Source organism: Jatropha curcas, chromosome 3, assembly GCF_041381405.1.
Source record: "Jatropha curcas cultivar XTBG-Jc1 chromosome 3, XTBG_Jcur_1.0, whole genome shotgun sequence".
NCBI classification, from domain to species: domain Eukaryota; kingdom Viridiplantae; phylum Streptophyta; class Magnoliopsida; order Malpighiales; family Euphorbiaceae; genus Jatropha; species Jatropha curcas.
This window is the reverse complement of record NC_143153.1, coordinates 16,031,876-16,103,964: the sequence shown is the minus strand read 5'-3', so window position 1 is coordinate 16,103,964 and position 72,089 is coordinate 16,031,876.

Sequence of the window (72,089 nt, the reverse complement as noted above, 5' to 3'; positions counted from 1 at the left end):
ACTTTATCTTTCAGCTCAGCAAGTTGCTTGATTAGATCATTCTCAACTGGGACAGCATTACCAGCAGAGGCCTAATTATCTGAAGTGGGCTTTGGGATTTCCCTTTCCTCAACCACAAGCTGGTTGCTTGATGCAGGAGGAGTCTGATTTTGTGCCCTCTCTTGGGCGAAGGCAGCAGCTATTATCTCGGTGATGGTCCTTATCTGGGCTGGAGAGAATCCGGTCTCATTCACAATGTCGTCAGCCATTTCTACCAAACCTGAATCAGAAGCTGAGTCCGACAAACTTGAACAATTCACAGGACTGACTGGAGTAGGCTCGGGGATTGGGGACACTCTGACCAAACGTTGACCAGGGCGTCGGTGCCAAACTCTTGAAGCGATTTCCCGGGAAGGATCAATTCTGACTGATAGATAGAAATACCTGAGTTAAGGTAGGTCCTGCATGTATGCATGAGAAATAACAGCACATAGAATGAGAAATGCAGTTCTACTGTGCTAATGACCGGTATGGAAATAAGATCTCGATTTCAACGACTGGACCCAAAATTCGGTGTGAATAATATGACGATAACTTATTTTGTATTCAAACATTTCTAGCATTATTTGTCGTCGACCGTCCCTTTTGGAATTTATGGTCGACTATTTTCTCTTAAGTCCCTAACTTTTGCCTTGGAGTGAAAGAATTTCCAAGTGGGATATGTCTTATTTATCTTTTTTCTTTCTTTTTTTTTTTTTTGTATCCTTACTTTTTGCCTTGGAACATATGGTCCCAAGCAGGATCTCATTTTGTTTTGTTACATATTCTATAATCTCTCACTTACTTTCAGATAATGCGAGAAATGTAAAAATACAAAGGAATCGCAACCCCCTTATATCTCCCTTTTCTTTTGGGTATAAATTCGCTATAAGTGATTGCATTATATTATTCAAAACGAATTTGAGGTCCAGTCTCAAGACCAAGGTCAAATGTCCATACCGACAATTAGCTCTTAAATGCATGGCTGAAAAGAAAAATATTACGTGATGCATGAATGCACAACATATGTACAGTTTATAACATACAGGGGAATGGGAGTTGGGAAATGCATGCCTTCCAACCTTATTTCTCCCACACACGGATTCTGTTGGTATAAATTCCGACATCTGTTTCCTAGGAATTGGTCTAATCTCGACAACCAACAGGGGGTTTTGAGATTGACGATATCAACTCTCGGAAATGAATGCGGCATAATAACAGCAAACAGAATCAGGTGTTCCTTAGGGGAAGTAACTAAGGTTTTTGACTACATGCATGGGCTTTAGTCTATTAGGCTTACAAAGTCTGGGTTCCGCAAACAGGATTCGGGCTTTTTATGGGCCTACTCCTTTTGACGCACCTTTAAGGTACTAGGCTTGCGGTTGGTAGTTTTGCTAATTCTCGGATGGATGTGCCTAAAACGCGAGGTTTAGGCTGGATCCACCGTCAAAGTTAACAAAAGTACCGAAGGGTAATATGGGTAGAAAGTGATGAGAAGAGAGAAATGCGGTATGAATGCAAGATCCTAGAAAGATAAAGGAAAGCAAATAAGCACATACAGACGATTAAAAAATTTTCCAACGGCTTTCTAATCAATTTTATTAGAAAAATGTAGGCTTTAGAGTCAATTCCTAATTGCAACCACTTAGTTATTAAAAATAACTGGGGATTAGTGGATGCAGATCCCCAGTGAAGTCGCCAATCTGTTTTCGTCGACCGCCCCCAAACGATCCGAAAAACCGCTTGATTTTTTTTTTAATCGAAAAGGTGATCTTTATTAAATGGTGACAAATCCTTCTAGGAATACGATGCCGATAAATCGGTCTTATAAAACACTTTGAGTCACCACCCATTTTTTCGGCAATGGGACCGTTTCCAATTAAAAAGTGGCTTCATTTTAAACCCAAATTTATTTAAGGCCAATTATTTTAAAAGACTGGTCAGGTGCACCAAGTGCGATTCTGGATAAGGAAATTGGGTACGTCGGCCCGTTGGAAGCCGACGCCTGGAAAACCGGCTTCTTTTAACCTACAATTTCTAATTTATTTTAATTTAGAAAAGCCAATTTATTTATACAAACCCAACCCGAGTAAATCGAACTGAGTTCCTATGTGGAAAATTATTTAATCGTCCCAAATAAATTCATTCATTCCATTCCTAATCATTCAAACCACATCAATCATTCAATCCATAGCAATTAAGTTAAAATAATTAAAAGACCCACTCTTGCCTTATGGTTAAAGGCGGGCCACAAACCGAACCTAAAATACATTCTACCCAATTTAAATTCAATAAACACTAATAACCCGAAATCATACGTAATAAAATATTAACCTATTTGATTTGATTAAACCATAATCTGCCCATTATTAAATGTTTCTTAAATTATAAAAAGAAATTGAACATTTATTTAATTACACGAAATTATTATTATTATTTTTAAAAAAGAACAAAAATCATTTCTGGAACCCTAGCACAGTCGCGTCACGCAGTTGTTCTATAGAAGAACAGTTGCGTGACGGATCTCCTAGTTGCGTGACGCAGCTGTTCATGACTTTGGCAAAACTTTCAAATTCATCAATCGTTTATTTAAATCATAATATTAAATAAGAAAATAAAAACGAGATAAAAATTATGACACGAACAGTTCCGTCACGCAACTAGTCAAGGTAATGTCAACCTCTTTTGGACATGAACAGTTTCGTCACGCAGCTTGTAGCTGCGTGACGCAACTGCTCTGGTCCGTAACTACCTTTCAAACTACCCTTTTTTACATTTTCTTTTTATCAAAACTTGCTTTAATATACCTCAAAAACACTCAATAATAGGCAGAATGTTATTTAATCAATATCAAACTATCCAAATATCAACAAAATAAATATTTAACAAATTAATGACTAAGAAAATATCAAGTAGAGTTTAGATGATTACCTAACCCTCAGATTTGAGGATTGCACACGACTTGAACGTCTTGGGAAGAAAGTTTCAAGATCCCAGAAGTCCTTTTCACCAGGTTTTAACAAAAAAATCTCTTTTTCTTTTCTTTTCTCTCTTTTTCTCTATTTTATGTAATTTTTTGTTTTTCAATCTATTTAATCTCTAAGGCCGTTTTTCTTTAAGATAACTCAATGGAGTTCTTGTAGAAAACCTAGCCGCAGTTGTTTGCTATGCTCTCTCAAGAATTCTTTCAAGTTTTCTCCAAAAAGTCCTCTTTTAAGAGATAAAAATACAGTATTTATATGGGTAGGGCAACAGAACATAGCTGCGTCACGCAAATAACAGTTACGTGACGGATCCGAGAGCTGCGTGACGCAGCTCACTTTTTTGGACCGTTGCCACGTATCCAAACAAAAAGCAAAACCGTTATGTGGGCTTTTCAAGGTGACGTCATCCTGGTTAGAGTTGCGTGACGCAACTATTAGTGCCGTCACGCACCTTATAGCTACGTGACGCAACCCTAGTGCAGATCAAACTTCCTTGAATTGGTTTAAATCGATTCTTGGTTTAAAGACTTCCGATTAACCATGATTCTTTATTCCGCGTCCTCGTATCCTCATCGGATTAGGTGGGGGCATAAAAACACGCGTCAACACATGGAAATTTTCCATAACCATAAATCACAAATCCATTTCCTTTTTTCTTGAAGATTAAAGCTAAATGAAACAAACAAAATGTAAGAAACAACTAGCCTCAAATCTTTGGCCTTGAATATTCTCAAATCCCTCAAATTCTTAGATTAAATCTGAGTTTTCTTCCTCTCTTCACCACCTTCTAAGCTTTAGCCATAGAGAGAAAGAAAGAAGAGAATTGTGATCACAAATAAGCCATCTGTTGGAACTAATGGATAGAGATACGTATGCCCATGACTAGTCTTTTAACCTGGGTCCATTAATAATAATTAATGTGTCTAATTATTATTAGTATTTAAATAAATGTAAATATGACTCTGGTTAGTTACAATTAGAGAGTTTGAATTTTAGTAGGATTACTCCAACTTGTGATAATCCAACTAAAATAGAAGAGAAGGAGAACACGTTCTCCACTATTGCAATCACAAAAGAGAAATAAAAAACTCTCTCGTAATTTGACTGTTCTCTCATTCACATCGCGAAGACAAAAGGAGCTTTTAGATTGTAGATAACATGAGCAGTTCGTTAGATCGTGATTACTTCTACGTTCAGCAAATCGATAATGTAAGGTTAGAGGTTATTCGTCCCCTGCACTATAAGAGGTAGGTAGTCAATCCACCCACTTTTACATATAATATATGGGTATATGATTATATGAATCTTACATTGGTATTGGAGCCTTAACACCTTTGTATTCTAATTTGTGTATTAATTGAATGAGTTAATTGATGTCAACAATATTTAGGTGTAAGTATGTTTATCTTTATTATTGAGTTAGTTATTAAATTAATTTTTTATTGCTGTAAATTTGATGATGTTGAAAAATTTAATTCGTATGCTGTCACAAAATATTTTAGATTTGTTCTAAAATTCTTTTTGAAATTTTCTAGTTAAATATTATTTTTTTAATTGATTTAAATCGGTTTAAATTAATTTATTATTAAAATTAAAATATTTTTTTGGGTTACTGTGTGCAAACCAACAAAGTGTCTGAGATACTGCTTTTTTGTTATTCATTCCGTAATGCTTTGGTTGTTTCTTTTAATTTGATTTTACATTACTCACTACAAAAAAAAAAATGCGATTTTGTGACCGAAGCACATCAGTCGCAATATTGCGATGATATTGTGACCAATTGCAATGATTGGGAGGTTGAATATCCATCGATGCATTTGCGACCAAATAGCGACACATTTTGCGACAGATTCGCGATCAACATAATATTCGTCACTAATTCTAGCGCTAATAATTCTCGCCAGTTTGATTTTCATTTTACGACCCTTTTGCAACTAATTTGCGACCGATTTGCGATCGTTAAAAGTCTATCGTAAAATGGCGCGATGCAATTTAGCTTTCGTTCTATGACCTATTGGAGACCAATTTGCGACCGACACTTTTGCGACCGATTACATTTGTCGCAAGTCGGTCGCAATTGTTCTGACCAGAAAATGACATCACATGATTAAAAATCGCGACCAATTTTTTAATGACGTCGATTGCAAAAAATAGGGCTTTATTAGCCCTTGGTCGCCTTGCGCGAGCGCAACTCTCTTCCTTCCTTCCCCTTCTCTTCTCTATCGCGTCGCAGCCGTTCCCAGCCCAGCCGCCTCCTCCTCCACTCTCTTACAACGCCGGTCGCCGGAGATTCTTGTAGAAGCTTCGTTCGCGTTCGCCTAGTCAGGTACGCCTCTTGCTGTCTTTTTTTTTTTTTTGGTTTTTTTTTTTTTGTGGATTGATTTCGTTTTTTATGTGAATGCATTTTGTTTTTTTAGTTATTATTGTTTTTTTTTAGTCATTTATTTATATTAGTTCTATATTTTTAATCTACCCATAAAGTTAACTTTCAGTCTAAATAAAAAATCAAAAAAATTCAAGAATTAATTTCATATGCTTTGCTTGATTTTTTTTTTTTTTTATTAAGAAACTAAGAAAAAGAAGACAAGAATAAATAGAGCAATTTTTTTTTCTCTTTATCTACACTAGTGAAGAGCCGTTTTGATAATTATTTAGTGGCTGATGCACTTTCTAAATAGAATGTATGTATAATCAATCAATAATGTAAGGATGTTTTAATATATCTTTCAAATTTTAGGAAAGAAATTATAAAATGGACCAAATTTGAGGGATGAATTAATAATTCCTTTAACAAAAAAAAAAAAAAAAAAGATTCTAATTTAGAGACAACAAAACATTGGGCACTCAACTCCAAGTTTCCTTGTTGGAATATCTTTTATTGGTGGATTGGCAATTTGACAAACTGCAAAAAAAAAAAAAAAAAAAAAAAAAAAAAAAAAAAAAAAAAGAAAATCCAAATACAAGACCCCCAACCCATAAGATCATAATCCAATTCACGATTCTATAGAGACAATGTAAGACTTACCATATTATATGCAACAATATCTGAAACGGAATCTAATAGTTGCATCCAAAATTGGGCAATAAGAGATGAACATGCTCTACTAATTGCCATATTAGAATTGTCATTACATGTTATTTTGAAAGGTTGTTCTTTCCTTACCCAAAAATATCAAAGTTACAAAATTTAATTCGATGTAATTAATTATGCAGAACTGTTTTTATTCTTACTTAGCACCATGATTATTGTAGGTGGTTATAGTACATGGATTTTATTTTATTTTTAATAATAATAATTTCTACTTAATAATAGATTTAAAAATTATTATTTTATTTTTTTGTTAAAATATGGAAGCTAGAGAGATAATTTATAAAAAAGAAGATTTTTTTGATAAATTATATATTGCACTAAAATCTAGTAGCAAATTAAGTGTTATTTCTGCCCTTTTACATTGAAGATTGAAGTCCATTTTATTATTATTTCATATAATAATTATTTAAAAAACCAACTTTTATATTATGTATTGAAATTATTTTTTTTTTTTAAATTAGTTTATGTTGATTTGTGTTTTCATTTGATTGGAAATCACATGAATGATGCGTTTGAGTTGGAGGCCTAATAGTGGCCATTTTGACTTTGGTGGATGTTGGGATGATATAGAAATGTTTATATTAGTGTTTTCTGACTTGAGAATCGATTATGTTATGCTGAATTGAGGCCGAGATTTTTTTAAAAACTGAATATGAGGAATCGTACAACTACTGATATTACAGTAAGTATATATATATATATATATATATATATATATATATATATATATATATATATATATATATAACCTTAGTGAGTTTACATATATATAGTTACCCTTATTATAGAAATAACCTTAGTAAGTTAGAAATGTAAATGGAACATTACTTTTGGCATGTTTTAAGGATGACTTAGGACTAATGCAATTATATATAATTTGCCCTTTATAAACAGAGTTTTAATTAAGTAAAAAAATGCGGACTAATCGAGATTGGATATACTAGAGGTATGAGGTCAATGGGATATTGAGACAAGAATTCTTGCAAGGATTGGAATCGTTTATACAGTTTGTAGTTGGTAATCCCAGTTGTATGGATGGTCATAAATTGAGATGTCCATGTAATCACAAGAAGTGTCAAAATAGAGCCTTCTTAGATATCGATACAATTAAACTTCATTTATGCAAAAATGGGTTCATGGAAAATTATTACAAATGGATACATCATGATGAACCTCGAGTTTCCAGTGGGTCAGGCCACTGTATTCCTATACATCATGGAGGCAAACAATGTTGGTTTGATTGTCATCGCAAATTCTTAGTAGAATCTCACCCTTGGAGGAGAAATCGATAATGCTTTAGAAAGAATACGACTATTGCTGATCCCCCTTTGCCTATGAAGTCTGAAGCTGAAATATTACAAGAAATTGAAGATCTTGGGCCTATGAAAGTTATAAAGTTAGGTGCATAGGAGGTAAATGGTAGAATTGGCAGGAATAGCGAATGGCAAAAGTGAAGCATCTTCTGGGATTTGCCATACTAGAGTTTAATTCTTATCCGTCATAATCTTGATGTGATGCACATAGAAAAAAATGTGTTTCAAAATCTATTCAACATTGTCATACATTAAGGGAAAATCCAAGGATAATGCAAAAGCGAGAGCAGACAAGAAGGAAATTTATCATCAACCAGAACTCGAGCAATCTGTACCTACTGGTAAGTTTCCAAAGGCATGTTATTCTTTAGATAAACCCCAAAGGGAATTATTATGCGAATGGGTTTGATCATTAAGGTTTCCAAATGGATACTGTTCAAATATGAGTAGATGTGTCGACATGAGGAAATACAAATTGTTTGGCATGAAAAGCCATGACTGTCATGTTTTCATGCAAAGATTGATTCTTGTGGCATTCCAGGAATTATTGCCAGGGAAAATTTAGGAAGCAATGATAGAATTGAGTCTCTTTCTCAGGAAATTGATGATGACTGTTATCTGATGCGATGATATGAACCAATTAGTGCGAGGAATCCCAGTAGTGATATGCGAATTGGAGAGAATTTTTCCACCCGGCGTCTTTGATTCTATGGAGTATCTACCGGTTCATTTGCCCTATGAATGTCGTATAATAGGACCGGTAGAATATAGATGGATGTATCCATTTAAGAGGTGAATCACTAACATCCCATTCTAATCATTACATATTTTATTTCAACACATAGTTACATATTGGCTTTGTACAGTTACAGAAACCTACAGAAAATTAAAAAGAATGTGCGCAATAAGGCAAAGGTCGAGGGATCAATTTGCAATGCATATTTGGTGGAAGAAGCTTCCACCTTCTGTTCACACTACTTCTAACCACATGTTTACACCAAGCATCGGAGAGTGCCACGCAATGATGACGGAGGAGATCGAATAGAATCTGAGTTAGAAGGAAATCTACCAATTTTCACCTATCCTAGGCGTACGATTGGTAAATAAAAAAAAAAAGATGATTGACTGATGTAGAGATATGAGCTGCTCATACTTATATTTTGTTGAATTGCGAAGAGATTAGACCATTTGTAAAGTAAGTATAAATCTTGTAGAGAGTGTAAACCTGATCTGGGGCTTAGTTAAATAATATTTATGATAATTTTGTTCGTTCATAAATAGGAAATATATCAAGCTTTTACGGTTTCAAAATCCTAATTTGACTGATACTGCAGTTGATACAAAACTGGACTCTGAATTTGCAAAATGGTTCAAATGCTATGTAAGTAACTTTCTAGTTACATAACATATATCTGTACATTCTTAGATTTCACTCGTGTCATTACTATTTCCCATAGGTTCGGAGCTTAAGAAGCGATATTGATAACAGATTCACTACTAATCTAGCAAGGGGACCTCTATCGGTTGCTATTGCCTATTCTGGCTACTTTGTAAATGATTATAAGTTTCACACTAAGGGTTATGGGACAAGCAGAAAGACAATGAACATTGGAGTTTGCATAAAGGGATCAAACTACAGTGACGTGTCAAATGATTTTTATGGCAAATTGTTTGAGGTTTTGGAGTTAGAATATCCATCCCTGCCAATCAAGTGCACAATCTTATTCAAATGTGAATGGTTTGATCCTACGCCAAACTTGGCAAGAAGGTTCATCCTAAGTATAATCTTGTGGATATTAATCAAAGAAGAAGATATACGAAGTACGAACCTTGTGTGTTGGTGATGCAAGCTGCACAAGTGTACTATGTCCCATATCTATCATTGAAACGAGATCGTTGCGATTGGATGGCAATATATAAAATCAAGCCTGGATCAGTTGTTCATGTAGTTGAAACCACTCGCAGCATTTGAGCCATTTCAAGAAGTTGCGGTTGATATGCAACCGATGCAAGTTGTTGAAGATTTAACGGATAGAATGGATGATGAAAGCGAAACTTATGTTGAAATAGGAGCATCGGATGATGAAGAGGAAGAAGATCAAATCATCATGGGTACCTCAGAAGACGAATATCAAGAAGAGGAAGCAGATGATGATGAAGACAGTTAATACTTCGAACTACATGTATTATGGATAATAAATTAATAGATGTATATATAATATTATTAATGAAGAATTTTAATGTTATTCCCTTTCTTTATACATATTTACCACATGTTCTACAATTCATATAATTGTATACATACATATGTAGGTTCTGTTATCTGTAGTACAGATGGCTAGAGGCAGGGTGTTTGATTCAGACGCGTCTAGTAATGGTCTGTGTGGAGGTCGTGCCCGAGGACGTAGTACATGAGGACGAGGAGGGACTATCCCTCCTCCTTCTTCAGGTACGTTCGGGGCTTCATCCTCTACTCAGCCTCCCATGCCGCCATCACTTTCTTCTGTTCCTTCCTCTTCTACCCCACTTCCTAGACCAGTAGAGTCTTCACCAGCTTCACAGTCACCTACTGCACCAGGTAATCATAAATGTTATTTACTGTCATTTCAGTTATATATTAATTATTTATCTGTATTGATAGCATTTGTTACTTTTTTTGCAGCTTCAACAGAGCCATGTGATAAGCTCAGTTTAGTAGCAAGACAGTAAGTACTTATTTACTTTTTCCTTTGTACTTGGTTTTGTTCAGATTTTGATGATTTCGTCTACTTATATTTCACTTATGTTTTTTTCCTCAGCATATATCCATCCTCTTGAGTATCAAGGCAAATTGTGAGGATAATCAAGTTACATCTCGATAAAGATGGATACACATAGGATGTCGTACCACAAGAGGCAAGAGACTTTTATTAGCAAGAGTTTCAGGTACGATTTGGTTTAATTTATATCTTGATTCAATGTTTAATCAAGCTACCTCTCTTTATTGAAATTTTATTTTTCATTTTTGCAGAAGCATTTTGTATGGGAAGAGGCTATTACGACTATGCTAAAAGTGGCATGGGAGAAATTGTATGCTCTACGATATGCTGACTTTACCTCTAGGATGCGAAAAAGCGGTAAGAAGCAGCAGTGCATGTCTCAAGAGATATGGGACAGCTGGCAGAAGGCTTGGGAGGATCCTGCATTCAAGAGAAAGCGTGAGATATTTGCACAAAACAGGCGGATCAATATCTGCTATAAAGACATCTCGATTATTAGTGAGTCAATTAGTCACAGTTACAAAACTGGTGTTTAATGAAATGACACCATATTAATATATCATGCATAAAAATACATTACATGTTGAAAAATATGGTTGGAGCCCACACCGATGGAGGCGTTTACTTACACGTACACAAAGGCCCACGATGGAAATACGTTTGTCGATAGACGTGCAATGGGCGTCAATGTAAGTAACAATGAAGAATATTTACATTTACCTTCTAGTCGTCTCTTATGTGTACAAGTTCAATATAATAAAGCTTGCAACTGCATTGATTAATTAATTTACTGTTTTCAGGAGCACTACAGTACAGCTCGCGAGCGTGCTGTTTCTTCTCAGGCTGAATCTAAAGCTGAGTCAAGAATTGATGAGTTAGCACTTTATCTGAAGGCTGTAGGGTGCGAAAAAAGAGGAAAGTATATGGCATCGGGTCTCAGGCATCACAGTTTTACTGCAGCTCAACATTGTACGCTTCTACAGCCGGCTCAGGACCACAGCCCGACCACAGCGCCGAGGAGATTACTGCATTACGGGCTCGTGTTGATGAGCAGGAGAGACAACTTGCAGAGCTTAGAGCACATGTCATGCGGATGTCCGGTCAGCATGATGCTGGTACTTCTTGCTCTGATCCTCCGCCTGCTACAGATCGAGATGTTTATACAGCTCTGCATCAGCCACTACCATCTCCTCTTGATCCCGATATTGCAAACTATACCTTGGTCACTCCTGTCGACACTGCGACACATCCAACAGATACTCCTCCCGGCACTACGACACAGGATCGTGCAGACGACCAACCTCGTAGATTTGATTTTGGACCTTTTTAGCTATTTCTGATTTTTTCATATTTTCTATAGTACATTACATTAACAATTCAATTTTTATATTAATGTTATTGTGTTGTGATCTTGATGATTATCCTTCTGATTGTGATATAAATATATATATATATATATATATATATATATATATATATATATATGTCGATTTTTACAGGTGTAAAAAATTATGGTTTTTAATATTATTAAAATTTTTTTCTGTAATTATATTTTACGGCAGATTTGCGATCGAACTGCAACCAAAATTGCAACAGTTACATTTAAAATTGCGACCGACCACCGACTAATCATTTTCAACATTTGCGATCGACGTTCCTAATTGCAACCGACACAATCTGCGACCAATTTGCGACAGACTTTTAGAAACAAGACACGACGAAAATTAGTGACCAATATTTATAATTTTGTGATAAATTTTTCGGTCGCACATGAGCGACCGCCTAGTAGATCGGTCGCCAAAAATTTTGCGACAAGCACTTTTGCGACCGACAAATCAGTCGCTAATATGATTTAGCGACCGATTTTAATTATTTTGCGATTGATTTGTCAGTTGCAAATTGCCGAATTTTCGTAGTGAGTTGTATAAAAATGTAAAGACAAGTGTTGATCATTTTGGGACTGTGACTAGAGGCAACACCGGCACCTACATAACCTAGTTACTTATCGGTAACTGTGGTAGCAGATGTGTTTTTTTTAATTAATTAATGATATGATATTTATTAAAAAATGATTTTGGTGTTTGTTTAGCGAGGCAAGAGAGTTTTTGTCGCCAGAAACGGCTAGGCAAGGCCATGAGTTGTTCGTACAACTCTGGTCGACCCTTTACCGACTAACAATGAGCTAGATCGGTGGTGGTGATAAAGGTGGCGACTGTAATCCAGTCAAGAAGAGAGCTGTTTAGGGGTTTTTTTTTTTGCTTTTTTTAGTCATTTATGAATCCGCCATTGAGGTAGATTCTCTATTTACTTACGGATATGCCATAATGATGATTCTCTATTTATTTTTAATTCTGCCATTTGGCAGAGTTCTGGATGATTACGAAAATGCCATTAAACACCTTAAATTAAATAATTTGTTTATTTAAGCTGTTAAAATTAATTTTAATGGAAGAATTTAATTAAAATTTTTTAAATTAAATATGTGAGGCCATTAAACTGCATGACAATGTTTTTATTAATTTTAAAATTTATTTCTAATATGTTTAGAAAGTGAATTAAATTTGTTTAATTGAAACCTTAATCCTAACCTTTTAGACATATTAGGGACCTCTAAAATTCAGCTAAAAAAGTCTGGTTATCGGAATCAGACTCTGAGGTAGTTTACTTTTTAACGACGAGAGTGGTTTTTTTTTTATCTGGGCTTGACCGAACCACTAAGGTTCTGCCACAAGGCTGGAACTGCTACATGGCAGCTCCTGATTGGCTGTGGCTAATAAATCATATAATTTTTTTTTTGAATTTTTTATTCAAATTTTTTTGAAGGTGTAGAAAATATTTTTCTTAATTTAAAACCATTTTTATAGTTTTTTGGAAAAAATTCAAAATTTTAAACCAATTAAAAAATTCACCATATCATAGAAAACAAGTTTTTAAACTTACTAATAATTTTCTATAATTTTCCAAAAGAAATTGAGAAAAATATTTTAGACAACATAAAAAAAATTTTTTAAGAAAATTATGAAATGATTTTTAAGTACATCTATTGCTTATATTGGGAGTATTATATATTGTAAACCAATAATTATACATGTGTATATAATATATGCGTTATAAAAAATTATGGTGAGAATCTATAAGACCCCTAAAGGTCGCAAAGACTCAGGAACATAAAAGACAACTACACGAAATGAAAAGGGAAGCATATAGAATTCAATTAAGCTCGGAATCTAATCCTCATAACCTGCAGATTTTGATACCCCATATGGTATAGGTCCATGAACCCTGTCAAGAAATTATTAAAGAAAGAAAAAAGTCTTTATTTAATGATGTTAAGTTCCATGTATGATTATCGTATTTTAGCTAATGAGTTATCGTATTTATGGTGGCGGAAGTGACAAATTTTAATACTCTGCATTTATCCGATATTTCATGAATAGAATCTGCAGGATTAGGGTTATAAGAATGACTAACTCTCCTGGTGTGGGGCTTTCTTGCAAGGCTGCTACAAGATTGAGGCCGTGGGCCTAACCACTAAAGAAATTACCAAGTGACCTTTCTAAGATTTTAGAGGAGTCTACTTGTGTTAGGAGAAAATTTCTAAAATAATTTTTTTTGAAAAAATTTTTATTAGTTCTTTTGGAGGAAATCTTGATATGTCAAGATTGGTTAGTTAGTGGTGTTTTATGATTGATCCTTTGTGAATGACTTTATTAAATTTCTTTGGAAATATGAAATTGGAATTATTCTATCTATAGTTTGAAATGGAACTTGGTTAGGATAAATGTTATTTATTTGTTTATTCATTATTTTTTGCTAATTGTTTGCAATACTGATATTATCTCATGTTATATATTGATGGTGATTGGAAATGTAGTGACTTTTTGACTTTAAGTATGATGTGAGTTATTATTAGTATGTGCAATTAGGTGCGAAAATAATACTTAATCATGTATGTATGTCTATTAATAAGAGCGTGTAAATATTATATATATATATATATATATATATATATATATATATATATATATATATATATATATATATATATGTAAAGGTCTAAGCGAGAGGGGACTGGTTACCCGCACCTCAGGATCGTGACAACTTGCGGTACCACTTAATTCTGTTTTACGGGCTGAATCGATTTGTGCCTCACGACACGCCCAACCTACCCCATTGAAGGGCTGACGTGCAAAACTAAGTGGCGTCCCATTTAGGGCCCTTGGCCATAGAGCCGCATTCGTCGAATAGGGTAACCTGGGGGTAAGAGCCTCTGCTTCGTCACAAGGTCACAAAGTGAGAGCCCCCCATGGAACGGACCCAATTTTTGTCCTCAGAATTAAGTCAGAGTGTGGAGGGAGAAGAGAATTAAGCCTTTAACAGGGCTGTAAAAGTAGCAATTTATATTAACTAAAATAAATAATTGAAATAGCAAAATAGTATTACAATATTTAAATACAAAAATTAAACTTTAAATGATAAACTTAAATTAGTTTTAACTTACAAGAATTTTAAGACTTTCAACACTTGAATCCTTTACAATCGAACTGGGAAAGGAGGGAGATAGTTTAGGGAGAGAATTACTATGCCTATACTGGAGTATATGCTGTATTATGAGTTTACAATCGATGCCTTCACAAGGGGAAAAGGCTCCCTTAAATAAAAATTGTAGAATCTTTACTATTTACTTTTACTGTTGGTGAACAGTAGTTTCTGTCGAAGAATCTCTACTGTTTGCTTTTACTGTTGGTGAACAGTAGTTTCTGTCGGAGAATCTCTACTGTTTGCTTTTACTGTTGGTGAACAGTAGTTTCTGTCGGAGAATCTCTACTGTTTGCTTTTACTGTGCCAAGTTGACCTTTACTGCTGGCGAGTGGACCTTTACTGTTGCTGAGTTGATTTTGGCTGTGCCGAGCTGTCTTTTACTTTTGCTAAATTGGCTTTTTACTAAAAACTTGTGTGCCGCTTTGATTGGGTATTTTACAAAGAGTGAAGGAATAAGGTTCCTTCTGCCTGTTTACAATGATTCAGAATAAGATGAGGACGATGATGTGTCCTTCTTTTTCTTTTTTAACTTTTCTTTTCTTTTTATTTTTTCTTTTTGTTTTAACTTCTTTTTTCTTTCTTTTTCTTTTTTACCTGCTTTACTTTGGATTTTTATGATATCGTTGTCATCACTTTCGTCACTAGATGAACTAGATGATGAGGATGATGGTAAAACGATTTTACCCCTGCCTTTATGGTGTGTAGTGTTTGAAGATTTACTGGAGGATGCACTTTGGGCTTTACTGGTGGATGGTTTTATGGGCTGATTTGAACTGGTTGAGAGTTGTTCAGACATCTCTTGACAGATCAATCTATATTCTTCTGCTGTTTTGGCTGCAGCTAACCGGGCCTGACATTGGGCTTTTTGGATACCAAACTGGGGGTTATCCTGAATAGCTAATGTATGGGCATAGGTTAAAGCTGGTTTAGATGGGCTGGATAATTTATTGCGGATCCATTGACTAATTTTATGTTCAGTGGTGGAATTCTTGAATGATCCCCACCATTTTATTTTATGTCTTTTTATTATCATGGGAATTTGACTGCCTGGAACATACTGATAATCAAAATACCATTGATAGACCCATGGAGTAAAGAAGGTCATACAATAATACATCAAAGAAGGAATATGAACTTCTTCAGGTTTAGGTTTGTAATGGGTTTTAAAGAACTGGTACAAATAATGGATATCATGAGGAATGATTTCCTCGGATATTCCTTTAAATTGCCACCATCGTTTAAACCAATTTGGGATTTTTAAATCAGTGCGTATATTTTGATCAAAATATATTAACCATGAATGAGTAGTGGTGGGATTTTGAAGACAAAATATCATATCCCACGCTCTTTTATAATCAAAATAATTATAACTCATATTATATTTATGTAATCCTTTAAATTTTACTGGTGTTACTAAAGAAGATACGGGCCAATCCTTAGGATGGATGACGCGTTTTATTTTTATAGAAGAATAAGAAATTATTCCATTTTTATCAAAAGTATGTTTGATGTTTACTGATTCAGTATCTAATAATATATTATTATAATAGGCCTGAGGTTTTGACAAATCTGTTGGCATAAAAAACCAATTCTCAGGATAATAATTTTTTATAATTTGCCAAGGATTAGTATGATTATAACCATCCTCGACTTCGATTTCAAAATCAAATAAATTTTTATCAAACCATTTATGGATATTACCAGTAGATTTATATTGGATTTTTGGCAAATCCACAGCCATCAACGGATTTGATAACTCTTTACTGTCTACCGTTTGAGACAGAGTAGCCGTATCATGAGCGGATACGATCGCTTTAGATTTAGAAGACATACCTGGGTCCTCTGTGGAAGAGGATGCCATTCCCTGCAGTGCTTTAATTACTTCAGGAGATTGAGAAAGTTCCTCAATCCATTTTTTAAGGTCTTTAGGAGCGGTGGTTTTAGTGTTTAAGGTTTTACTAAGATCTTCAGAGTGCTCAGAAAGAGCTTTAGTTGGGGAGCTGGAATCCTGTTTAATTTCTTTCCCTTTATCCTTCTTTCTTCCCATTGTTCTGTAAGAATTCTCTAGTTAGAAAGTCTGGAATATTATTATCATTACCTTTAATATATTCTATGTCAAATTCAAAAATACTTAAAAGCGCTTGCCATCGAGCAAAAATTTGTTTAGAGGCAAGGTTTTGGACATCTTTCTGCAAAACTTCTTTTGCAGATTTACAATCAATACGAAGTAAAAATTTTTGATTTAAAAGATCAGATTGAAATTTATTTATACAAATAACAATACTTAAAATTTCTTTTTTAATGGTAGAATAATTTAATTGAGTTGAAGTCCAATGACCTGAAGTATATTGGATTATTCTTTCTTTACTATTAATTTTTTGTTTTAAAATGCCGCCATAACCAATATTAGAAGCATCAGTTTCAACAATTTTAAAAGCATTAGGATCAGGAATATATAAGTAAGGGATTTCTTTTACTAATGATTTTATCTTTTTTACTAGTTGAGTATGCTGAGTTGTCCAAGGACCAGCATTTTTACAAAGTCTATTATGTAAAGGTTTTATCATGCAATTTAAATTTGGATAAAAATCAATTACATAATTTAAACAACCAAGAAAACGTTGTAATTGGGGTTTATTAGAAATTTCATCAGGAAATTTTTCACCAAAAACAAGTGCTCTTTCTATAGGTTGAATCTTACCTTGTTCTATATGATGTCCTAAAAATCTTATTTTAGTTTTAAACAAATCCATTTTAGCTTTACTTAATGCTAAACCATTTTTCTCGATGATCATACAAAATGTTTTTAAATGTTTAAAATGATCTTCTAGAGTTGTACTAAATATAAGCACATCATCAATATAAACAATACAAAATTTATAACATGGGTTAAAAATATCATTCATGATCCTCTGAAATTCAGAAGGAGCATTTTTTAATCCAAAAGGCATTACATTCCATTCGTATTGACCAAATGGAACGGTAAATGCTGTTTTATATCTGTCGTTAGGGTCAATTTGAATCTGCCAATAGCCAGATTTCATATCAAATTTACTAAAAATATTTGCATTATAGAGTTGCTTTAATAGATCTTTTTTATTTGGAATAGGGTATCTAATCCATTTTAAAGCTGTATTTAATGGTTTATAATTTATTACTAATCTGGGAGCACCTCGTTCTATTTCAGCGTTTTTATTCACATAAAAAGCTGCACAAGACCATGGACTTCGAGATTTAGAAATTAATTTTTTATTAAGTAAATCTTGAATTTCATTTTTACAATGGTTAATCAATTCAGGACTCATCTGAATTGGTCTAGCTTTAGTTTTAATGGTTTTTTCATCAAAATCTTTTTCATATGGTAAGTCCACTATGTGTTGTTTACGATTCCAAAAAGCATTTGGATGGTCAGCACATAATTTGTTTTCCATAAAATTTTTTAGAGTTGAGATTTTATTTTGGATATCATCAGAATTTAATTGGTTTTTAATTCTATTTAAACATGCATTATTTTGCAAATCTTTTAAGTTTTCTTCTTTAGATTTGATTAAAGAATTTATTTCTAACATTTTAATAGAATGAGCTTTTAGTAAATTTAATTGTTTCTTTTTAGGTTTTTCCGTAAATTCCAATTGAGCTTTGCAATTTTTTATTTTAAATTTAATACAATCCTCTTTAACTGAATATGGTGTGATGAGATTTATAAATGGAGTGCCTAATATTACCATATAATTTATCTGGGGTGAAAGTAAAAATACTGTGTGTATTTCTAAGGCTTGATCTATGATTATTGCATCTGTTTTTCCTATAATTTCAAGTTTAGATTTGTTGGCTGTACTTAATTTTTCACTAGTTTTTAACCAATATCTTTTAGGAACTAGATCAGATTTTATACAGTTTAAATCTGCACCTGTGTCAAAGAGTGCAATTGCATCTATCACAAAATCATTTATTTGAATGTTTATTTTTACTAAATATTTTCGTGAAGTAATTTCTTGTAATAAATTGAGAAAATTACAATCTACATCTTCATCTAATTCATTTATTTTTAAATTATTATCTGGTTCATCTTCTTCTGAGGAAGAACTAGAAATAAGTTGGGATTCTAGTTTTTTTATTTTTTTAGAGTTTTGTTGAAGTTGGGTTTTTAATTCTTTTACTTCATTTTTTAGCATCTTAATTTCTTTATATAATTCTTTAGTAGATTCATCCGCATCGACCTTTTTAGGTTTATTTTTATTTAATATGGTAGTTAAATCATAAGTATTAGACTGAATTTTAGGAGTAATATTTTTTATGTCATCTTCGTCTTCAAAACTTTTTATGAGTTTCTTAAGAAGTTTAGCTCTAGTTTCTTGATCTTCAATTCCATTAACTACTGTTAATAAATTACTTTGATCTTTAGATAACATATTTAAAGAAAATTTTGATGAACTGGAAGAACTTGTAGTAGTTCCTAATTCATCAATTTGATTTTCACTTTCATTAGTCTCAGATTCCGAAGAATCCGAATCAATATATAATTCATAAATTTTATTTAAAACATTATCTTCCAAATTTAATTCATGTAATCTTTTATTAAATTTACAAAATTTAGATGTATGTCCTTTTTTACCACAATTGTAACAAGTCAAATTTTTATAAGAATTTTTAGTTGTAGATTTAGAAGGTTGTTTACTTTTGTTTTTATAAGAAGGTCTTGTTCTCTTTTTACTATAAAATTTATCTTGACTAGGTGTAGACCTATATTGTTTTTTAAAGTATTTGTTTCTATAATATTTTTTAGGTTTAGTTATTTTAGAACATTGACCATCACATCGTTGGTTCGCTGTGAGACTGTAATCAAATTGCTTACAAAATGATCCTAATTCTCGTTTAGTTTTTTGCATTTCATATTTTAATCTTTTTTGAAGTTTTAAGTCCTGACAAATTTGTAAACCTTCCTTTTGAATTATACTAATTAACTGTCCATATGTTAATTTATTATAAGGAATAGGTTGTCCAAATTGTTGTTTAATATTGTTTCTAACTTTTTCTCCTAAAAAATAAGGTAATCCAGCTAAAAACTTTTCTTTCCAAAAGCTTTGATTAGAGTCTTCCCTTAACATTAATCGAGTGAGAAAAGTTGTTTTATAAGTTTGAAAATCACCTAAATTTCTACATTTAAGATTACTTAATAATTCTGCATTTTTATCTTTTATGTGAGACGGATCACCAATAAAATGTAATGAGATAGTGAGAATTAAAGATGACACAGCATCCTGAATTACTTCACCATTTTCATCAAATATAGGGTTTTCGTCCTCATCCACTTTTATTGAATTTAAGATTTCTTCATGTTGTTGGTCAGTAAGGTGGTAATCCCACCAACCTTTAAGTTGTCCAGTAAATCCCGCAATGAGGATTTCTGCTATAGCTTTATCAGAAATAGTTGACTGGGTTTTATAAGCATTTGCAGCCATTGTCATTTGTTGCAAAATACTTAATATATTATATTCACTTAGACTATCTATGTTCCATTCATAGATTGTGGAAGCATTATATTTAAATTGAGATATAGTGTTAGGTTTATCAATTATACCTAGGTCTGGTGCCCTACTCACTATTTCTCTATGATGATTTATAGGATTTAATTCAAATTGCTTAATATCTTCTGAGTCAGGTTCACTAACATCAGAGTTGGTGTTTTCTTCTATTATATTTATATTTCTTGATGCTGATGATGGAGTAGTATCCTGGGCTACATGTTGGGTAGTCGCAGATCGAACTTGAATTTTACTTAATTGATCTTTTAATTGATTTACAAATTCTTTTTTACTTGATTGGGAAATTTGAAAAGGTTTAAACATATGAGATTGTACTTTTTCTTTACCTTTTACCGTTTCATTCACAATTGGATTATTTTCCAATAAGTTTTCAATTCTTTTTAATTGTGTATTTAAACAAATTAAACTTGCATTACTAAAATTATTTTGTTCGATTATTTTTTTATTTACATCATTATCTTGAGCAGTTTTGTATGGGGCACAAGTAATTTCATTATCATGATGTTTTAATTTACTAATTGTTTTAGGTGGAAAATCACTCTTTATTGTTTGATCATTTACTACAAATTCTGGTCTCTTATCTCTAATAGTTATTGGGTTTAGACTTTTTTCAAATTTATTTTCTTTAATTAAGTTATACCAATCAAAGAATTTAATTTCAGTTTGGTTATTTAATTTATATTCTAAATATTCAGATTTTAATTCTTCAAAAGTATATGATTTTAATATCTTTTTCATTTTTAATAAATTTTTTGTTTTAGATATTTCTTTTATTAAATTCGTTTCAATATTTTCTTTACTAAGAACATTTAATTCTCTGTCTATTGCACTAACATTTTCAGTTATAGCTGAAGCTGTGGGTGATTCTGGAGATGAATTTACCAAATTAGATTGTTGATTAACATAGTTATCTACAGGATTATAAACAGTCTGTGGTATAGAAGAACTATAATCAACTCCTTTCATTTTATTTAAATTAGGTATATCTGAAGTAGAATACCTAGGTTTTACTAAAGTCTGAATAATTGGTTTAGGTTCAGATTCTTTATATTTTGCATAAATAACAGAAGGTATAGAAGGACTAGGTTTATCATTTTCATCTGTAGTTACAGAGGAAGATGACGCTGTAAACCTCATACTATGACTTCTGTTAAATTTTAATGTAACCTTACCATCTTCAAACTGTTCAATTTTTTGTAAATTGACATTTGGTTTAATTGGTTCTAATATAGGAGGAGGTACAACCCCTTCCAAAATCCATTCATCGGGAAGTGTGATGTCTTTCCATTGAATGGTTTTAGGTATTACAGTGTTTGTTTTAGTTAAATCTGTTTGAAGAAAACGTGTTTCGCCAATTTTAGGTTGTAACTTATATTTAGTTCCAAAAGCTGAGTTCATTGCTTTATAATGAATTTTATAAATCAAAGCTATAGGAATTGATCCTTGCTTCATCTTATAATTATGGGTTTTAATTTCTAAAACTATACTTTCTAAAATATTTAAATCATTTAATGAGACAGTCATATCCGGATAGACCTCAAAAGAGATCGGTCCTTCACTTAAGCTAGTCTCAACTGATCCTAATAAAGAATCTTGAAAATTTAAAAATCTAGCATCTCTTATCACAGCAAGAATACTAGTATTTAATCCTTCTCTAGTTAAAGGTTTTATTCCAACTTGAATTAATCCTATATGAATATATTTATATTTTTTACTTTTATGATGTTGCAAAGTTTTAGAAGACAAAAGAGTTATATGTTCAAAAGGTTTACTTAATTGGAAATTTCTTTCTTCTGTTTTAATTACATAATCTGTTTTAAATAAATTAAATTTAGAAATTTTATAAATTTGTTCTTTATCAACTTTAGGAATTTCCCATTCATCAATAGCTTTACTAAAATCCTGTAAAATTAATTCATTTCTATTTATTACCCTTTTAATTTCGGAGTTATCTGAGTCTTCAGATATATTACTACTAGCCGATCTACATAATAAAGGATCCATTTTATTAGATAACATAGATTTTAATGACAGTGGTTCTGTTATGATATCTCAAGAACTCGGCCAGGTTATACCCTTCAACTGCCCTACCAATCGGGACTTACACACGGGTTCAAAAAGAGGCCACTTACTGTATCTGATATCTCAGTTGAACCATATCAAGACAACCTATGATATATTATAAATTGGAGTCTTTATATGTATACCAACGAGCAGATCTAAATCCTTAGGCTCTGATACCAACAAAAGAGAAAAGGACCGTTTAATTACAGAAAATTCAGATATTAAGTTGATTTTAATATTTATAAATTAATAAACATATCATACATATTAAAACCTATATAAGCATGAACTAAACAACGATCATTATCAATATACATGTTAATCAAAATATCATTAATATATATGTCAAATAATATACTATTATCAATAGGATTTATAATCATATAAATCATTGGTACGTAGCGTTGTAGCACAAGGTTTCCCTTATTTATCAAGTGCAATGATAAACACCAGGAGGTTATGTGTTTCCAGCTGATATACCAAAGATTTTTAATTTTAATAGTATTTATTTATAAGCATACAAGAATGATATTTCTGATGTGGAAGATCACACTAAGGTGCAACCACAGAGCATACTTATATACAACATACAAATCACAGATAAATTTAATATTTATCAATTAACTCAACCAATTTTAATTGATTTTATTTTAATTAAGGTTTAGGGCTCCTGCAACCTTAGCCTGGGTTCCCCAGAACTAAGTCAGAGTGTGGAGGGAGAAGAGAATTAAGCCTTTAACAGGGCTGTAAAAGTAGCAATTTATATTGACTAAAATAAATAATTGAAATAGCAAAATAGTATTACAATATTTAAATACAAAAATTAAACTTTAAATGATAAACTTAAATTAGTTTTAACTTACAAGAATTTTAAGACTTTCAACACTTGAATCCTTTACAATCAAACTGGGAAAGGAGGGAGATAGTTTAGGGAGAGAATTACTATGCCTATACTGGAGTATATGCTGTATTATGAGTTTACAATCGATGCCTTCACAAGGGGAAAAGGCTCCCTTAAATAAAAATTGTAGAATCTTTACTATTTACTTTTACTGTTGGTGAACAGTCGTTTCTGTCGAAGAATCTCTACTGTTTGCTTTTACTGTTGGTGAACAGTAGTTTCTGTCGGAGAATCTCTACTGTTTGCTTTTACTGTTGGTGAACAGTAGTTTCTGTCGGAGAATCTCTACTGTTTGCTTTTACTGTGCCAAGTTGACCTTTACTGCTGGCGAGTGGACCTTTACTGTTGCTGAGTTGATTTTGGCTGTGCCGAGCTGTCTTTTACTTTTGCTAAATTGGCTTTTTACTAAAAACTTGTGTGCCGCTTTGATTGGGTATTTTACAAAGAGTGAAGGAATAAGGTTCCTTCTGCCTGTTTACAATGATTCAGAATAAGATGAGGACGATGATGTGTCCTTCTTTTTCTTTTTTAACTTTTCTTTTCTTTTTATTTTTTCTTTTTGTTTTAACTTCTTTTTTCTTTCTTTTTCTTTTTTACCTGCTTTACTTTGGATTTTTATGATATCGCTGTCATCACTTTCGTCACTAGATGAACTAGATGATGAGGATGATGGTAAAACGATTTTACCCTTGCCTTTATGGTGTGTAGTGTTTGAAGATTTACTGGAGGATGCACTTTGGGCTTTACTGGTGGATGGTTTTATGGGCTGATTTGAACTGGTTGAGAGTTGTTCAGACATCTCTTGACAGATCAATCTATATTCTTCTGCTGTTTTGGCTGCAGCTAACCGGGCCTGACATTGGGCTTTTTGGATACCAAACTGGGGGTTATCCTGAATAGCTAATGTATGGGCATAGGTTAAAGCTGGTTTAGATGGGCTGGATAATTTATTGCGGATCCATTGACTAATTTTATGTTCAGTGGTGGAATTCTTGAATGATCCCCACCATTTTATTTTATGTCTTTTTATTATCATGGGAATTTGGCTGCCTGGAACATACTGATAATCAAAATACCATTGATAGACCCATGGAGTAAAGAAGGTCATACAATAATACATCAAAGAAGGAATATGAACTTCTTCAGGTTTAGGTTTATAATGGGTTTTAAAGAACTGGTACAAATAATGGATATCATGAGGAATGATTTCCTCGGATATTCCTTTAAATTGCCACCATCGTTTAAACCAATTTGGGATTTTTAAATCAGTGCGTATATTTTGATCAAAATATATTAACCATGAATGAGTAGTGGTGGGATTTTGAAGACAAAATATCGTATCCCACGCTTTTTTATAATCAAAATAATTATAACTCATATTATATTTATGTAATCCTTTAAATTTTACTGGTGTTACTAAAGAAGATACGGGCCAATCCTTAGGATGGATGACGCGTTTTATTTTTATAGAAGAATAAGAAATTATTCCATTTTTATCAAAAGTATGTTTGATGTTTACTGATTCAGTATCTAATAATATATTATTATAATAGGCCTGAGGTTTTGACAAATCTGTTGGCATAAAAAACCAATTCTCAGGATAATAATTTTTTATAATTTGCCAAGGATTAGTATGATTATAACCATCCTCGACTTCGATTTCAAAATCAAATAAATTTTTATCAAACCATTTATGGATATTACCAGTAGATTTATATTGGATTTTTGGCAAATCCACAGCCATCAACGGATTTGATAACTCTTTACTGTCTACCGTTTGAGACAGAGTAGCCGTATCATGAGCGGATACGATCGCTTTAGATTTAGAAGACATACCTGGGTCCTCTGTGGAAGAGGATGCCATTCCCTGCAGTGCTTTAATTACTTCAGGAGATTGAGAAAGTTCCTCAATCCATTTTTTAAGGTCTTTAGGAGCGGTGGTTTTAGTGTTTAAGGTTTTACTAAGATCTTCAGAGTGCTCAGAAAGAGCTTTAGTTGGGGAGCTGGAATCCTGTTTAATTTCTTTCCCTTTATCCTTCTTTCTTCCCATTGTTCTGTAAGAATTCTCTAGTTAGAAAGTCTGGAATATTATTATCATTACCTTTAATATATTCTATGTCAAATTCAAAAATACTTAAAAGCGCTTGCCATCGAGCAAAAATTTGTTTAGAGGCAAGGTTTTGGACATCTTTCTGCAAAACTTCTTTTGCAGATTTACAATCAATACGAAGTAAAAATTTTTGATTTAAAAGATCAGATTGAAATTTATTTATACAAATAACAATACTTAAAATTTCTTTTTTAATGGTAGAATAATTTAATTGAGTTGAAGTCCAATGACCTGAAGTATATTGGATTATTCTTTCTTTACTATTAATTTTTTGTTTTAAAATGCCGCCATAACCAATATTAGAAGCATCAGTTTCAACAATTTTAAAAGCATTAGGATCAGGAATATATAAGTAAGGGATTTCTTTTACTAATGATTTTATCTTTTTTACTAGTTGAGTATGCTGAGTTGTCCAAGGACCAGCATTTTTACAAAGTCTATTATGTAAAGGTTTTATCATGCAATTTAAATTTGGATAAAAATCAATTACATAATTTAAACAACCAAGAAAACGTTGTAATTGGGGTTTATTAGAAATTTCATCAGGAAATTTTTCACCAAAAACAAGTGCTCTTTCTATAGGTTGAATCTTACCTTGTTCTATATGATGTCCTAAAAATCTTATTTTAGTTTTAAACAAATCCATTTTAGCTTTACTTAATGCTAAACCATTTTTCTCGATGATCATACAAAATGTTTTTAAATGTTTAAAATGATCTTCTAGAGTTGTACTAAATATAAGCACATCATCAATATAAACAATACAAAATTTATAACATGGGTTAAAAATATCATTCATGATCCTCTGAAATTCAGAAGGAGCATTTTTTAATCCAAAAGGCATTACATTCCATTCGTATTGACCAAATGGAACGGTAAATGCTGTTTTATATCTGTCGTTAGGGTCAATTTGAATCTGCCAATAGCCAGATTTCATATCAAATTTACTAAAAATATTTGCATTATAGAGTTGCTTTAATAGATCTTTTTTATTTGGAATAGGGTATCTAATCCATTTTAAAGCTGTATTTAATGGTTTATAATTTATTACTAATCTGGGAGCACCTCGTTCTATTTCAGCGTTTTTATTCACATAAAAAGCTGCACAAGACCATGGACTTCGAGATTTAGAAATTAATTTTTTATTAAGTAAATCTTGAATTTCATTTTTACAATGGTCAATCAATTCAGGACTCATCTGAATTGGTCTAGTTTTAGTTTTAATGGTTTTTTCATCAAAATCTTTTTCATATGGTAAGTCCACTATGTGTTGTTTACGATTCCAAAAAGCATTTGGATGGTCAGCACATAATTTGTTTTCCATAAAATTTTTTAGAGTTGAGATTTTATTTTGGATATCATCAGAATTTAATTTGTTTTTAATTCTATTTAAACATGCATTATTTTGCAAATCTTTTAAGTTTTCTTCTTTAGATTTGATTAAAGAATTTATTTCTAACATTTTAATAGAATGAGCTTTTAGTAAATTTAATTGTTTCTTTTTAGGTTTTTCCGTAAATTCCAATTGAGCTTTGCAATTTTTTATTTTAAATTTAATACAATCCTCTTTAACTGAATATGGTGTGATGAGATTTATAAATGGAGTGCCTAATATTACCATATAATTTATCTGGGGTGAAAGTAAAAATACTGTGTGTATTTCTAAGGCTTGATCTATGATTATTGCATCTGTTTTTCCTATAATTTCAAGTTTAGATTTGTTGGCTGTACTTAATTTTTCACTAGTTTTTAACCAATATCTTTTAGGAACTAGATCAGATTTTATACAGTTTAAATCTGCACCTGTGTCAAAGAGTGCAATTGCATCTATCACAAAATCATTTATTTGAATGTTTATTTTTACTAAATATTTTCGTGAAGTAATTTCTTGTAATAAATTGAGAAAATTACAATCTACATCTTCATCTAATTCATTTATTTTTAAATTATTATCTGGTTCATCTTCTTCTGAGGAAGAACTAGAAATAAGTTGGGATTCTAGTTTTTTTATTTTTTTAGAGTTTTGTTGAAGTTGGGTTTTTAATTCTTTTACTTCATTTTTTAGCATCTTAATTTCTTTATATAATTCTTTAGTAGATTCATCCGCATCGACCTTTTTAGGTTTATTTTTATTTAATATGGTAGTTAAATCATAAGTATTAGACTGAATTTTAGGAGTAATATTTTTTATGTCATCTTCGTCTTCAAAACTTTTTATGAGTTTCTTAAGAAGTTTAGCTCTAGTTTCTTGATCTTCAATTCCATTAACTACTGTTAATAAATTACTTTGATCTTTAGATAACATATTTAAAGAAAATTTTGATGAACTGGAAGAACTTGTAGTAGTTCCTAATTCATCAATTTGATTTTCACTTTCATTAGTCTCAGATTCCGAAGAATCCGAATCAATATATAATTCATAAATTTTATTTAAAACATTATCTTCCAAATTTAATTCATGTAATCTTTTATTAAATTTACAAAATTTAGATGTATGTCCTTTTTTACCACAATTGTAACAAGTCAAATTTTTATAAGAATTTTTAGTTGTAGATTTAGAAGGTTGTTTACTTTTGTTTTTATAAGAAGGTCTTGTTCTCTTTTTACTATAAAATTTATCTTGACTAGGTGTAGACCTATATTGTTTTTTAAAGTATTTGTTTCTATAATATTTTTTAGGTTTAGTTATTTTAGAACATTGACCATCACATCGTTGGTTCGCTGTGAGACTGTAATCAAATTGCTTACAAAATGATCCTAATTCTCGTTTAGTTTTTTGCATTTCATATTTTAATCTTTTTTGAAGTTTTAAGTCCTGACAAATTTGTAAACCTTCCTTTTGAATTATACTAATTAACTGTCCATATGTTAATTTATTATAAGGAATAGGTTGTCCAAATTGTTGTTTAATATTGTTTCTAACTTTTTCTCCTAAAAAATAAGGTAATCCAGCTAAAAACTTTTCTTTCCAAAAGCTTTGATTAGAGTCTTCCCTTAACATTAATCGAGTGAGAAAAGTTGTTTTATAAGTTTGAAAATCACCTAAATTTCTACATTTAAGATTACTTAATAATTCTGCATTTTTATCTTTTATGTGAGACGGATCACCAATAAAATGTAATGAGATAGTGAGAATTAAAGATGACACAGCATCCTGAATTACTTCACCATTTTCATCAAATATAGGGTTTTCGTCCTCATCCACTTTTATTGAATTTAAGATTTCTTCATGTTGTTGGTCAGTAAGGTGGTAATCCCACCAACCTTTAAGTTGTCCAGTAAATCCCGCAATGAGGATTTCTGCTATAGCTTTATCAGAAATAGTTGACTGGGTTTTATAAGCATTTGCAGCCATTGTCATTTGTTGCAAAATACTTAATATATTATATTCACTTAGACTATCTATGTTCCATTCATAGATTGTGGAAGCATTATATTTAAATTGAGATATAGTGTTAGGTTTATCAATTATACCTAGGTCTGGTGCCCTACTCACTATTTCTCTATGATGATTTATAGGATTTAATTCAAATTGCTTAATATCTTCTGAGTCAGGTTCACTAACATCAGAGTTGGTGTTTTCTTCAATTATATTTATATTTCTTGATGCTGATGATGGAGTAGTATCCTGGGCTACATGTTGGGTAGTCGCAGATCGAACTTGAATTTTACTTAATTGATCTTTTAATTGATTTACAAATTCTTTTTTACTTGATTGGGAAATTTGAAAAGGTTTAAACATATGAGATTGTACTTTTTCTTTACCTTTTACCGTTTCATTCACAATTGGATTATTTTCCAATAAGTTTTCAATTCTTTTTAATTGTGTATTTAAACAAATTAAACTTGCATTACTAAAATTATTTTGTTCGATTATTTTTTTATTTACATCATTATCTTGAGCAGTTTTGTATGGGGCACAAGTAATTTCATTATCATGATGTTTTAATTTACTAATTGTTTTAGGTGGAAAATCACTCTTTATTGTTTGATCATTTACTACAAATTCTGGTCTCTTATCTCTAATAGTTATTGGGTTTAGACTTTTTTCAAATTTATTTTCTTTAATTAAGTTATACCAATCAAAGAATTTAATTTCAGTTTGGTTATTTAATTTATATTCTAAATATTCAGATTTTAATTCTTCAAAAGTATGATTTTAATATCTTTTTCATTTTTAATAAATTTTTTGTTTTAGATATTTCTTTTATTAAATTCGTTTCAATATTTTCTTTACTAAGAACATTTAATTCTCTGTCTATTGCACTAACATTTTCAGTTATAGCTGAAGCTGTGGGTGATTCTGGAGATGAATTTACCAAATTAGATTGTTGATTAACATAGTTATCTACAGGATTATAAACAGCCTGTGGTATAGAAGAACTATAATCAACTCCTTTCATTTTATTTAAATTAGGTATATCTGAAGTAGAATACCTAGGTTTTACTAAAGTCTGAATAATTGGTTTAGGTTCAGATTCTTTATATTTTGCATAAATAACAGAAGGTATAGAAGGACTAGGTTTATCATTTTCATCTGTAGTTACAGAGGAAGATGACGCTGTAAACCTCATACTATGACTTCTGTTAAATTTTAATGTAACCTTACCATCTTCAAACTGTTCAATTTTTTGTAAATTGAAATTTGGTTTAATTGGTTCTAATATAGGAGGAGGTACAACCCCTTCCAAAATCCATTCATCGGGAAGTGTGATGTCTTTCCATTGAATGGTTTTAGGTATTACAGTGTTTGTTGTAGTTAAATCTGTTTGAAGAAAACGTGTTTCGCCAATTTTAGGTTGTAACTTATATTTAGTTCCAAAAGCTGAGTTCATTGCTTTATAATGAATTTTATAAATCAAAGCTATAGGAATTGATCCTTGCTTCATCTTATAATTATGGGTTTTAATTTCTAAAACTATACTTTCTAAAATATTTAAATCATTTAATGAGACAGTCATATCCGGATAGACCTCAAAAGAGATCGGTCCTTCACTTAAGCTAGTCTCAACTGATCCTAATAAAGAATCTTGAAAATTTAAAAATCTAGCATCTCTTATCACAGCAAGAATACTAGTATTTAATCCTTCTCTGGTTAAAGGTTTTATTCCAACTTGAATTAATCCTATATGAATATATTTATATTTTTTACTTTTATGATGTTGCAAAGTTTTAGAAGACAAAAGAGTTATACGTTCAAAAGGTTTACTTAATTGGAAATCTCTTTCTTCTGTTTTAATTACATAATCTGTTTTAAATAAATTAAATTTAGAAATTTTATAAATTTGTTCTTTATCAACTTTAGGAATTTCCCATTCATCAATAGCTTTACTAAAATCCTGTAAAATTAATTCATTTCTATTTATTACCCTTTTAATTTCGGAGTTATCTGAGTCTTCAGATATATTACTACTAGCCGATCTACATAATAAAGGATCCATTTTATTAGATAACATAGATTTTAATGACAGAGCCTAAGGATTTAGATCTGCTCGTTGGTATACATATAAAGACTCCAATTTATAATATATCATAGGTTGTCTTGATATGGTTCAACTGAGATATCAGATACAGTAAGTGGCCTCTTTTTGAACCCGTGTGTAAGTCCCGATTGGTAGGGCAGTTGAAGGGTATAACCTGGCCGAGTTCTTGAGATATCATAACAGAACCACTGTCATTAAAATCTATGTTATCTAATAAAATGGATCCTTTATTATGTAGATCGGCTAGTAGTAATAGATCTGAAGACTCAGATAACTCCGAAATTAAAAGGGTAATAAATAGAAATGAATTAATTTTACAGGATTTTAGTAAAGCTATTGATGAATGGGAAATTCCTAAAGTTGATAAAGAACAAATTTATAAAATTTCTAAATTTAATTTATTTAAAACAGATTATGTAATTAAAACAGAAGAAAGAGATTTCCAATTAAGTAAACCTTTTGAACGTATAACTCTTTTGTCTTCTAAAACTTTGCAACATCATAAAAGTAAAAAATATAAATATATTCATATAGGATTAATTCAAGTTGGAATAAAACCTTTAACCAGAGAAGGATTAAATACTAGTATTCTTGCTGTGATAAGAGATGCTAGATTTTTTAATTTTCAAGATTCTTTATTAGGATCAGTTGAGACTAGTTTAAGTGAAGGACCGATCTCTTTTGAGGTCTATCCGGATATGACTGTCTCATTAAATGATTTAAATATTTTAGAAAGTATAGTTTTAGAAATTAAAACCCATAATTATAAGATGAAGCAAGGATCAATTCCTATAGCTTTGATTTATAAAATTCATTATAAAGCAATGAACTCAGCTTTTGGAACTAAATATAAGTTACAACCTAAAATTGGCGAAACACGTTTTCTTCAAACAGATTTAACTAAAACAAACACTGTAATACCTAAAACCATTCAATGGAAAGACATCACACTTCCCGATGAATGGATTTTGGAAGGGGTTGTACCTCCTCCTATATTAGAACCAATTAAACCAAATGTCAATTTACAAAAAATTGAACAGTTTGAAGATGGTAAGGTTACATTAAAATTTAACAGAAGTCATAGTATGAGGTTTACAGCGTCATCTTCCTCTGTAACTACAGATGAAAATGATAAACCTAGTCCTTCTATACCTTCTGTTATTTATGCAAAATATAAAGAATCTGAACCTAAACCAATTATTCAGACTTTAGTAAAACCTAGGTATTCTACTTCAGATATACCTAATTTAAATAAAATGAAAGGAGTTGATTATAGTTCTTCTATACCACAGGCTGTTTATAATCCTGTAGATAACTATGTTAATCAACAATCTAATTGGTAAATTCATCTCCAGAATCACCCACAGCTTCAGCTATAACTGAAAATGTTAGTGCAATAGACAGAGAATTAAATGTTCTTAGTAAAGAAAATATTGAAACGAATTTAATAAAAGAAATATCTAAAACAAAAAATTTATTAAAAATGAAAAAGATATTAAAATCATATACTTTTGAAGAATTAAAATCTGAATATTTAGAATATAAATTAAATAACCAAACTGAAATTAAATTCTTTGATTGGTATAACTTAATTAAAGAAAATAAATTTGAAAAAAGTCTAAACCCAATAACTATTAGAGATAAGAGACCAGAATTTGTAGTAAATGATCAAACAATAAAGAGTGATTTTCCACCTAAAACAATTAGTAAATTAAAACATCATGATAATGAAATTACTTGTGCCCCATACAAAACTGCTCAAGATAATGATGTAAATAAAAAAAATAATCGAACAAAATAATTTTAGTAATGCAAGTTTAATTTGTTTAAATACACAATTAAAAAGAATTGAAAACTTATTGGAAAATAATCCAATTGTGAATGAAACGGTAAAGGTAAAGAAAAAGTACAATCTCATATGTTAAACCTTTTCAAATTTCCCAATCAAGTAAAAAAGAATTTGTAAATCAATTAAAAGATCAATTAAGTAAAATTCAAGTTCGATCTGCGACTACCCAACATGTAGCCCAGGATACTACTCCATCATCAGCATCAAGAAATATAAATATAATTGAAGAAAACACCAACTCTGATGTTAGTGAACCTGACTCAGAAGATATTAAGCAATTTGAATTAAATCCTATAAATCATCATAGAGAAATAGTGAGTAGGGCACCAGACCTAGGGTATAATTGATAAACCTAACACTATATCTCAAGTTAAATATAATGCTTCCACAATCTATGAATGGAACATAGATAGTCTAAGTGAATATAATATATTAAGTATTTTGCAACAAATGACAATGGCTGCAAATGCTTATAAAACCCAGTCAACTATTTCTGATAAAGCTATAGCAGAAATCCTCATTGCGGGATTTACTGGACAACTTAAAGGTTGGTGGGATTACCACCTTACTGACCAACAACATGAAGAAATCTTAAATTCAATAAAAGTGGATGAGGACGAAAACCCTATATTTGATGAAAATGGTGAAGTAATTCAGGATGCTGTGGTCATCTTTAATTCTCACTATCTCATTACATTTTATTGGTGATCCGTCTCACATAAAAGATAAAAATGCAGAATTATTAAGTAATCTTAAATGTAGAAATTTAGGTGATTTTCAAACTTATAAAACAACTTTCTCACTCGATTAATGTTAAGGGAAGACTCTAATCAAAGCTTTTGGAAAGAAAAGTTTTTAGCTGGATTACCTTATTTTTTAGGAGAAAAAGTTAGAAACAATATTAAACAACAATTTGGACAACCTATTCCTTATAATAAATTAACATATGGACAGTTAATTAGTATAATTCAAAAGGAAGGTTTACAAATTTGTCAGGACTTAAAACTTCAAAAAGATTAAAATATGAAATGCAAAAAACTAAACGAGAATTAGGATCATTTTGTAAGCAATTTGATTACAGTCTCACAGCGAACCAACGATGTGATGGTCAATGTTCTAAAATAACTAAACCTAAAAAATATTATAGAAACAAATACTTTAAAAAACAATATAGGTCTACACCTAGTCAAGATAAATTTTTATAGTAAAAAGAGAACAAGACCTTCTATAAAAACAAAAGTAAACAACCTCTAAATCTACAACTAAAAATTCTTATAAAAATTTGACTTGTTACAATTGTGGTAAAAAAGGACATACATCTAAATTTTGTAAATTTAATAAAAGATTACATGAATTAAATTTGAAGATAATGTTTTAAATAAAATTTATGAATTATATATTGATTCGGATTCTTCGGAATCTGAGACTAATGAAAGTGAAAATCAAATTGATGAATTAGGAACTACTACAAGTTCTTCCAGTTCATCAAAATTTTCTTTAAATATGTTATCTAAAGATCAAAGTAATTTATTAACAGTAGTTAATGGAATTGAAGATCAAGAAACTAGAGCTAAACTTCTTAAGAAACTCATAAAAAGTTTTGAAGACGAAGATGACATAAAAATATTACTCCTAAAATTCAGTCTAATACTTATGATTTAACTACCATATTAATAAAAATAAACCTAAAAAGGTCGATGCGGATGAATCTACTAAAGAATTATATAAAGAAATTAAGATGCTAAAAAATGAAGTAAAAGAATTAAAAACCCAACTTCAACAAAACTCTAAAAAATAAAAAACTAGAATCCCAACTTATTTCTAGTTCTTCCTCAGAAGAAGATGAACCAGATAATAATTTAAAAATAAATGAATTAGATGAAGATGTAGATTGTAATTTTCTCAATTTATTACAAGAAATTACTTCACGAAAATATTTAGTAAAAATAAACATTCAAATAAATGATTTTGTGATAGATGCAATTGCACTCTTTGACACAGGTGCAGATTTAAACTGTATAAAATCTGATCTAGTTCCTAAAAGATATTGGTTAAAACTAGTGAAAAATTAAGTACAGCCAACAAATCTAAACTTGAAATTATAGGAAAAACAGATGCAATAATCATAGATCAAGCCTTAGAAATACACACAGTATTTTTACTTTCACCCCAGATAAATTATATGGTAATATTAGGCACTCCATTTATAAATCTCATCACACCATATTCAGTTAAAGAGGATTGTATTAAATTTAAAATAAAAAATTGCAAAGCTCAATTGGAATTTACGGAAAACCTAAAAAGAAACAATTAAATTTACTAAAGCTCATTCTATTAAAATGTTAGAAATAAATTCTTTAATCAAATCTAAAGAAGAAAACTTAAAAGATTTGCAAATAATGCATGTTTAAATAGAATTAAAAACCAATTAAATTCTGATGATATCCAAAATAAAATCTCAACTCTAAAAAATTTTATGGAAAACAAATTATGTGCTGACCATCCAAATGCTTTTTGGAATCGTAAACAACACATAGTGGACTTACCATATGAAAAGATTTTGATGAAAAAACCATTAAAACTAAAGCTAGACCAATTCAGATGAGTCCTGAATTGATTGACCATTGTAAAAATGAAATTCAAGATTTACTTAATAAAAAATTAATTTCTAAATCTCGAAGTCCATGGTCTTGTGCAGCTTTTTATGTGAATAAAAACGCTGAAATAGAACGAGGTGCTCCCAGATTAGTAATAAATTATAAACCATTAAATACAGCTTTAAAATGGATTAGATACCCTATTCCAAATAAAAAAGATCTATTAAAGCAACTCTATAATGCAAATATTTTTAGTAAATTTGATATGAAATCTGGCTATTGGCAGATTCAAATTGACCCTAACGACAGATATAAAACAGCATTTACCGTTCCATTTGGTCAATACGAATGGAATGTAATGCCTTTTGGATTAAAAAATGCTCCTTCTGAATTTCAGAGGATCATGAATGATATTTTAACCCATGTTATAAATTTTGTATTGTTTATATTGATGATGTGCTTATATTAGTACAACTCTAGAAGATCATTTTAAACATTTAAAAACATTTTGTATGATCATCGAGAAAAAATGGTTTAGCATTAAGTAAAGCTAAAATGGATTTGTTTAAAACTAAAATAAGATTTTTAGGACATCATATAGAACAAGGTAAGATTCAACCTATAGAAAGAGCACTTGTTTTTGGTGAAAAATTTCCTGATGAAATTTCTAATAAACCCCAATTACAACGTTTTCTTGGTTGTTTAAATTATGTAATTGATTTTTTATCCAAATTTAAATTGCATGATAAAACCTTTACATAATAGACTTTGTAAAAATGCTGGTCCTTGGACAACTCAGCATACTCAACTAGTAAAAAAGATAAAATCATTAGTAAAAGAAATCCCTTACTTATATATTCCTGATCCTAATGCTTTTAAAATTGTTGAAACTGATGCTTCTAATATTGGTTATGGCGGCATTTTAAAACAAAAAATTAATAGTAAAGAAAGAATAATCCAATATACTTCAGGTCATTGGACTTCAACTCAATTAAATTATTCTACCATTAAAAAAGAAATTTTAAGTATTGTTATTTGTATAAATAAATTTCAATCTGATCTTTTAAATCAAAAATTTTTACTTCGTATTGATTGTAAATCTGCAAAAGAAGTTTTGCAGAAAGATGTCCAAAACCTTGCCTCTAAACAAATTTTTGCTCGATGGCAAGCGCTTTTAAGTATTTTTGAATTTGACATAGAATATATTAAAGGTAATGATAATAATATTCCAGACTTTCTAACTAGAGAATTCTTACAGAACAATGGGAAGAAAGAAGGATAAAGGGAAAGAAATTAAACAGGATTCCAGCTCCCCAACTAAAGCTCTTTCTGAGCACTCTGAAGATCTTAGTAAAACCTTAAACACTAAAACCACCGCTCCTAAAGACCTTAAAAAATGGATTGAGGAACTTTCTCAATCTCCTGAAGTAATTAAAGCACTGCAGGGAATGGCATCCTCTTCCACAGAGGACCCAGGTATGTCTTCTAAATCTAAAGCGATCGTATCCGCTCATGATACGGCTACTCTGTCTCAAACGGTAGACAGTAAAGAGTTATCAAATCCGTGATGGCTGTGGATTTGCCAAAAATCCAATATAAATCTACTGGTAATATCCATAAATGGTTTGATAAAAATTTATTTGATTTTGAAATCGAAGTCGAGGATGGTTATAATCATACTAATCCTTGGCAAATTATAAAAAATTATTATCCTGAGAATTGGTTTTTTATGCCAACAGATTTGTCAAAACCTCAGGCCTATTATAATAATATATTATTAGATACTGAATCAGTAAACATCAAACATACTTTTGATAAAAATGGAATAATTTCTTATTCTTCTATAAAAATAAAACGCGTCATCCATCCTAAGGATTGGCCCGTATCTTCTTTAGTAACACCAGTAAAATTTAAAGGATTACATAAATATAATATGAGTTATAATTATTTTGATTATAAAAAAGCGTGGGATACGATATTTGTCTTCAAAATCCCACCACTACTCATTCATGGTTAATATATTTTGATCAAATATACGCACTGATTTAAAAATCCCAAATTGGTTTAAACGATGGTGGCAATTTAAAGGAATATCCGAGGAAATCATTCCTCATGATATCCATTATTTGTACCAGTTCTTTAAAACCCATTATAAACCTAAACCTGAAGAAGTTCATATTCCTTCTTTGATGTATTATTGTATGACCTTCTTACTCCATGGGTCTATCAATGGTATTTTGATTATCAGTATGTTCCAGGCAGTCAAATTCCCATGATAATAAAAAGACATAAAATAAAATGGTGGGGATCATTCAAGAATTCCACCACTGAACATAAAATTAGTCAATGGATCCGCAATAATTATCCAGCCCATCTAAACCAGCTTTAACCTATGCCCATACATTAGCTATTCAGGATAACCCCCAGTTTGGTATCCAAAAAGCCCAATGTCAGGCCCGGTTAGCTGCAGCCAAAACAGCAGAAGAATATAGATTGATCTGTCAAGAGATGTCTGAACAACTCTCAACCAGTTCAAATCAGCCCATAAAACCATCCACCAGTAAAGCCCAAAGTGCATCCTCCAGTAAATCTTCAAACACTACACACATAAAGGCAAGGGTAAAATCGTTTTACCATCATCCTCATCATCTAGTTCATCTAGTGACGAAAGTGATGACAGCGATATCATAAAAATCCAAAGTAAAGCAGGTAAAAAAGAAAAAGAAAGAAAAAAGAAGTTAAAACAAAAAGAAAAATAAAAAGAAAAGAAAAGTTAAAAAAGAAAAAGAAGGACACATCATCGTCCTCATCTTATTCTGAATCATTGTAAACAGGCAGAAGGAACCTTATTCCTTCACTCTTTGTAAATACCCAATCAAAGCGGCACACAAGTTTTTAGTAAAAAGCCAATTTAGGAAAAGTAAAAAGACAGCTCGGCACAGCCAAAATCAACTCAGCAACAGTAAAGGTCCACTCGCCAGCAGTAAAGGTCAACTTGGCACAGTAAAAGCAAACAGTAGAGATTCTCCGACAGAAACTACTGTTCACCAACAGTAAAAGCAAACAGTAGAGATTCTCCGACAGAAACTACTGTTCACCAACAGTAAAAGCAAACAGTAGAGATTCTTCGACAGAAACTACTTGTTCACCAACAGTAAAAGTAAATAGTAAAGATTCTACAATTTTTATTTAAGGGAGCCTTTTCCCCTTGTGAAGGCATCGATTGTAAACTCATAATACAGCATATACTCCAGTATAGGCATAGTAATTCTCTCCCTAAAACTATCTCCCTCCTTTCCCAGTTCGATTGTAAAGGATTCAAGTGTTGAAAGTCTTAAAATTCTTGTAAGTTAAAACTAATTTAAGTTTATCATTTAAAGTTTAATTTTTGTATTTAAATATTGTAATACTATTTTGCTATTTCAATTATTTATTTTAGTCAATATAAATTGCTACTTTACAGCCCTGTTAAAGGCTTAATTCTCTTCTCCCTCCACACTCTGACTTAGTTCTGGGGAACCCAGGCTAAGGTTGCAGGAGCCCTAAACCTTAATTAAAATAAAATCAATTAAAATTGGTTGAGTTAATTGATAAATATTAAATTTATCTGTGATTTGTATGTTGTATATAAGTATGCTCTGTGGTTGCACCTTAGTGTGATCTTCCACATCAGAAATATCATTCTTGTATGCTTATAAATAAATACTATTAAAATTAAAAATCTTTGGTATATCAGCTGGAAACACATAACCTCCTGGTGTTTATCATTGCACTTGATAAACAAGGGAAACCTTGTGCTACAACGCTACGTACCAATGATTTATATGATTATAAATCCTATTGATAATAGTATATTATTTGACATATATATTAATGATATTTTGATTAACATGTATATTGATAATGATCGTTGTTTAGTTCATGCTTATATAGGTTTTAATATGTATGATATGTTTATTAATTTATAAATATTAAAATCAACTTAATATCTGAATTTTCTGTAATTAAACGGTCCTTTTCTCTTTTGTTGGTATCAGAGCCTAAGGATTTAGATCTGCTCGTTGGTATACATATAAAGACTCCAATTTATAATATATCATAGGTTGTCTTGATATGGTTCAACTGAGATATCAGATACAGTAAGTGGCCTCTTTTTGAACCCGTGTGTAAGTCCCGATTGGTAGGGCAGTTGAAGGGTATAACCTGGCCGAGTTCTTGAGATATCATAACAGAACCACTGTCATTAAAATCTATGTTATCTAATAAAATGGATCCTTTATTATGTAGATCGGCTAGTTGTAATATATCTGAAGACTCAGATAACTCCGAAATTAAAAGGGTAATAAATAGAAATGAATTAATTTTACAGGATTTTAGTAAAGCTATTGATGAATGGGAAATTCCTAAAGTTGATAAAGAACAAATTTATAAAATTTCTAAATTTAATTTATTTAAAACAGATTATGTAATTAAAACAGAAGAAAGAGATTTCCAATTAAGTAAACCTTTTGAACGTATAACTCTTTTGTCTTCTAAACTTTGCAACATCATAAAAGTAAAAAATATAAATATATTCATATAGGATTAATTCAAGTTGGAATAAAACCTTTAACCAGAGAAGGATTAAATACTAGTATTCTTGCTGTGATAAGAGATGCTAGATTTTTAAATTTTCAAGATTCTTTATTAGGATCAGTTGAGACTAGCTTAAGTGAAGGACCGATCTCTTTTGAGGTCTATCCGGATATGACTGTCTCATTAAATGATTTAAATATTTTAGAAAGTATAGTTTAGAAATTAAAACCCATAATTATAAGATGAAGCAAGGATCAATTCCTATAGCTTTGATTTATAAAATTCATTATAAAGCAATGAACTCAGCTTTTGGAACTAAATATAAGTTACAACCTAAAATTGGCGAAACACGTTTTCTTCAAACAGATTTAACTAAACAAACACTGTAATACCTAAAACCATTCAATGGAAAGACATCACACTTCCCGATGAATGGATTTTGGAAGGGGTTGTACCTCCTCCTATATTAGAACCAATTAAACCAAATGTCAATTTACAAAAAATTGAACAGTTTGAAGATGGTAAGGTTACATTAAAATTTAACAGAAGTCATAGTATGAGGTTTACAGCGTCATCTTCCTCTGTAACTACAGATGAAAATGATAAACCTAGTCCTTCTATACCTTCTGTTATTTATGCAAAATATAAAGAATCTGAACCTAAACCAATTATTCAGACTTTAGTAAAACCTAGGTATTCTACTTCAGATATACCTAATTTAAATAAAATGAAAGGAGTTGATTATAGTTCTTCTATACCACAGGCTGTTTATAATCCTGTAGATAACTATGTTAATCAACAATCTAATTTGGTAAATTCATCTCCAGAATCACCCACAGCTTCAGCTATAACTGAAAATGTTAGTGCAATAGACAGAGAATTAAATGTTCTTAGTAAAGAAAATATTGAAACGAATTTAATAAAAGAAATATCTAAAACAAAAAATTTATTAAAAATGAAAAAGATATTAAAATCATATACTTTTGAAGAATTAAAATCTGAATATTTAGAATATAAATTAAATAACCAAACTGAAATTAAATTCTTTGATTGGTATAACTTAATTAAAGAAAATAAATTTGAAAAAAGTCTAAACCCAATAACTATTAGAGATAAGAGACCAGAATTTGTAGTAAATGATCAAACAATAAAGAGTGATTTTCCACCTAAAACAATTAGTAAATTAAAACATCATGATAATGAAATTACTTGTGCCCCATACAAAACTGCTCAAGATAATGATGTAAATAAAAAAATAATCGAACAAAATAATTTTAGTAATGCAAGTTTAATTTGTTTAAATACACAATTAAAAAGAATTGAAAACTTATTGGAAAATAATCCAATTGTGAATGAAACGGTAAAAGGTAAAGAAAAAGTACAATCTCATATGTTTAAACCTTTTCAAATTTCCCAATCAAGTAAAAAGAATTTGTAAATCAATTAAAAGATCAATTAAGTAAAATTCAAGTTCGATCTGCGACTACCCAACATGTAGCCCAGGATACTACTCCATCATCAGCATCAAGAAATATAAATATAATTGAAGAAAACACCAACTCTGATGTTAGTGAACCTGACTCAGAAGATATTAAGCAATTTGAATTAAATCCTATAAATCATCATAGAGAAATAGTGAGTAGGGCACCAGACCTAGGTATAATTGATAAACCTAATACTATATCTCAATTTAAATATAATGCTTCCACAATCTATGAATGGAACATAGATAGTCTAAGTGAATATAATATATTAAGTATTTTGCAACAAATGACAATGGCTGCAAATGCTTATAAAACCCAGTCAACTATTTCTGATAAAGCTATAGCAGAAATCCTCATTGCGGGATTTACTGGACAACTTAAAGGTTGGTGGGATTACCACCTTACTGACCAACAACATGAAGAAATCTTAAATTCAATAAAAGTGGATGAGGACGAAAACCCTATATTTGATGAAAATGGTGAAGTAATTCAGGATGCTGTGTCATCTTTAATTCTCACTATCTCATTACATTTTATTGGTGATCCGTCTCACATAAAAGATAAAAATGCAGAATTATTAAATAATCTTAAATGTAGAAATTTAGGTGATTTTCAAACTTATAAAACAACTTTTCTCACTCGATTAATGTTAAGGGAAGACTCTAATCAAAGCTTTTGGAAAGAAAAGTTTTTAGCTGGATTACCTTATTTTTAGGAGAAAAAGTTAGAAACAATATTAAACAACAATTTGGACAACCTATTCCTTATAATAAATTAACATATGGACAGTTAATTAGTATAATTCAAAAGGAAGGTTTACAAATTTGTCAGGACTTAAAACTTCAAAAAAGATTAAAATATGAAATGCAAAAAACTAAACGAGAATTAGGATCATTTTGTAAGCAATTTGATTACAGTCTCACAGCGAACCAACGATGTGATGGTCAATGTTCTAAAATAACTAAACCTAAAAAATATTATAGAAACAAATACTTTAAAAAACAATATAGGTCTACACCTAGTCAAGATAAATTTTATAGTAAAAAGAGAACAAGACCTTCTTATAAAAACAAAAGTAAACAACCTTCTAAATCTACAACTAAAAATTCTTATAAAAATTTGACTTGTTACAATTGTGGTAAAAAAGGACATACATCTAAATTTTGTAAATTTAATAAAAGATTACATGAATTAAATTTGGAAGATAATGTTTTAAATAAAATTTATGAATTATATATTGATTCGGATTCTTCGGAATCTGAGACTAATGAAAGTGAAAATCAAATTGATGAATTAGGAACTACTACAAGTTCTTCCAGTTCATCAAAATTTTCTTTAAATATGTTATCTAAAGATCAAAGTAATTTATTAACAGTAGTTAATGGAATTGAAGATCAAGAAACTAGAGCTAAACTTCTTAAGAAACTCATAAAAAGTTTTGAAGACGAAGATGACATAAAAAATATTACTCCTAAAATTCAGTCTAATACTTATGATTTAACTACCATATTAAATAAAAATAAACCTAAAAAGGTCGATGCGGATGAATCTACTAAAGAATTATATAAAGAAATTAAGATGCTAAAAAATGAAGTAAAAGAATTAAAAACCCAACTTCAACAAAACTCTAAAAAATAAAAAAACTAGAATCCCAACTTATTTCTAGTTCTTCCTCAGAAGAAGATGAACCAGATAATAATTTAAAAATAAATGAATTAGATGAAGATGTAGATTGTAATTTTCTCAATTTATTACAAGAAATTACTTCACGAAAATATTTAGTAAAAATAAACATTCAAATAAATGATTTTGTGATAGATGCAATTGCACTCTTTGACACAGTGCAGATTTAAACTGTATAAAATCTGATCTAGTTCCTAAAAGATATTGGTTAAAAACTAGTGAAAAATTAAGTACAGCCAACAAATCTAAACTTGAAATTATAGGAAAAACAGATGCAATAATCATAGATCAAGCCTTAGAAATACACACAGTATTTTTACTTTCACCCCAGATAAATTATATGGTAATATTAGGCACTCCATTTATAAATCTCATCACACCATATTCAGTTAAAGAGGATTGTATTAAATTTAAAATAAAAAATTGCAAAGCTCAATTGGAATTTACGGAAAAACCTAAAAAGAAACAATTAAATTTACTAAAAGCTCATTCTATTAAAATGTTAGAAATAAATTCTTTAATCAAATCTAAAGAAGAAAACTTAAAAGATTTGCAAAATAATGCATGTTTAAATAGAATTAAAAACCAATTAAATTCTGATGATATCCAAAATAAAATCTCAACTCTAAAAAATTTTATGGAAAACAAATTATGTGCTGACCATCCAAATGCTTTTTGGAATCGTAAACAACACATAGTGGACTTACCATATGAAAAAGATTTTGATGAAAAAACCATTAAAACTAAAGCTAGACCAATTCAGATGAGTCCTGAATTGATTGACCATTGTAAAAATGAAATTCAAGATTTACTTAATAAAAAATTAATTTCTAAATCTCGAAGTCCATGGTCTTGTGCAGCTTTTTATGTGAATAAAAACGCTGAAATAGAACGAGGTGCTCCCAGATTAGTAATAAATTATAAACCATTAAATACAGCTTTAAAATGGATTAGATACCCTATTCCAAATAAAAAGATCTATTAAAGCAACTCTATAATGCAAATATTTTTAGTAAATTTGATATGAAATCTGGCTATTGGCAGATTCAAATTGACCCTAACGACAGATATAAAACAGCATTTACCGTTCCATTTGGTCAATACGAATGGAATGTAATGCCTTTTGGATTAAAAAATGCTCCTTCTGAATTTCAGAGGATCATGAATGATATTTTTAACCCATGTTATAAATTTTGTATTGTTTATATTGATGATGTGCTTATATTTAGTACAACTCTAGAAGATCATTTTAAACATTTAAAAACATTTTGTATGATCATCGAGAAAAATGGTTTAGCATTAAGTAAAGCTAAAATGGATTTGTTTAAAACTAAAATAAGATTTTTAGGACATCATATAGAACAAGGTAAGATTCAACCTATAGAAAGAGCACTTGTTTTTGGTGAAAAATTTCCTGATGAAATTTCTAATAAACCCCAATTACAACGTTTTCTTGGTTGTTTAAATTATGTAATTGATTTTTATCCAAATTTAAATTGCATGATAAAACCTTTACATAATAGACTTTGTAAAAATGCTGGTCCTTGGACAACTCAGCATACTCAACTAGTAAAAAAGATAAAATCATTAGTAAAAGAAATCCCTTACTTATATATTCCTGATCTTAATGCTTTTAAAATTGTTGAAACTGATGCTTCTAATATTGGTTATGGCGGCATTTTAAAACAAAAAATTAATAGTAAAGAAAGAATAATCCAATATACTTCAGGTCATTGGACTTCAACTCAATTAAATTATTCTACCATTAAAAAAGAAATTTTAAGTATTGTTATTTGTATAAATAAATTTCAATCTGATCTTTTAAATCAAAAATTTTTACTTCGTATTGATTGTAAATCTGCAAAAGAAGTTTTGCAGAAAGATGTCCAAAACCTTGCCTCTAAACAAATTTTTGCTCGATGGCAAGCGCTTTTAAGTATTTTTGAATTTGACATAGAATATATTAAAGGTAATGATAATAATATTCCAGACTTTCTAACTAGAGAATTCTTACAGAACAATGGGAAGAAAGAAGGATAAAGGGAAAGAAATTAAACAGGATTCCAGCTCCCCAACTAAAGCTCTTTCTGAGCACTCTGAAGATCTTAGTAAAACCTTAAACACTAAAACCACCGCTCCTAAAGACCTTAAAAAATGGATTGAGGAACTTTCTCAATCTCCTGAAGTAATTAAAGCACTGCAGGGAATGGCATCCTCTTCCACAGAGGACCCAGGTATGTCTTCTAAATCTAAAGCGATCGTATCCGCTCATGATACGGCTACTCTGTCTCAAACGGTAGACAGTAAAGAGTTATCAAATCCGTTGATGGCTGTGGATTTGCCAAAAATCCAATATAAATCTACTGGTAATATCCATAAATGGTTTGATAAAAATTTATTTGATTTTGAAATCGAAGTCGAGGATGGTTATAATCATACTAATCCTTGGCAAATTATAAAAAATTATTATCCTGAGAATTGGTTTTTTATGCCAACAGATTTGTCAAAACCTCAGGCCTATTATAATAATATATTATTAGATACTGAATCAGTAAACATCAAACATACTTTTGATAAAAATGGAATAATTTCTTATTCTTCTATAAAAATAAAACGCGTCATCCATCCTAAGGATTGGCCCGTATCTTCTTTAGTAACACCAGTAAAATTTAAAGGATTACATAAATATAATATGAGTTATAATTATTTTGATTATAAAAAAGCGTGGGATACGATATTTTGTCTTCAAAATCCCACCACTACTCATTCATGGTTAATATATTTTGATCAAAATATACGCACTGATTTAAAAATCCCAAATTGGTTTAAACGATGGTGGCAATTTAAAGGAATATCCGAGGAAATCATTCCTCATGATATCCATTATTTGTACCAGTTCTTTAAAACCCATTATAAACCTAAACCTGAAGAAGTTCATATTCCTTCTTTGATGTATTATTGTATGACCTTCTTTACTCCATGGGTCTATCAATGGTATTTTGATTATCAGTATGTTCCAGGCAGTCAAATTCCCATGATAATAAAAAGACATAAAATAAAATGGTGGGGATCATTCAAGAATTCCACCACTGAACATAAAATTAGTCAATGGATCCGCAATAAATTATCCAGCCCATCTAAACCAGCTTTAACCTATGCCCATACATTAGCTATTCAGGATAACCCCCAGTTTGGTATCCAAAAAGCCCAATGTCAGGCCCGGTTAGCTGCAGCCAAAACAGCAGAAGAATATAGATTGATCTGTCAAGAGATGTCTGAACAACTCTCAACCAGTTCAAATCAGCCCATAAAACCATCCACCAGTAAAGCCCAAAGTGCATCCTCCAGTAAATCTTCAAACACTACACACCATAAAGGCAAGGGTAAAATCGTTTTACCATCATCCTCATCATCTAGTTCATCTAGTGACGAAAGTGATGACAGCGATATCATAAAAATCCAAAGTAAAGCAGGTAAAAAAGAAAAAGAAAGAAAAAAGAAGTTAAAACAAAAAGAAAAAATAAAAAGAAAAGAAAAGTTAAAAAGAAAAAGAAGGACACATCATCGTCCTCATCTTATTCTGAATCATTGTAAACAGGCAGAAGGAACCTTATTCCTTCACTCTTTGTAAAATACCCAATCAAAGCGGCACACAAGTTTTTAGTAAAAAGCCAATTTAGGAAAAGTAAAAGACAGCTCGGCACAGCCAAAATCAACTCAGCAACAGTAAAGGTCCACTCGCCAGCAGTAAAGGTCAACTTGGCACAGTAAAAGCAAACAGTAGAGATTCTCCGACAGAAACTACTGTTCACCAACAGTAAAAGCAAACAGTAGAGATTCTCCGACAGAAACTACTGTTCACCAACAGTAAAAGCAAACAGTAGAGATTCTTCGACAGAAACTACTGTTCACCAACAGTAAAAGTAAATAGTAAAGATTCTACAATTTTTATTTAAGGGAGCCTTTTCCCCTTGTGAAGGCATCGATTGTAAACTCATAATACAGCATATACTCCAGTATAGGCATAGTAATTCTCTCCCTAAGTATCTCCCTCCTTTCCCAGTTCGATTGTAAAGGATTCAAGTGTTGAAAGTCTTAAAATTCTTGTAAGTTAAACTAATTTAAGTTTATCATTTAAAGTTTAATTTTTGTATTTAAATATTGTAATACTATTTTGCTATTTCAATTATTTATTTTAGTCAATATAAATTGCTACTTTTACAGCCCTGTTAAAGGCTTAATTCTCTTCTCCCTCCACACTCTGACTTAGTTCTGGGGAACCCAGGCTAAGGTTGCAGGAGCCCTAAACCTTAATTAAAATAAAATCAATTAAAATTGGTTGAGTTAATTGATAAATATTAAATTTATCTGTGATTTGTATGTTGTATATAAGTATGCTCTGTGGTTGCACCTTAGTGTGATCTTCCACATCAGAAATATCATTCTTGTATGCTTATAAATAAATACTATTAAAATTAAAAATCTTTGGTATATCAGCTGGAAACACATAACCTCCTGGTGTTTATCATTGCACTTGATAAACAAGGGAAACCTTGTGCTACAACGCTACGTACCAATGATTTATATGATTATAAATCCTATTGATAATAGTATATTATTTGACATATATATTAATGATATTTTGATTAACATGTATATTGATAATGATCGTTGTTTAGTTCATGCTTATATAGGTTTTAATATGTATGATATGTTTATTAATTTATAAATATTAAAATCAACTTAATATCTGAATTTTCTGTAATTAAACGGTCCTTTTCTCTTTTGTTGGTATCAGAGCCTAAGGATTTAGATCTGCTCGTTGGTATACATATAAAGACTCTAATTTATAATATATCATAGGTTGTGTCTTGATATGGTTCAACTGAGATATCAGATACAGTAAGTGGCCTCTTTTTGAACCCGTGTGTAAGTCCCGATTGGTAGGGCAGTTGAAGGGTATAACCTGGCCGAGTTCTTGAGATATCATAACAGAACCACTGTCATTAAAATCTATGTTATCTAATAAAATGGATCCTTTATTATGTAGATCGGCTAGTAGTAATATATCTGAAGACTCAGATAACTCCGAAATTAAAAGGGTAATAAATAGAAATGAATTAATTTTACAGGATTTTAGTAAAGCTATTGATGAATGGGAAATTCCTAAAGTTGATAAAGAACAAATTTATAAAATTTCTAAATTTAATTTATTTAAAACAGATTATGTAATTAAAACAGAAGAAAGAGATTTCCAATTAAGTAAACCTTTTGAACGTATAACTCTTTTGTCTTCTAAAACTTTGCAACATCATAAAAGTAAAAAATATAAATATATTCATATAGGATTAATTCAAGTTGGAATAAAACCTTTAACCAGAGAAGGATTAAATACTAGTATTCTTGCTGTGATAAGAGATGCTAGATTTTTAAATTTTCAAGATTCTTTATTAGGATCAGTTGAGACTAGCTTAAGTGAAGGACCGATCTCTTTTGAGGTCTATCCGGATATGACTGTCTCATTAAATGATTTAAATATTTTAGAAAGTATAGTTTTAGAAATTAAAACCCATAATTATAAGATGAAGCAAGGATCAATTCCTATAGCTTTGATTTATAAAATTCATTATAAAGCAATGAACTCAGCTTTTGGAACTAAATATAAGTTACAACCTAAAATTGGCGAAACACGTTTTCTTCAAACAGATTTAACTAAAACAAACACTGTAATACCTAAAACCATTCAATGGAAAGACATCACACTTCCCGATGAATGGATTTTGGAAGGGGTTGTACCTCCTCCTATATTAGAACCAATTAAACCAAATGTCAATTTACAAAAATTGAACAGTTTGAAGATGGTAAGGTTACATTAAAATTTAACAGAAGTCATAGTATGAGGTTTACAGCGTCATCTTCCTCTGTAACTACAGATGAAAATGATAAACCTAGTCCTTCTATACCTTCTGTTATTTATGCAAAATATAAAGAATCTGAACCTAAACCAATTATTCAGACTTTAGTAAAACCTAGGTATTCTACTTCAGATATACCTAATTTAAATAAAATGAAAGGAGTTGATTATAGTTCTTCTATACCACAGGCTGTTTATAATCCTGTAGATAACTATGTTAATCAACAATCTAATTTGGTAAATTCATCTCCAGAATCACCCACAGCTTCAGCTATAACTGAAAATGTTAGTGCAATAGACAGAGAATTAAATGTTCTTAGTAAAGAAAATATTGAAACGAATTTAATAAAAGAAATATCTAAAACAAAAAATTTATTAAAAATGAAAAAGATATTAAAATCATATACTTTTGAAGAATTAAAATCTGAATATTTAGAATATAAATTAAATAACCAAACTGAAATTAAATTCTTTGATTGGTATAACTTAATTAAAGAAAATAAATTTGAAAAAAGTCTAAACCCAATAACTATTAGAGATAAGAGACCAGAATTTGTAGTAAATGATCAAACAATAAAGAGTGATTTTCCACCTAAAACAATTAGTAAATTAAAACATCATGATAATGAAATTACTTGTGCCCCATACAAAACTGCTCAAGATAATGATGTAAATAAAAAAATAATCGAACAAAATAATTTTAGTAATGCAAGTTTAATTTGTTTAAATACACAATTAAAAAGAATTGAAACTTATTGGAAAATAATCCAATTGTGAATGAAATGGTAAAAGGTAAAGAAAAAGTACAATCTCATATGTTTAAACCTTTTCAAATTTCCCAATCAAGTAAAAAAGAATTTGTAATCAATTAAAAGATCAATTAAGTAAAATTCAAGTTCGATCTGCGACTACCCAACATGTAGCCCAGGATACTACTCCATCATCAGCATCAAGAAATATAAATATAATTGAAGAAAACACCAACTCTGATGTTAGTGAACCTGACTCAGAAGATATTAAGCAATTTGAATTAAATCCTATAAATCATCATAGAGAAATAGTGAGTAGGGCACCAGACCTAGGTATAATTGATAAACCTAACACTATATCTCAATTTAAATATAATGCTTCCACAATCTATGAATGGAACATAGATAGTCTAAGTGAATATAATATATTAAGTATTTTGCAACAAATGACAATGGCTGCAAATGCTTATAAAACCCAGTCAACTATTTCTGATAAAGCTATAGCAGAAATCCTCATTGCGGGATTTACTGGACAACTTAATGGTTGGTGGGATTACCACCTTACTGACCAACAACATGAAGAAATCTTAAATTCAATAAAAGTGGATGAGGACGAAAACCCTATATTTGATGAAAATGGTGAAGTAATTCAGGATGCTGTGTCATCTTTAATTCTCACTATCTCATTACATTTTATTGGTGATCCGTCTCACATAAAAGATAAAAATGCAGAATTATTAAGTAATCTTAAATGTAGAAATTTAGGTGATTTTCGAACTTATAAAACAACTTTTCTCACTCGATTAATGTTAAGGGAAGACTCTAATCAAAGCTTTTGGAAAGAAAAGTTTTTAGCTGGATTACCTTATTTTTTAGGAGAAAAAGTTAGAAACAATATTAAACAACAATTTGGACAACCTATTCCTTATAATAAATTAACATATGGACAGTTAATTAGTATAATTCAAAAGGAAGGTTTACAAATTTGTCAGGACTTAAAACTTCAAAAAAGATTAAAATATGAAATGCAAAAAACTAAACGAGAATTAGGATCATTTTGTAAGCAATTTGATTACAGTCTCACAGCGAACCAACGATGTGATGGTCAATGTTCTAAAATAACTAAACCTAAAAAATATTATAGAAACAAATACTTTAAAAAACAATATAGGTCTACACCTAGTCAAGATAAATTTTATAGTAAAAAGAGAACAAGACCTTCTTATAAAACAAAAGTAAACAACCTTCTAAATCTACAACTAAAAATTCTTATAAAAATTTGACTTGTTACAATTGTGGTAAAAAAGGACATACATCTAAATTTTGTAAATTTAATAAAAGATTACATGAATTAAATTTGGAAGATAATGTTTTAAATAAAATTTATGAATTATATATTGATTCGGATTCTTCGGAATCTGAGACTAATGAAAGTGAAAATCAAATTGATGAATTAGGAACTACTACAAGTTCTTCCAGTTCATCAAAATTTTCTTTAAATATGTTATCTAAAGATCAAAGTAATTTATTAACAGTAGTTAATGGAATTGAAGATCAAGAAACTAGAGCTAAACTTCTTAAGAAACTCATAAAAAGTTTTGAAGACGAAGATGACATAAAAAATATTACTCCTAAAATTCAGTCTAATACTTATGATTTAACTACCATATTAAATAAAAATAAACCTAAAAAGGTCGATGCGGATGAATCTACTAAAGAATTATATAAAGAAATTAAGATGCTAAAAAATGAAGTAAAAGAATTAAAAACCCAACTTCAACAAAACTCTAAAAAAATAAAAAAACTAGAATCCCAACTTATTTCTAGTTCTTCCTCAGAAGAAGATGAACCAGATAATAATTTAAAAATAAATGAATTAGATGAAGATGTAGATTGTAATTTTCTCAATTTATTACAAGAAATTACTTCACGAAAATATTTAGTAAAAATAAACATTCAAATAAATGATTTTGTGATAGATGCAATTGCACTCTTTGACACAGGTGCAGATTTAAACTGTATAAAATCTGATCTAGTTCCTAAAAGATATTGGTTAAAAACTAGTGAAAAATTAAGTACAGCCAACAAATCTAAACTTGAAATTATAGGAAAAACAGATGCAATAATCATAGATCAAGCCTTAGAAATACACACAGTATTTTTACTTTCACCCCAGATAAATTATATGGTAATATTAGGCACTCCATTTATAAATCTCATCACACCATATTCAGTTAAAGAGGATTGTATTAAATTTAAAATAAAAAATTGCAAAGCTCAATTGGAATTTACGGAAAAACCTAAAAAGAAACAATTAAATTTACTAAAAGCTCATTCTATTAAAATGTTAGAAATAAATTCTTTAATCAAATCTAAAGAAGAAAACTTAAAAGATTTGCAAAATAATGCATGTTTAAATAGAATTAAAAACCAATTAAATTCTGATGATATCCAAAATAAAATCTCAACTCTAAAAAAATTTTATGGAAAACAAATTATGTGCTGACCATCCAAATGCTTTTTGGAATCGTAAACAACACATAGTGGACTTACCATATGAAAAAGATTTTGATGAAAAAACCATTAAAACTAAAGCTAGACCAATTCAGATGAGTCCTGAATTGATTGACCATTGTAAAAATGAAATTCAAGATTTACTTAATAAAAAATTAATTTCTAAATCTCGAAGTCCATGGTCTTGTGCAGCTTTTTATGTGAATAAAAACGCTGAAATAGAACGAGGTGCTCCCAGATTAGTAATAAATTATAAACCATTAAATACAGCTTTAAAATGGATTAGATACCCTATTCCAAATAAAAAAGATCTATTAAAGCAACTCTATAATGCAAATATTTTTAGTAAATTTGATATGAAATCTGGCTATTGGCAGATTCAAATTGACCCTAACGACAGATATAAAACAGCATTTACCGTTCCATTTGGTCAATACGAATGGAATGTAATGCCTTTTGGATTAAAAAATGCTCCTTCTGAATTTCAGAGGATCATGAATGATATTTTTAACCCATGTTATAAATTTTGTATTGTTTATATTGATGATGTGCTTATATTTAGTACAACTCTAGAAGATCATTTTAAACATTTAAAAACATTTGTATGATCATCGAGAAAAATGGTTTAGCATTAAGTAAAGCTAAAATGGATTTGTTTAAAACTAAAATAAGATTTTTAGGACATCATATAGAACAAGGTAAGATTCAACCTATAGAAAGAGCACTTGTTTTTGGTGAAAAATTTCCTGATGAAATTTCTAATAAACCCCAATTACAACGTTTTCTTGGTTGTTTAAATTATGTAATTGATTTTTATCCAAATTTAAATTGCATGATAAAACCTTTACATAATAGACTTTGTAAAAATGCTGGTCCTTGGACAACTCAGCATACTCAACTAGTAAAAAAGATAAAATCATTAGTAAAAGAAATCCCTTACTTATATATTCCTGATCCTAATGCTTTTAAAATTGTTGAAACTGATGCTTCTAATATTGGTTATGGCGGCATTTTAAAACAAAAAATTAATAGTAAAGAAAGAATAATCCAATATACTTCAGGTCATTGGACTTCAACTCAATTAAATTATTCTACCATTAAAAAAGAAATTTTAAGTATTGTTATTTGTATAAATAAATTTCAATCTGATCTTTTAAATCAAAAATTTTTACTTCGTATTGATTGTAAATCTGCAAAAGAAGTTTTGCAGAAAGATGTCCAAAACCTTGCCTCTAAACAAATTTTTGCTCGATGGCAAGCGCTTTTAAGTATTTTTGAATTTGACATAGAATATATTAAAGGTAATGATAATAATATTCCAGACTTTCTAACTAGAGAATTCTTACAGAACAATGGGAAGAAAGAAGGATAAAGGGAAAGAAATTAAACAGGATTCCAGCTCCCCAACTAAAGCTCTTTCTGAGCACTCTGAAGATCTTAGTAAAACCTTAAACACTAAAACCACCGCTCCTAAAGACCTTAAAAAATGGATTGAGGAACTTTCTCAATCTCCTGAAGTAATTAAAGCACTGCAGGGAATGGCATCCTCTTCCACAGAGGACCCAGGTATGTCTTCTAAATCTAAAGCGATCGTATCCGCTCATGATACGGCTACTCTGTCTCAAACGGTAGACAGTAAAGAGTTATCAAATCCGTTGATGGCTGTGGATTTGCCAAAAATCCAATATAAATCTACTGGTAATATCCATAAATGGTTTGATAAAAATTTATTTGATTTTGAAATCGAAGTCGAGGATGGTTATAATCATACTAATCCTTGGCAAATTATAAAAAATTATTATCCTGAGAATTGGTTTTTTATGCCAACAGATTTGTCAAAACCTCAGGCCTATTATAATAATATATTATTAGATACTGAATCAGTAAACATCAAACATACTTTTGATAAAAATGGAATAATTTCTTATTCTTCTATAAAAATAAAACGCGTCATCCATCCTAAGGATTGGCCCGTATCTTCTTTAGTAACACCAGTAAAATTTAAAGGATTACATAAATATAATATGAGTTATAATTATTTTGATTATAAAAAAGCGTGGGATACGATATTTTGTCTTCAAAATCCCACCACTACTCATTCATGGTTAATATATTTTGATCAAAATATACGCACTGATTTAAAAATCCCAAATTGGTTTAAACGATGGTGGCAATTTAAAGGAATATCCGAGGAAATCATTCCTCATGATATCCATTATTTGTACCAGTTCTTTAAAACCCATTATAAACCTAAACCTGAAGAAGTTCATATTCCTTCTTTGATGTATTATTGTATGACCTTCTTTACTCCATGGGTCTATCAATGGTATTTTGATTATCAGTATGTTCCAGGCAGTCAAATTCCCATGATAATAAAAAGACATAAAATAAAATGGTGGGGATCATTCAAGAATTCCACCACTGAACATAAAATTAGTCAATGGATCCGCAATAAATTATCCAGCCCATCTAAACCAGCTTTAACCTATGCCCATACATTAGCTATTCAGGATAACCCCCAGTTTGGTATCCAAAAGCCCAATGTCAGGCCCGGTTAGCTGCAGCCAAAACAGCAGAAGAATATAGATTGATCTGTCAAGAGATGTCTGAACACTCTCAACCAGTTCAAATCAGCCCATAAAACCATCCACCAGTAAAGCCCAAAGTGCATCCTCCAGTAAATCTTCAAACACTACACACCATAAAGGCAAGGGTAAAATCGTTTTACCATCATCCTCATCATCTAGTTCATCTAGTGACGAAAGTGATGACAGCGATATCATAAAAATCCAAAGTAAAGCAGGTAAAAAGAAAAAGAAAGAAAAAAGAAGTTAAAACAAAAAGAAAAAATAAAAAGAAAAGAAAAGTTAAAAAAGAAAAAGAAGGACACATCATCGTCCTCATCTTATTCTGAATCATTGTAAACAGGCAGAAGGAACCTTATTCCTTCACTCTTTGTAAAATACCCAATCAAAGCGGCACACAAGTTTTAGTAAAAAGCCAATTTAGGAAAAGTAAAAGACAGCTCGGCACAGCCAAAATCAACTCAGCAACAGTAAAGGTCCACTCGCCAGCAGTAAAGGTCAACTTGGCACAGTAAAAGCAAACAGTAGAGATTCTCCGACAGAAACTACTGTTCACCAACAGTAAAAGCAAACAGTAGAGATTCTCCGACAGAAACTACTGTTCACCAACAGTAAAAGCAAACAGTAGAGATTCTTCGACAGAAACTACTGTTCACCAACAGTAAAAGTAAATAGTAAAGATTCTACAATTTTTATTTAAGGGAGCCTTTTCCCCTTGTGAAGGCATCGATTGTAAACTCATAATACAGCATATACTCCAGTATAGGCATAGTAATTCTCTCCCTAAGTTATCTCCCTCCTTTCCCAGTTCGATTGTAAAGGATTCAAGTGTTGAAAGTCTTAAAATTCTTGTAAGTTAAAACTAATTTAAGTTTATCATTTAAAGTTTAATTTTTGTATTTAAATATTGTAATACTATTTTGCTATTTCAATTATTTATTTTAGTCAATATAAATTGCTACTTTTACAGCCCTGTTAAAGGCTTAATTCTCTTCTCCCTCCACACTCTGACTTAGTTCTGGGGAACCCAGGCTAAGGTTGCAGGAGCCCTAAACCTTAATTAAAATAAAATCAATTAAAATTGGTTGAGTTAATTGATAAATATTAAATTTATCTGTGATTTGTATGTTGTATATAAGTATGCTCTGTGGTTGCACCTTAGTGTGATCTTCCACATCAGAAATATCATTCTTGTATGCTTATAAATAAATACTATTAAAATTAAAAATCTTTGGTATATCAGCTGGAAACACATAACCTCCTGGTGTTTATCATTGCACTTGATAAACAAGGGAAACCTTGTGCTACAACGCTACGTACCAATGATTTATATGATTATAAATCCTATTGATAATAGTATATTATTTGACATATATATTAATGATATTTTGATTAACATGTATATTGATAATGATCGTTGTTTAGTTCATGCTTATATAGGTTTTAATATGTATGATATGTTTATTAATTTATAAATATTAAAATCAACTTAATATCTGAATTTTCTGTAATTAAACGGTCCTTTTCTCTTTTGTTGGTATCAGAGCCTAAGGATTTAGATCTGCTCGTTGGTATACATATAAAGACTCCAATTTATAATATATCATAGGTTGTCTTGATATGGTTCAACTGAGATATCAGATACAGTAAGTGGCCTCTTTTTGAACCCGTGTGTAAGTCCCGATTGGTAGGGCAGTTGAAGGGTATAACCTGGCCGAGTTCTTGAGATATCATAACAGAACCACTGTCATTAAAATCTATGTTATCTAATAAAATGGATCCTTTATTATGTAGATCGGCTAGTAGTAATATATCTGAAGACTCAGATAACTCCGAAATTAAAAGGGTAATAAATAGAAATGAATTAATTTTACAGGATTTTAGTAAAGCTATTGATGAATGGGAAATTCCTAAAGTTGATAAAGAACAAATTTATAAAATTTCTAAATTTAATTTATTTAAAACAGATTATGTAATTAAAACAGAAGAAAGAGATTTCCAATTAAGTAAACCTTTTGAACGTATAACTCTTTTGTCTTCTAAAACTTTGCAACATCATAAAAGTAAAAAATATAAATATATTCATATAGGATTAATTCAAGTTGGAATAAAACCTTTAACCAGAGAAGGATTAAATACTAGTATTCTTGCTGTGATAAGAGATGCTAGATTTTTAAATTTTCAAGATTCTTTATTAGGATCAGTTGAGACTAGCTTAAGTGAAGGACCGATCTCTTTTGAGGTCTATCCGGATATGACTGTCTCATTAAATGATTTAAATATTTAGAAAGTATAGTTTTAGAAATTAAAACCCATAATTATAAGATGAAGCAAGGATCAATTCCTATAGCTTTGATTTATAAAATTCATTATAAAGCAATGAACTCAGCTTTTGGAACTAAATATAAGTTACAACCTAAAATTGGCGAAACACGTTTTCTTCAAACAGATTTAACTAAAACAAACACTGTAATACCTAAAACCATTCAATGGAAAGACATCACACTTCCCGATGAATGGATTTTGGAAGGGGTTGTACCTCCTCCTATATTAGAACCAATTAAACCAAATGTCAATTTACAAAAAATTGAACAGTTTGAAGATGGTAAGGTTACATTAAAATTTAACAGAAGTCATAGTATGAGGTTTACAGCGTCATCTTCCTCTGTAACTACAGATGAAAATGATAAACCTAGTCCTTCTATACCTTCTGTTATTTATGCAAAATATAAAGAATCTGAACCTAAACCAATTATTCAGACTTTAGTAAAACCTAGGTATTCTACTTCAGATATACCTAATTTAAATAAAATGAAAGGAGTTGATTATAGTTCTTCTATACCACAGGCTGTTTATAATCCTGTAGATAACTATGTTAATCAACAATCTAATTTGGTAAATTCATCTCCAGAATCACCCACAGCTTCAGCTATAACTGAAAATGTTAGTGCAATAGACAGAGAATTAAATGTTCTTAGTAAAGAAAATATTGAAACGAATTTAATAAAAGAAATATCTAAAACAAAAAATTTATTAAAAATGAAAAAGATATTAAAATCATATACTTTTGAAGAATTAAAATCTGAATATTTAGAATATAAATTAAATAACCAAACTGAAATTAAATTCTTTGATTGGTATAACTTAATTAAAGAAAATAAATTTGAAAAAAGTCTAAACCCAATAACTATTAGAGATAAGAGACCAGAATTTGTAGTAAATGATCAAACAATAAAGAGTGATTTTCCACCTAAAACAATTAGTAAATTAAAACATCATGATAATGAAATTACTTGTGCCCCATACAAAACTGCTCAAGATAATGATGTAAATAAAAAAATAATCGAACAAAATAATTTTAGTAATGCAAGTTTAATTTGTTTAAATACACAATTAAAAAGAATTGAAAACTTATTGGAAAATAATCCAATTGTGAATGAAACGGTAAAAGGTAAAGAAAAAGTACAATCTCATATGTTTAAACCTTTTCAAATTTCCCAATCAAGTAAAAAAGAATTTGTAAATCAATTAAAAGATCAATTAAGTAAAATTCAAGTTCGATCTGCGACTACCCAACATGTAGCCCAGGATACTACTCCATCATCAGCATCAAGAAATATAAATATAATTGAAGAAAACACCAACTCTGATGTTAGTGAACCTGACTCAGAAGATATTAAGCAATTTGAATTAAATCCTATAAATCATCATAGAGAAATAGTGAGTAGGGCACCAGACCTAGGTATAATTGATAAACCTAACACTATATCTCAATTTAAATATAATGCTTCCACAATCTATGAATGGAACATAGATAGTCTAAGTGAATATAATATATTAAGTATTTTGCAACAAATGACAATGGCTGCAAATGCTTATAAAACCCAGTCAACTATTTTTGATAAAGCTATAGCAGAAATCCTCATTGCGGGATTTACTGGACAACTTAAAGGTTGGTGGGATTACCACCTTACTGACCAACAACATGAAGAAATCTTAAATTCAATAAAAGTGGATGAGGACGAAAACCCTATATTTGATGAAAATGGTGAAGTAATTCAGGATGCTGTGTCATCTTTAATTCTCACTATCTCATTACATTTTATTGGTGATCCGTCTCACATAAAAGATAAAAATGCAGAATTATTAAGTAATCTTAAATGTAGAAATTTAGGTGATTTTCGAACTTATAAAACAACTTTTCTCACTCGATTAATGTTAAGGGAAGACTCTAATCAAAGCTTTTGGAAAGAAAAGTTTTTAGCTGGATTACCTTATTTTTTAGGAGAAAAAGTTAGAAACAATATTAAACAACAATTTGGACAACCTATTCCTTATAATAAATTAACATATGGACAGTTAATTAGTATAATTCAAAAGGAAGGTTTACAAATTTGTCAGGACTTAAAACTTCAAAAAAGATTAAAATATGAAATGCAAAAAACTAAACGAGAATTAGGATCATTTTGTAAGCAATTTGATTACAGTCTCACAGCGAACCAACGATGTGATGGTCAATGTTCTAAAATAACTAAACCTAAAAAATATTATAGAAACAAATACTTTAAAAAACAATATAGGTCTACACCTAGTCAAGATAAATTTTATAGTAAAAAGAGAACAAGACCTTCTTATAAAAACAAAAGTAAACAACCTTCTAAATCTACAACTAAAAATTCTTATAAAAATTTGACTTGTTACAATTGTGGTAAAAAAGGACATACATCTAAATTTTGTAAATTTAATAAAAGATTACATGAATTAAATTTGGAAGATAATGTTTTAAATAAAATTTATGAATTATATATTGATTCGGATTCTTCGGAATCTGAGACTAATGAAAGTGAAAATCAAATTGATGAATTAGGAACTACTACAAGTTCTTCCAGTTCATCAAAATTTTCTTTAAATATGTTATCTAAAGATCAAAGTAATTTATTAACAGTAGTTAATGGAATTGAAGATCAAGAAACTAGAGCTAAACTTCTTAAGAAACTCATAAAAAGTTTTGAAGACGAAGATGACATAAAAAATATTACTCCTAAAATTCAGTCTAATACTTATGATTTAACTACCATATTAAATAAAAATAAACCTAAAAAGGTCGATGCGGATGAATCTACTAAAGAATTATATAAAGAAATTAAGATGCTAAAAAATGAAGTAAAAGAATTAAAAACCCAACTTCAACAAAACTCTAAAAAAATAAAAAAACTAGAATCCCAACTTATTTCTAGTTCTTCCTCAGAAGAAGATGAACCAGATAATAATTTAAAAATAAATGAATTAGATGAAGATGTAGATTGTAATTTTCTCAATTTATTACAAGAAATTACTTCACGAAAATATTTAGTAAAAATAAACATTCAAATAAATGATTTTGTGATAGATGCAATTGCACTCTTTGACACAGGTGCAGATTTAAACTGTATAAAATCTGATCTAGTTCCTAAAAGATATTGGTTAAAAACTAGTGAAAAATTAAGTACAGCCAACAAATCTAAACTTGAAATTATAGGAAAAACAGATGCAATAATCATAGATCAAGCCTTAGAAATACACACAGTATTTTTACTTTCACCCCAGATAAATTATATGGTAATATTAGGCACTCCATTTATAAATCTCATCACACCATATTCAGTTAAAGAGGATTGTATTAAATTTAAAATAAAAAATTGCAAAGCTCAATTGGAATTTACGGAAAAACCTAAAAAGAAACAATTAAATTTACTAAAAGCTCATTCTATTAAAATGTTAGAAATAAATTCTTTAATCAAATCTAAAGAAGAAAACTTAAAAGATTTGCAAAATAATGCATGTTTAAATAGAATTAAAAACCAATTAAATTCTGATGATATCCAAAATAAAATCTCAACTCTAAAAAATTTTATGGAAAACAAATTATGTGCTGACCATCCAAATGCTTTTTGGAATCGTAAACAACACATAGTGGACTTACCATATGAAAAAGATTTTGATGAAAAAACCATTAAAACTAAAGCTAGACCAATTCAGATGAGTCCTGAATTGATTGACCATTGTAAAAATGAAATTCAAGATTTACTTAATAAAAAATTAATTTCTAAATCTCGAAGTCCATGGTCTTGTGCAGCTTTTTATGTGAATAAAAACGCTGAAATAGAACGAGGTGCTCCCAGATTAGTAATAAATTATAAACCATTAAATACAGCTTTAAAATGGATTAGATACCCTATTCCAAATAAAAAAGATCTATTAAAGCAACTCTATAATGCAAATATTTTTAGTAAATTTGATATGAAATCTGGCTATTGGCAGATTCAAATTGACCCTAACGACAGATATAAAACAGCATTTACCGTTCCATTTGGTCAATACGAATGGAATGTAATGCCTTTTGGATTAAAAAATGCTCCTTCTGAATTTCAGAGGATCATGAATGATATTTTTAACCCATGTTATAAATTTTGTATTGTTTATATTGATGATGTGCTTATATTTAGTACAACTCTAGAAGATCATTTTAAACATTTAAAAACATTTTGTATGATCATCGAGAAAAATGGTTTAGCATTAAGTAAAGCTAAAATGGATTTGTTTAAAACTAAAATAAGATTTTTAGGACATCATATAGAACAAGGTAAGATTCAACCTATAGAAAGAGCACTTGTTTTTGGTGAAAAATTTCCTGATGAAATTTCTAATAAACCCCAATTACAACGTTTTCTTGGTTGTTTAAATTATGTAATTGATTTTTATCCAAATTTAAATTGCATGATAAAACCTTTACATAATAGACTTTGTAAAAATGCTGGTCCTTGGACAACTCAGCATACTCAACTAGTAAAAAAGATAAAATCATTAGTAAAAGAAATCCCTTACTTATATATTCCTGATCCTAATGCTTTTAAAATTGTTGAAACTGATGCTTCTAATATTGGTTATGGCGGCATTTTAAAACAAAAAATTAATAGTAAAGAAAGAATAATCCAATATACTTCAGGTCATTGGACTTCAACTCAATTAAATTATTCTACCATTAAAAAAGAAATTTTAAGTATTGTTATTTGTATAAATAAATTTCAATCTGATCTTTTAAATCAAAAATTTTTACTTCGTATTGATTGTAAATCTGCAAAAGAAGTTTTGCAGAAAGATGTCCAAAACCTTGCCTCTAAACAAATTTTTGCTCGATGGCAAGCGCTTTTAAGTATTTTTGAATTTGACATAGAATATATTAAAGGTAATGATAATAATATTCCAGACTTTCTAACTAGAGAATTCTTACAGAACAATGGGAAGAAAGAAGGATAAAGGGAAAGAAATTAAACAGGATTCCAGCTCCCCAACTAAAGCTCTTTCTGAGCACTCTGAAGATCTTAGTAAAACCTTAAACACTAAAACCACCGCTCCTAAAGACCTTAAAAAATGGATTGAGGAACTTTCTCAATCTCCTGAAGTAATTAAAGCACTGCAGGGAATGGCATCCTCTTCCACAGAGGACCCAGGTATGTCTTCTAAATCTAAAGCGATCGTATCCGCTCATGATACGGCTACTCTGTCTCAAACGGTAGACAGTAAAGAGTTATCAAATCCGTTGATGGCTGTGGATTTGCCAAAAATCCAATATAAATCTACTGGTAATATCCATAAATGGTTTGATAAAAATTTATTTGATTTTGAAATCGAAGTCGAGGATGGTTATAATCATACTAATCCTTGGCAAATTATAAAAAATTATTATCCTGAGAATTGGTTTTTTATGCCAACAGATTTGTCAAAACCTCAGGCCTATTATAATAATATATTATTAGATACTGAATCAGTAAACATCAAACATACTTTTGATAAAAATGGAATAATTTCTTATTCTTCTATAAAAATAAAACGCGTCATCCATCCTAAGGATTGGCCCGTATCTTCTTTAGTAACACCAGTAAAATTTAAAGGATTACATAAATATAATATGAGTTATAATTATTTTGATTATAAAAAAGCGTGGGATACGATATTTTGTCTTCAAAATCCCACCACTACTCATTCATGGTTAATATATTTTGATCAAAATATACGCACTGATTTAAAAATCCCAAATTGGTTTAAACGATGGTGGCAATTTAAAGGAATATCCGAGGAAATCATTCCTCATGATATCCATTATTTGTACCAGTTCTTTAAAACCCATTATAAACCTAAACCTGAAGAAGTTCATATTCCTTCTTTGATGTATTATTGTATGACCTTCTTTACTCCATGGGTCTATCAATGGTATTTTGATTATCAGTATGTTCCAGGCAGTCAAATTCCCATGATAATAAAAAGACATAAAATAAAATGGTGGGGATCATTCAAGAATTCCACCACTGAACATAAAATTAGTCAATGGATCCGCAATAAATTATCCAGCCCATCTAAACCAGCTTTAACCTATGCCCATACATTAGCTATTCAGGATAACCCCCAGTTTGGTATCCAAAAAGCCCAATGTCAGGCCCGGTTAGCTGCAGCCAAAACAGCAGAAGAATATAGATTGATCTGTCAAGAGATGTCTGAACAACTCTCAACCAGTTCAAATCAGCCCATAAAACCATCCACCAGTAAAGCCCAAAGTGCATCCTCCAGTAAATCTTCAAACACTACACACCATAAAGGCAAGGGTAAAATCGTTTTACCATCATCCTCATCATCTAGTTCATCTAGTGACGAAAGTGATGACAGCGATATCATAAAAATCCAAAGTAAAGCAGGTAAAAAAGAAAAAGAAAGAAAAAAGAAGTTAAAACAAAAAGAAAAAATAAAAAGAAAAGAAAAGTTAAAAAAGAAAAAGAAGGACACATCATCGTCCTCATCTTATTCTGAATCATTGTAAACAGGCAGAAGGAACCTTATTCCTTCACTCTTTGTAAAATACCCAATCAAAGCGGCACACAAGTTTTTAGTAAAAAGCCAATTTAGGAAAAGTAAAAGACAGCTCGGCACAGCCAAAATCAACTCAGCAACAGTAAAGGTCAACTTGGCACAGTAAAAGCAAACAGTAGAGATTCTCCGACAGAAACTACTGTTCACCAACAGTAAAAGCAAACAGTAGAGATTCTCCGACAGAAACTACTGTTCACCAACAGTAAAAGTAAATAGTAAAGATTCTACAATTTTTATTTAAGGGAGCCTTTTCCCCTTGTGAAGGCATCGATTGTAAACTCATAATACAGCATATACTCCAGTATAGGCATAGTAATTCTCTCCCTAAACTATCTCCCTCCTTTCCCAGTTCGATTGTAAAGGATTCAAGTGTTGAAAGTCTTAAAATTCTTGTAAGTTAAAACTAATTTAAGTTTATCATTTAAAGTTTAATTTTTGTATTTAAATATTGTAATACTATTTTGCTATTTCAATTATTTATTTTAGTCAATATAAATTGCTACTTTTACAGCCCTGTTAAAGGCTTAATTCTCTTCTCCCTCCACACTCTGACTTAGTTTTGGGGAACCCAGGCTAAGGTTGCAGGAGCCCTAAACCTTAATTAAAATAAAATCAATTAAAATTGGTTGAGTTAATTGATAAATATTAAATTTATCTGTGATTTGTATGTTGTATATAAGTATGCTCTGTGGTTGCACCTTAGTGTGATCTTCCACATCAGAAATATCATTCTTGTATGCTTATAAATAAATACTATTAAAATTAAAAATCTTTGGTATATCAGCTGGAAACACATAACCTCCTGGTGTTTATCATTGCACTTGATAAACAAGGGAAACCTTGTGCTACAACGCTACGTACCAATGATTTATATGATTATAAATCCTATTGATAATAGTATATTATTTGACATATATATTAATGATATTTTGATTAACATGTATATTGATAATGATCGTTGTTTAGTTCATGCTTATATAGGTTTTAATATGTATGATATGTTTATTAATTTATAAATATTAAAATCAACTTAATATCTGAATTTTCTGTAATTAAACGGTCCTTTTCTCTTTTGTTGGTATCAGAGCCTAAGGATTTAGATCTGCTCGTTGGTATACATATAAAGACTCCAATTTATAATATATCATAGGTTGTGTCTTGATATGGTTCAACTGAGATATCAGATACAGTAAGTGGCCTCTTTTTGAACCCGTGTGTAAGTCCCGATTGGTAGGGCAGTTGAAGGGTATAACCTGGCCGAGTTCTTGAGATATCATAACAGAACCACTGTCATTAAAATCTATGTTATCTAATAAAATGGATCCTTTATTATGTAGATCGGCTAGTAGTAATATATCTGAAGACTCAGATAACTCCGAAATTAAAAGGGTAATAAATAGAAATGAATTAATTTTACAGGATTTAGTAAAGCTATTGATGAATGGGAAATTCCTAAAGTTGATAAAGAACAAATTTATAAAATTTCTAAATTTAATTTATTTAAAACAGATTATGTAATTAAAACAGAAGAAAGAGATTTCCAATTAAGTAAACCTTTTGAACGTATAACTCTTTTGTCTTCTAAAACTTTGCAACATCATAAAAGTAAAAAATATAAATATATTCATATAGGATTAATTCAAGTTGGAATAAAACCTTTAACCAGAGAAGGATTAAATACTAGTATTCTTGCTGTGATAAGAGATGCTAGATTTTTAAATTTTCAAGATTCTTTATTAGGATCAGTTGAGACTAGCTTAAGTGAAGGACCGATCTCTTTTGAGGTCTATCCGGATATGACTGTCTCATTAAATGATTTAAATATTTTAGAAAGTATAGTTTTAGAAATTAAAACCCATAATTATAAGATGAAGCAAGGATCAATTCCTATAGCTTTGATTTATAAAATTCATTATAAAGCAATGAACTCAGCTTTTGGAACTAAATATAAGTTACAACCTAAAATTGGCGAAACACGTTTTCTTCAAACAGATTTAACTAAAACAAACACTGTAATACCTAAAACCATTCAATGGAAAGACATCACACTTCCCGATGAATGGATTTTGGAAGGGGTTGTACCTCCTCCTATATTAGAACCAATTAAACCAAATGTCAATTTACAAAAAATTGAACAGTTTGAAGATGGTAAGGTTACATTAAAATTTAACAGAAGTCATAGTATGAGGTTTACAGCGTCATCTTCCTCTGTAACTACAGATGAAAATGATAAACCTAGTCCTTCTATACCTTCTGTTATTTATGCAAAATATAAAGAATCTGAACCTAAACCAATTATTCAGACTTTAGTAAAACCTAGGTATTCTACTTCAGATATACCTAATTTAAATAAAATGAAAGGAGTTGATTATAGTTCTTCTATACCACAGGCTGTTTATAATCCTGTAGATAACTATGTTAATCAACAATCTAATTTGGTAAATTCATCTCCAGAATCACCCACAGCTTCAGCTATAACTGAAAATGTTAGTGCAATAGACAGAGAATTAAATGTTCTTAGTAAAGAAAATATTGAAACGAATTTAATAAAAGAAATATCTAAAACAAAAAATTTATTAAAAATGAAAAAGATATTAAAATCATATACTTTTGAAGAATTAAAATCTGAATATTTAGAATATAAATTAAATAACCAAACTGAAATTAAATTCTTTGATTGGTATAACTTAATTAAAGAAAATAAATTTGAAAAAAGTCTAAACCCAATAACTATTAGAGATAAGAGACCAGAATTTGTAGTAAATGATCAAACAATAAAGAGTGATTTTCCACCTAAAACAATTAGTAAATTAAAACATCATGATAATGAAATTACTTGTGCCCCATACAAAACTGCTCAAGATAATGATGTAAATAAAAAAATAATCGAACAAAATAATTTTAGTAATGCAAGTTTAATTTGTTTAAATACACAATTAAAAAGAATTGAAAACTTATTGGAAAATAATCCAATTGTGAATGAAACGGTAAAAGGTAAAGAAAAAGTACAATCTCATATGTTTAAACCTTTTCAAATTTCCCAATCAAGTAAAAAAGAATTTGTAAATCAATTAAAAGATCAATTAAGTAAAATTCAAGTTCGATCTGCGACTACCCAACATGTAGCCCAGGATACTACTCCATCATCAGCATCAAGAAATATAAATATAATTGAAGAAAACACCAACTCTGATGTTAGTGAACCTGACTCAGAAGATATTAAGCAATTTGAATTAAATCCTATAAATCATCATAGAGAAATAGTGAGTAGGGCACCAGACCTAGGTATAATTGATAAACCTAACACTATATCTCAATTTAAATATAATGCTTCCACAATCTATGAATGGAACATAGATAGTCTAAGTGAATATAATATATTAAGTATTTTGCAACAAATGACAATGGCTGCAAATGCTTATAAAACCCAGTCAACTATTTTTGATAAAGCTATAGCAGAAATCCTCATTGCGGGATTTACTGGACAACTTAAAGGTTGGTGGGATTACCACCTTACTGACCAACAACATGAAGAAATCTTAAATTCAATAAAAGTGGATGAGGACGAAAACCCTATATTTGATGAAAATGGTGAAGTAATTCAGGATGCTGTGTCATCTTTAATTCTCACTATCTCATTACATTTTATTGGTGATCCGTCTCACATAAAAGATAAAAATGCAGAATTATTAAGTAATCTTAAATGTAGAAATTTAGGTGATTTTCGAACTTATAAAACAACTTTTCTCACTCGATTAATGTTAAGGGAAGACTCTAATCAAAGCTTTTGGAAAGAAAAGTTTTTAGCTGGATTACCTTATTTTTTAGGAGAAAAAGTTAGAAACAATATTAAACAACAATTTGGACAACCTATTCCTTATAATAAATTAACATATGGACAGTTAATTAGTATAATTCAAAAGGAAGGTTTACAAATTTGTCAGGACTTAAAACTTCAAAAAAGATTAAAATATGAAATGCAAAAAACTAAACGAGAATTAGGATCATTTTGTAAGCAATTTGATTACAGTCTCACAGCGAACCAACGATGTGATGGTCAATGTTCTAAAATAACTAAACCTAAAAAATATTATAGAAACAAATACTTTAAAAAACAATATAGGTCTACACCTAGTCAAGATAAATTTTATAGTAAAAAGAGAACAAGACCTTCTTATAAAAACAAAAGTAAACAACCTTCTAAATCTACAACTAAAAATTCTTATAAAAATTTGACTTGTTACAATTGTGGTAAAAAAGGACATACATCTAAATTTTGTAAATTTAATAAAAGATTACATGAATTAAATTTGGAAGATAATGTTTTAAATAAAATTTATGAATTATATATTGATTCGGATTCTTCGGAATCTGAGACTAATGAAAGTGAAAATCAAATTGATGAATTAGGAACTACTACAAGTTCTTCCAGTTCATCAAAATTTTCTTTAAATATGTTATCTAAAGATCAAAGTAATTTATTAACAGTAGTTAATGGAATTGAAGATCAAGAAACTAGAGCTAAACTTCTTAAGAAACTCATAAAAAGTTTTGAAGACGAAGATGACATAAAAAATATTACTCCTAAAATTCAGTCTAATACTTATGATTTAACTACCATATTAAATAAAAATAAACCTAAAAAGGTCGATGCGGATGAATCTACTAAAGAATTATATAAAGAAATTAAGATGCTAAAAAATGAAGTAAAAGAATTAAAAACCCAACTTCAACAAAACTCTAAAAAAATAAAAAAACTAGAATCCCAACTTATTTCTAGTTCTTCCTCAGAAGAAGATGAACCAGATAATAATTTAAAAATAAATGAATTAGATGAAGATGTAGATTGTAATTTTCTCAATTTATTACAAGAAATTACTTCACGAAAATATTTAGTAAAAATAAACATTCAAATAAATGATTTTGTGATAGATGCAATTGCACTCTTTGACACAGGTGCAGATTTAAACTGTATAAAATCTGATCTAGTTCCTAAAAGATATTGGTTAAAAACTAGTGAAAAATTAAGTACAGCCAACAAATCTAAACTTGAAATTATAGGAAAAACAGATGCAATAATCATAGATCAAGCCTTAGAAATACACACAGTATTTTTACTTTCACCCCAGATAAATTATATGGTAATATTAGGCACTCCATTTATAAATCTCATCACACCATATTCAGTTAAAGAGGATTGTATTAAATTTAAAATAAAAAATTGCAAAGCTCAATTGGAATTTACGGAAAAACCTAAAAAGAAACAATTAAATTTACTAAAAGCTCATTCTATTAAAATGTTAGAAATAAATTCTTTAATCAAATCTAAAGAAGAAAACTTAAAAGATTTGCAAAATAATGCATGTTTAAATAGAATTAAAAACCAATTAAATTCTGATGATATCCAAAATAAAATCTCAACTCTAAAAAATTTTATGGAAAACAAATTATGTGCTGACCATCCAAATGCTTTTTGGAATCGTAAACAACACATAGTGGACTTACCATATGAAAAAGATTTTGATGAAAAAACCATTAAAACTAAAGCTAGACCAATTCAGATGAGTCCTGAATTGATTGACCATTGTAAAAATGAAATTCAAGATTTACTTAATAAAAAATTAATTTCTAAATCTCGAAGTCCATGGTCTTGTGCAGCTTTTTATGTGAATAAAAACGCTGAAATAGAACGAGGTGCTCCCAGATTAGTAATAAATTATAAACCATTAAATACAGCTTTAAAATGGATTAGATACCCTATTCCAAATAAAAAAGATCTATTAAAGCAACTCTATAATGCAAATATTTTTAGTAAATTTGATATGAAATCTGGCTATTGGCAGATTCAAATTGACCCTAACGACAGATATAAAACAGCATTTACCGTTCCATTTGGTCAATACGAATGGAATGTAATGCCTTTTGGATTAAAAAATGCTCCTTCTGAATTTCAGAGGATCATGAATGATATTTTTAACCCATGTTATAAATTTTGTATTGTTTATATTGATGATGTGCTTATATTTAGTACAACTCTAGAAGATCATTTTAAACATTTAAAAACATTTTGTATGATCATCGAGAAAAATGGTTTAGCATTAAGTAAAGCTAAAATGGATTTGTTTAAAACTAAAATAAGATTTTTAGGACATCATATAGAACAAGGTAAGATTCAACCTATAGAAAGAGCACTTGTTTTTGGTGAAAAATTTCCTGATGAAATTTCTAATAAACCCCAATTACAACGTTTTCTTGGTTGTTTAAATTATGTAATTGATTTTTATCCAAATTTAAATTGCATGATAAAACCTTTACATAATAGACTTTGTAAAAATGCTGGTCCTTGGACAACTCAGCATACTCAACTAGTAAAAAAGATAAAATCATTAGTAAAAGAAATCCCTTACTTATATATTCCTGATCCTAATGCTTTTAAAATTGTTGAAACTGATGCTTCTAATATTGGTTATGGCGGCATTTTAAAACAAAAAATTAATAGTAAAGAAAGAATAATCCAATATACTTCAGGTCATTGGACTTCAACTCAATTAAATTATTCTACCATTAAAAAAGAAATTTTAAGTATTGTTATTTGTATAAATAAATTTCAATCTGACTTAATTCTGAGGACAAAAATCGGGTCCGTTCCATGGGGGGCTCTCACTTTGTGACCTTGTGACGAAGCAGAGGCTCTTACCCCCAGGTTACCCTATTCGACGAATGCGGCTCTGTGGCCAAGGGCCCTAAATGGGACGCCACTTAGTTTTGCACGTCAGCCCTTCAATGGGGTAGGTTGGGCGTGTCGTGAGGCACAAATCGATTCAGCCCGTAAAACAGAATTAAGTGGTACCGCAAGTTGTCACGATCCTGAGGTGCGGGTAACCAGTCCCCTCTCGCTTAGACCTTCGGACACCTAAGCAGCCGGATTTGCGGATTTGTATAGTTTAGGGAGAGAATTACTATGCCTATACTGGAGTATATGCTTTATTATGAGTTTACCATCGATGCCTTCACAAGGGGAAAAGGCTCCCTTAAATAAAAATTGTAGAATCTTTACTATTTACTTTTACTGTTGGTGAACAGTAGTATCTGTAGAAGAATCTCTACTGTTTGCTTTTACTGTTGGTGAACAGTAGTCTCTGTCGAAGAATCTCTACTGTTTGCTTTTACTGTTGGTGAACAGTAGTTTCTGTCGGAGAATCTCTACTGTTTGCTTTTACTGTGCCAAGTTGACCTTTACTGCTGGCGAGTGGACCTTTACTGTTGCTGAGTTGATTTTGGCTGTGCCGAGCTGTCTTTTACTTTTGCTAAATTGGCTTTTTACTAAAAACTTGTGTGCCGCTTTGATTGGGTATTTTACAAAGAGTGAAGGAATAAGGTTCCTTCTGCCTGTTTACAATGATTCAGAATAAGATGAGGACGATGATGTGTCCTTCTTTTCTTTTTTAACTTTTCTTTTCTTTTTATTTTTTCTTTTTGTTTTAACTTCTTTTTCTTTCTTTTTCTTTTTTACCTGCTTTACTTTGGATTTTTATGATATCGCTGTCATCACTTTCGTCACTAGATGAACTAGATGATGAGGATGATGGTAAAACGATTTTACCCTTGCCTTTATGGTGTGTAGTGTTTGAAGATTTACTGGAGGATGCACTTTGGGCTTTACTGGTGGATGGTTTTATGGGCTGATTTGAACTGGTTGAGAGTTGTTCAGACATCTCTTGACAGATCAATCTATATTCTTCTGCTGTTTTGGCTGCAGCTAACCGGGCCTGACATTGGGCTTTTGGATACCAAACTGGGGGTTATCCTGAATAGCTAATGTATGGGCATAGGTTAAAGCTGGTTTAGATGGGCTGGATAATTTATTGCGGATCCATTGACTAATTTTATGTTCAGTGGTGGAATTCTTGAATGATCCCCACCATTTTATTTTATGTCTTTTTATTATCATGGGAATTTGACTGCCTGGAACATACTGATAATCAAAATACCATTGATAGACCCATGGAGTAAAGAAGGTCATACAATAATACATCAAAGAAGGAATATGAACTTCTTCAGGTTTAGGTTTATAATGGGTTTTAAAGAACTGGTACAAATAATGGATATCATGAGGAATGATTTCCTCGGATATTCCTTTAAATTGCCACCATCGTTTAAACCAATTTGGGATTTTTAAATCAGTGCGTATATTTTGATCAAAATATATTAACCATGAATGAGTAGTGGTGGGATTTTGAAGACAAAATATCGTATCCCACGCTTTTTTATAATCAAAATAATTATAACTCATATTATATTTATGTAATCCTTTAAATTTTACTGGTGTTACTAAAGAAGATACGGCCAATCCTTAGGATGGATGACGCGTTTTATTTTTATAGAAGAATAAGAAATTATTCCATTTTTATCAAAAGTATGTTTGAT